General features: G+C 44.0%; 3 protein-coding genes across 3 annotated transcripts; 1 reads left to right on the top strand and 2 right to left on the bottom strand.

Annotated features, from left to right (window-relative positions):
• Positions 1 to 8,130: 8,130 nt before the first annotated feature.
• Positions 8,131 to 22,821, top strand: SLC34A1 (solute carrier family 34 member 1). The gene is made up of 12 exons (XM_036751985.1): positions 8,131 to 8,242; positions 8,506 to 8,661; positions 8,938 to 9,066; positions 9,347 to 9,490; positions 11,133 to 11,244; positions 12,086 to 12,281; positions 12,856 to 12,954; positions 16,190 to 16,259; positions 16,700 to 16,867; positions 20,837 to 20,953; positions 21,103 to 21,227; positions 22,318 to 22,821. The coding sequence occupies exons 1-12, from the start codon at positions 8,131 to 8,133 to the stop codon at positions 22,819 to 22,821; spliced, it is 1,932 nt and encodes a 643-aa protein (XP_036607880.1).
• A 21,414-nt stretch (positions 22,822 to 44,235) lies between these two features.
• Positions 44,236 to 45,212, bottom strand: PFN3 (profilin 3). Its single transcript, XM_036750446.1, has one exon. The coding sequence runs from the start codon at positions 45,117 to 45,119 to the stop codon at positions 44,706 to 44,708; it is 414 nt and encodes a 137-aa protein (XP_036606341.1). The 5' UTR covers positions 45,120 to 45,212; the 3' UTR covers positions 44,236 to 44,705.
• Positions 45,213 to 45,360: 148 nt separating this feature from the next.
• F12 (coagulation factor XII) lies at positions 45,361 to 58,881 on the bottom strand. Its single transcript, XM_036750445.1, has 14 exons — positions 58,775 to 58,881; positions 57,157 to 57,199; positions 53,832 to 53,931; positions 53,570 to 53,640; positions 53,165 to 53,272; positions 52,214 to 52,348; positions 50,533 to 50,637; positions 49,914 to 50,079; positions 49,519 to 49,673; positions 47,602 to 47,836; positions 47,146 to 47,282; positions 46,839 to 46,982; positions 45,700 to 45,848; positions 45,361 to 45,617 (listed from the first exon to the last, which is right to left on the bottom strand). The coding sequence occupies exons 1-14, from the start codon at positions 58,829 to 58,831 to the stop codon at positions 45,456 to 45,458; spliced, it is 1,767 nt and encodes a 588-aa protein (XP_036606340.1). The 5' UTR covers positions 58,832 to 58,881; the 3' UTR covers positions 45,361 to 45,455.
• Positions 58,882 to 71,315: the final 12,434 nt, after the last annotated feature.

The raw sequence follows: 71,315 nt of genomic DNA, 5'->3' as shown, positions 1-71,315 counted from the left end.
CTCCTCCTGACCATTCCCCGGGCTCCAATCCTAGTCAAGGCCCTTACTGCCTCTTAACTGGCCTTCCTGCCTCCCTCCAGTCTCTCCCCCTTTATTCCTGTTGAACACCCTGCCACAAGTTCTATTATTTACTACATGTGTGACCAAAAGAAAATGGCCCCCCTTCCCTGAACCTTGATTTCCTCATCTAGCAAGAGAGATGGTTGAAATAGATGACCTTCAGGGTTCCTTCTAGCTCTGAATCCTGTGATTCAATGAACCCATGAGTAATTGTCCTAAAAATCCAGCTCTGATCATGTGACTCTCCTGCTCAAAACCTTTTCATGATTCCTCATCACTTCTCACAGTTTGACTCTGGACTCCCTTTCCGGTTTTATCTTTCTCAGTTCCCCATTACAGAAGATTTCATATTCATATAGTTTTCTTTATGTTCTAAGTTACAAAAAAGTTTCATTCTTAGTCCTGTGAATTAGGAGGACCAGTATTCCTTTCCATATTTTATGGATGAGAAGACCGAGGGTCAGAGTGGAAAAATACTCCAGCTTGTATTCTGAGGCCATCATCTCTCTGCCATGAAGTGGCCAGCGTGTTTCATCAGGGTGGTTAGTCACTGTATTGAATAGAGCTCTGAAGTCTTTCAAAGCTGTTTGTCTTTACAATATTATTGTTAATATAAATTGTTCTCCCGGATCTACTCACTTCATTTTGCTTGGGGGTTAGAATGTTAGCATAAAGGTTTAGAATTACGGTTAAGGGTTAGGTTAGGATCTGGTTTAGTTATAGAATATGGGTGAGGTTTAGAATTAGGGTAGGTTTGGGTTCAATTGGCTTCAGGCTTTGCTCTATTCACTGTCATACATGGTCTCTCTTTGTCTCTCTCTCTCTCTCTCTCCCGTGTATGTGGCAACCAGGGTTAAGTTATTTGCCCAGGGTCACACAGTAGTGTCAAGTGTCTGAGGCTGGATTTGAACTCCAGTCCTCCTGACTCCAGGGCCAGTGCTCTATCCACTGCACCACCTAGCTTCCTCCATGGTCTCTTTATTAGATATTTTTGCTTAATTGTTTTTCTTTGTCACAATGAAAGATTCAATATGAAAGGGGAGTAGTGGGAAATGAGTATTATTTGAATGACGAAAGGCAACAATAAAGATATTTGAAAATTCAGAATAAAAAAATACCCTACCAGCAGATTTCATAGGTGGGACCTGCCATGACTCCTTTTCTGTTTCTAGACCCCTCCCCAGGGACACTACCATGACTCCATCTCCCTAAACATCCTCCTCAGGGACTAAGCATGGCTCCAGGCATGGAGTGGATGCTCTTTCTGGGCACAGGGAAGCTAGGTAAGGTCAGCTGTCGTAGAATCTCTCTGCCCTGGGTCCTCTTGGCTACACTCATACAATCATTAATCCAGCCTTGGCCCCACAGATGGGCTGAGGTATCCCGGGGCTAAAGTCCCCAGCCAAAATTAGCTGAGGCTGCTTCATACATTTCTCAGAAGCAAACTGACCATCCAAACAAGATGCCCAGCCCTGTGGGAGTGTTTCCAGTTATAGAATATCCTACTAGGTCTTCCTACCTCCACCGTCTTTCCCTTATAATTCAACCTCCAAATTTTGCTAGAACAATTTTATTTATGCATAGATCTTGTCGTGACATTCATTTGCTCAAAAACCAATCAATTACCTAAAAACCATTTGTTAAGTGCTTACTCTGTGTGCTTGGCACTGTGGGAGGTGCTGGGGTTATAATTACAAAAGTGAGACATTCCCAGATGTCAGGGAGCTTCCATTCTACTGGTTAACTTGTTCTCTTGGTTTTGGTCCTTGTCACCTGCTGAATAGAATTCAAACTGTCTTTTTGCCTGGCGTTCAAAGCCCTCCATGATCTAATGCTATACTACTTATCCAGACTTAACTCATGCTACTCCCCTCCACTATGCTCTAGACGTGATGCAGCACAATGCAATGAATAGGGAAGTTAATATGAAGACTTGGGTTCTAATCCCACTTCAGATGCTCATTAGCTATGCAACTGTGAGCAGGACACATAATTACTCTGTGATTCATTTCCCTCATCTGTAAAATGAGTGATTTGGAATCAATGGCCTCTAAGATTCCTTCCAGCTCTAGATCTGGGAACCTATGGTATATCTTTAATAAGGAGGAGGTAAGGCACTGTGTCTTGGGTTCAAATCCCACTCCCCACAGTTACTACCTATGTCATCTTGGAAAGGTCATTTCACTTCCGTGGACCTTGGTTTCTTGATCTGTCAAATGAAAAGTTGGACTAGATGGCCTCTGAAGTTCTTTCCAATTCTAGATCTATGATACTATGGATTACTCTTTGAAAATGCCCAGAATTTTCTCAACTCAGTGTCTGTACTTGGGCTGCTCCCTGTGTGTCAAGCACCCTCTCTCCCTGTCTTTGCTTATGGAATTCCTACCCATACTTTAAAGCCCAACTCAAATACCACCCCCTTCAGGAAGCCTTCTCTGATCCTCACAGTCAGTTAGAGTCTTCTTCTTAAGACCTCACATGGCATTTTGCACCTCTTCAGTGCACCTGACATGGATTACTGGGGAGCAGAATTTTTAATTGTGTGTATTATCATCTTCCTTCTATTAGTCTATGAGTTCCATGGGAGCAGGGAACATATCCAACCTAAACTTTGTACTTTTTCCAGCTCAGACCACAGTACTCTGCAACCAGCAGGTGCTTAATAAATGTTGAGAGAATATTGAATGAATATGAACCAGATTCTATGAGCCAATTTGTGTTCAACTTATCTCAATTAAATTCAATTAGATTCAACTCAATAAATATCTAGTGAGAGCTTGGCACTAAGGTGAAGAGATGACTAAGACAGTGGGACCGAGTCCTTGACCTCATGGAGCGGACAATCTAGTACCTCAGAATTCACCCAATCCAGAATTTGTCCAGAAATGTCTTTAAAAACTCTGCCAATCAATTGTGACTGTGAAAGACTTGACAGCTTTGATCAGTACAATGATCCAAGACAATTCCAAAGGACTCATGATGAAAAAATGTTATCTACCTCCCGAGAAAGAACTGATGCGCTCTGAGTGCAAATTGAAATATAATTTTCTTGCTTTCTTTTCTTTTTTTTTGCTTTTTTCCTTATATCATGAATATGAAATGTTTTGTGTGATTTCACATGTATAATTGAGATCATTTTGCTTGCCTTATCAGTGGGTAAGAGAGGGGTGAGAGGGAGAAAGAATTTGGAACTCAACATTTAAAAAGAAAAGAATGGATAAATAATTTTTTTTAGAAAAATCTCAATCAATGAGGACCCATTATGTCCTGAGGCAGATCATTCCACCTTTAGAGAACTCTGATGGTTTAGAAGATTTTCTTAATACTGAACTCAAATCTACCTCCCTCTAATTTCCATTCAGTGTTCCAACTTCTGCCCTCTAGGACCAGGAAGAACAAACCAAATTGCTCTCCTCAAAGAGCTCTTCTTAAAGAAAAATACTTGGAGACAGCTAGCTATCCTTTCTCCCCTAAGTTTTTTCTTCTTCCAGATAAACATTCCCAACTCCTTCAGTAGAATAGTGTCTCTGGTTCCCTTATATTCCTGGTCACCCAACCCTGGACACTTTCTGGTGTCGATGTCCTTCTTAAAATGGGGGCTTCACCTATGTCCAAAGGGCTGTAAAACATACCACTACTAGGTCTGTATCCAAAAGAGATCATAATAAAGGGAAAAGGACCCACATGTACAAAAATATTTATAGCAGCTCTTCCTGTGGTGGTAAAGAATTGGAAATTGAGAGGATGCCCATCAATTAGGGAATGGCTGAACAAGTTGTGGCATATTAATGTAATGGAATACGATTGTCCTATAAGAAATGATGAGCAGGAAGATTTCAGAAAAACCTGGAAAGACTTACCTGAACTGATGCTGAGTGAAGTAAACAGAATCAGGAGAACATTGTACATAGTGACAGCAACATTGTGCAATGACCAACTTTGATAGACTTAGCTCTTCTCAGCAATGCAATTATCTAAGACAATTCCAAAAGACTCATGATGGAAAATGCTGGCTACATCCAAAGAAAGAACTATGAAGTCTGAAGGCAGATGGAAGCAGACTATTTTCCCTTTTTGTTTTCTTTCTCATGGTTTTCCCTTTGGTTCTGATTCTTCTTTCACAATATGACTAATGTGGAAATTTGTTTAATATGATTGTACATGTATAGCCTATGTCAGATTATATGCCATCTTGACGAGGGGAGAGGAAAAATTTGGAACTCAAAATCTTCCATAAGTGAATGTTGAAAACTAAAAATAAGTAAATAAATAATTGAAAAAAATGTGGAGCTCATATTTGTGTTCTAAGTATTTCCTTAGCTCCCACATGCTGCTATTAGAATTTATATTCTAAAAGTGGTCAAAGGATATGAACAGTTCTCCAAAAAAGAATCATAAACTATTAGTAATCACAAGAAAGATTGTGCCAAATTGCTAATAATAGGAGATGAGCAAATCAAAATATCTCTGAGGTTTCACTCTACACCTAGTAAAGTGGTAAAAAGGACAAAAAATGGAAATAGTTAATGTTGGAGGGGCTATGGGAAGAAAGGCACACTGATATACTATTTGTGAAGTGGTGCAGCCATTCTGAAAAGCAATTCAGAATTATGCAAAGAAAGTAACTAAAATGTCCATATATTTTGAACCAGAGACTCCATCACCAGGCCTATACCCCAAGGAAACTAGGAAACCAAGGAAAATAAGAAGAAAATCCCCATACACTATAAAATATTTACACCAGCATTTTTTTGATAGCTAAGAATTGGAACACAGTAGATACCCATCATTTGGGGAATAGCTAAACAAATTGTGGTACATGAATGTAATGGAATATAACTGTGCTGTAAGAAATGATGTGGGTGAGGAGTACAGAGAAGATCTATATGAACTGATGCAGAGTGAAGTAAGCAGAGCCAAGAAAACTATACATAGTAACTACAACAATGAGAGTGAAAGGAATGACACACCAAAAGATCAAAAGTGTAACAAAATTATAAAAATCAAATAAGACTCAAGTGAAGAGATATGAGAAGATACCCCCCAAGCCATACCTTCGTGGAGCTGGTAGGTCCACATACATTATACACTGCACATGTTTTTGGACTTTGTCGATGTATTGATCAGTTTTGCTGATTATTTCCTCTCTAAAAAATACTATTTGTCATATGGGATAGTTCTCTGGGATGCGAAGAGGGAAAGATACTTGGGATAAGTATGGTGCTGTTAAAAATAGAAACTAGCAATTAAAAACTTATTTAAAAGAAAGAAAATTACTAAAATGTCCATACCTTTTGACTCAGAGATCCCAGTGTAGACATATACTCTAAAGAGGCCAAAGTAAAAAAGAAAAGTCCCATATGCTGATCATGGTATTTATGGGAGCATTTTTTGTGTTATGAAAGAAATAGAAACAAAATGAATACCCACTGATTTGGGAATGACCCACAGGTAGGGAACCTGCAGCCTCGAGGACACGCGTAGCTTTCTAGGTCCTTGGGTGCAGCCTTTTGACTGAGTCCAAGTTTTACAGAACAAATCCTTTTATTAAGGGTATTTGTTCTATGAAGTATGAATTCAGTCAAAGGGCCACACTTGAGGACCTAGAGGGCCACATGTGGCCTCAAGGCTGCAGGTTCCCCCACCCCTGGAACATATTATAGTACTTGAACATAATGGAATATTACCTTGTCGCAAGAACTGAAAAATGTAAAGAAACCAGAGAAGAATAGGAAAAATTATATGAACTGATGCAAAATAAAGCAAAGCAGAATCAGAAAAAGAATATACACAATGACTACCACAATGTAAATGAAAAGGACAACTATAAAAAAAAAACCCTGAACCTGTATAGTTACAATGACCAAACTTAGCCAAAAAAAAGAGATAAGAAAATGTACCTCCCTCCCCTTGTTGCTGAAGTGAGGAATTATAGAGATGAAATTTTGTATATACTATCAAACATGATTGATGTGTTACTTAATTTTTGTTACAAGGGACAGTTTGCTGCGTGATGGGGAGCAATATATTTGGAATAAAATATGATATAAAAGGGGCAGCCAGGTGGCGCAGTGAGTAGAGCACCAGCTCTGGAGTCAGGAGGACCTGAATTCAAATCTGGCCTCAGACACTTGACACATATACTAGCTGTGTGACCTTGGGCAAGTCACTTAACCCCAATTGCCCTGCCAAAGGAAAAAAAAAAAACAAAAAAAATGATATAAAAGCAAAAGACATCATTAAAAAATAAAAGACTTTTTTTAAAAATTCTGTGTCCAAGTGTTTTTTCACCTTCGACACTCTGAGCTCCATGTTGCCCTGGTCACAATTCCTGCTCTGGCCCTAATCGTCATGGTAACAGTAAGAGCATCTGTATCCCTCACCTCAGCCTCAGTAAGACGCCTACCCCTAGCTGGTGGTGGTCCTCATTGCCGATCTGTCCATTTTCCTGATCCTCTCTGACTATCCTTTGGCTCTGGCTCAAGTGGTTCTGTGTTTATGCCCCAATTCAGGCCTGCACAACATTTGGCAGGCAGGCTGCTTCCCAGGCACCGCTTGCAGCCCGCAAAAAAATTCTGGGCAGCCCATGAAAAATGTAGAGGATGTAAAACAGGCCTATACAATATACCAGCTTTGGTGATTCTCAAATAGCCCATGGGCTGTATGTTGTGCAGGCCTGCCTCAATTGCTCCTTAGGCTGTAGAGCCTCTGGTCTTCAGGTCTAGAAGACAAGAGTGGGTTTGGCCAAGGTCATAGACACAAATCCAAATAATCCAGACTTCTCCTCCCTCCAGACGAACCCTGTCCAGATCCTGGAGCCTCCAAAAATCTGTCCCGTAGGCTCCTAATTCTCATTCTAAGCCCAAGCTCCAGGTTGGGTGGGGGTTCTCAAGTAGAGACTGTGTCACCATGACATATAGATACATTCACAAATGCAGGCTCATAGACACACATACACACAGTGGGTGCTTAGAACAGTGCCTAGCACACAGTAGGTGTTTAATAAATGTTCACTGACTAACAGAAATGGATTCAAAAAAGCACATACACAATCACGGATACACATATACAGAGATTCACACCTGCAAAAGATACACATGCATAAATGCAGAGCCAAGAGACAGTCCATTTGGAAAGTTCCTTGAAGAAAAGGAGAGTGATAGGAGAGAGGGTAGAGAGCCCACAGGAGCTCTCTGTGGGAAGGGTAAGAGGTAGGAGCTGGGTGATGCTGAAATTGGGAACTCTCAAGGTGAGGAGGATCCTCAATGTCTGGTGTTCCAGTAACAGAAGGCTATAGGCCTGGGGAGAGTTACTATCTAGGCAGTTCTGGTCATGGAGGGGAGTGGGAAGATTGCCCAGAAAGAACCCAGGGCTGGACACCCCCATAGGCAAAGACTCCTCCTGACGATTAGCAATTAACTGGGAGGAATTTCAGGGGAGGAGATTAATTAGGTAACTGTAGAAAGTGGCTGGGGTCCTGAGGGACTTTGATCTTGACCTGAGACTATAAAGGTCTCAGCCCCCCCAAAACCCTCCTACTTTGACCACAAGGATTTTCACACTCAGCTTTCTGGAGTCATAGCACAAGAGTCAAGGCCAGTCTCTGAGCAGTCAGGTGAGTGGCTGAGGAAGCTGCAGCTCAGGTGGCTTCAGCTCCCTAGGCTGCCTCCCTACCATCATTCCCTCTCAGTTCCCAGACTCAGGCAGCCTGGGCCCCATTCCTCACCTTTGCCCCTTTCTCCCACTCTGCAATCCCCTAGCCCTGACTTCCCAGGCTTTCAGCCTCTCAATGCCCCTTCACTTCAGACCCCTGACTCCTGGCTTTCAGTCCCAGACAACCAAGTCTCCCACATAACTTCAATCCCCAGCCCCAGACTGCTCCAGTGCCAAGAGGCCTCCTGCCTCAGCTCCCAGGAAGTGTGTATGGGGTGGGGGTGGGGGGTGCAGGGAGCACACCAAGGAGAAAAAGGGTGTGGGGGTAGGGGAGAGGCAGGGATCTCCACTGGGGAAGGAAGAACAAGAAGGCTGGAATGTCTGGTCCTAGGGACCTCTCTGGTGTCTGTACCCAGGATGATGCCTTACCGAGAGAGACACATGGGCCCTGCCCTACCTCCACTGCCAGCTGGCAGTCCTTGCTGTGTGATCCGAGGCACAGCTTTTGCCTATACACCCAGTCCTCAAGGTAAGAACAGAATACCCCTGAGTCCAGCCCTCCTGCTCTGTAGAGGTTCCACCTATAGAGGGGAGGGGAGAGGGATGGTGAGGGTCCCTGGCCATAGGTCTTGCCTTACTCTGAGCACCTCTCAGAGGACCAGGGGTCTCTCTAGCAGGCTGCCCAGAGGCAGCATGCTGTTTTCCACTGTCCGTACACTTACATTCCACTTCCACACAGCCTAGGGCTCCAACTGGTAGTAGAGTCACTCAGCCCTCCATATTTCTCCCTAGTTCTACACCGGATTCCTGGAGCCCCAGCCTATGCCTTCCCCGCCATGGGGCCGGGGGGCCTTTCTGAGTGTGGTTGTCTATGTGGAGAGACCCTGGAACGCTATGAACCTGACCCACTGCCCCCCAAGTTGGCTTTGGAGGACACGCAGACGTCAGGTACAGGGATGTGAAGTGGATGGGGGTGGGGATTGGGCTGTTTCAGCAAGGGACTGAGGAAGACAGATGGCCAGGCTGGCCCTCTGGATAGAAATGAGGGAGGGGGCCTATATCATTGGGGTCAATAGGAAAGAATCCTGCTGTAAGGGTGGGCCCCAGAGAAGTGGATCCAAAATAAGGGGCCTGTTGAAGGACCCAGGCCATCTGGAAATGTTGGTGGGGGAGGAGAGCAGCAGAAGGAAGGGAGGAATTCACCCTGGGGCTGTGTCTCCCCAGAACCAGGGCCATCCCAGAGGCTCCGCTCGGCCTGTTTCACTCTCCTCAAGGTCCCCATGATGCTTGTCTTCCTCTACCTCTTTGTCTGCTCCTTGGATGTGCTCAGCTCAGCCTTCCAGCTTGCTGGAGGTAATGTAAACGAGGAAGGGGGGCAGGCAGGGTTGTAAGGGAGGTCTAGGAACCCCCATGGGGCTGGGAACAGGACCTCAGGGACACTGGGCCAAGAGAGACAAAATCTGGCTCAGAGAATCAGGGCATGGACTAGGTTTCAGTGGGCACTGGGCCGTCTTCTGGCCAGGAAGGTTTGGGAGGTTGAGGGGACTGAGAGCAGAAGGTGGGTCTCTCACACTAGCAATTGTCCTCTAGGACCTTACCCCCACACACTTTTCCCTTTCTTTCTACCCCCCAGGGAAGGTAGCTGGTGACATCTTCAAGGACAATGCCATCCTGTCCAATCCTGTAGCAGGGCTGGTGGTGGGGATTCTGGTGACTGTCCTTGTGCAGAGCTCGAGCACATCCACCTCCATCATAGTCAGCATGGTCTCCTCAGGCTGTGAGTCTTGGGAGGAGGGTTAGGGACTGTGGGTAACAGGGAGTGAGCCAGAGCACCGAGGAATGGGGCCGGGAAAGAATAGGGAGTCAGTGCGAAGAATGTGGCCTCAGCCTTCACTGACACAGTCACCTTCCAGGGATCCCAGCTCCTCCTTGGAGTCACTCCCCAGAGCCTTGACTTGTTCCTGTTTTCAGGTCAGTTACCTTAACTCAATGTGCTGAGCCTTCCAGAGCTGCTCAGCCCCCTGGTCTCACAGATCTGTGGCCCCTGATTCCTGACTTCTCCTCTTCCTCCCTCTCTCCTCCCTTTGACACTGAACATCTGATTCTGGGATCTGCTCTCTTCCTTCTTTGTTCCCAGAAGAGGGTATTTTCTTTAAAAAAAAACAACTTTTTATTAAAACATTTTGGTTTTATTTGACCTTAATCTCCCAATATGTCCCTCATCTATCTGCTCTATCCAAAGAACCATCCCTTTTAACAAAAGGAAAAGAAAAAAGCAATTCAGCAAAGCTAACCAATACATTAACTAAGTCTGACAGTATCCAATGTTCCACAGCCGTGTCCTCTCACCTCTGCAAAGAAAAGAGGGAAAGAGAGTATTTTCTAAAGTTTATGTGGAGGAGCAAACTAATCTATAGAGGAGCTTGGTGGTACAGTGGATTGAGTGCTGGGTCTGGAGTCAGGAAAATTCATCTTCCCGAAGTCAGATCGGGCCTTAGACACTTACTAGCTATGTGACTCTGGGCAAGTCACTTAATTATGTTTGCCTCAGTTTCCTCATCTATAAAATGGACTGAAGAAGGAAATGGCAAACCAGTCTAATCTCTGCCAAGAAAGCCCCAAATGGGAGTCAGACATGACTGAAAAATGACTCAACAAACTAATCTATAACTTCAGAAATAAGTGGGGATCATCAAAGGTTCCTCTTAATCTTCCTAAGCGATTTGTGATTTCCCCAGGCTAGCTTTTCTCATGATCCTCTCCTGCTCATGAACCCTTTGACAGGGGCAACTAGCTCCCCGCAAAGAAGAGCATTCTTTGCCTCAGACCCGCCATTCCCTAATTTAGGAATGTGCCCACCTGGGCATTGTGGGCTATGCTCACACAAACAACACATCCCTAGCTCACTCTCAGCCAATCAGAAAAGCTCCTCTGGTCTGGTGAATTCAACCCACATTCCCTTAATGCCTCACTAACTAATTTCCCCTCCTCTCTCCCTTATCCTCTCAGTGCCCAAGGCAAAAACAAGGAAATATAAAGCAGGTACAAACAGGATTCCCATCACCTCAAAACAAAATGAAAATATTTCAACCCAACACATTGGTGACAAAAGTTCATTTCATTTCAGCTGGGAAGCAGGCCTGATGGCCTGGTGCTCAGACAGATGGAACAAGATAAAGGGGCTGAAGGCTCAAAATGCTGGGTTCCTAAGGAATGGGGAACTCTTGGTGGGGGGCAAGAATGCAGCCTTGCCCACACAAACAGAGCCCTGTGTGTAGGTAGTTTGGGGGTAGAGAGGTGTCAAATCCAGCACCCCAGGGAGGAATGGTCGGACATTCTTCAGCGTCTGTAGAAATTGGGAGGGGGCCAATGCAGTGCTGGAGGTCACAGCTAAGATTTTGCTCCCCTCGTGCCCACAGTGCTGGAGGTCAAGTCTGCCATACCCATTGTCATGGGCTCCAACATTGGCACATCTGTCACCAACACCATTGTGGCATTGATGCAGTCTGGAGATCGGAGTGACTTCCGAAGGTGAGGAGGGACAGAAACAGACTGGCTGGGTGGAATGGTAATCGTGTGGTCAAGTGGGGTTGTGGGCCTCTTCTGACTGAAATGACCATAATATTGATCATTCCGGTCTCTATTTTCATTCTGACCCACTTTTAAACCACCTCTTTATCCATTTCCCAGACTCATCTGCCCTAAACCTTACCCCAAATAGCTCCTCCTAACACTGACCTCCAATCTTCACTGTCATTACCCATCCACTGACTACCACATCCTAATTCTAGCCCTCCCAGCTTCTCTTTGTTAACCCTGATCCATGCCCCAAACCCCCTTTGTTCTAATCCTCCTCCCAAACACTCATGGAATAGCTTTGACCATCTATATTTCCCAGCCTAAAGCTGACCAATAAATTGCCTTTATCTCATCCAAACTCTTCCATCAATAACTCTGATCCCTAAATTCCCATTATCTTAATCCTCATTCCTAAACTCATTCCATCTTAACTTTGGCCCCCAAATCCCCCGTCATTCACCGTCCCTCAAACTTCCCCATTCTAACTCAATCCACAAACTCTCCCAAGCCCCAATTTAATCCAGATTAATCCTAACCTCCCAAATGTACCCAAGGGATTCCCCAAACTCCCTCTCAATCAAGCCTTGATCCCCAAATCCCTCGTCTGACCTTGACTCCAAAAGTTCGTTGACCTAAGACAGACTCCCAAACTTCCCTATCTTTTCCCATTCCCCAAATTCTCCCATCCTACCCTTGACCCACATGCTCCCCAAAATTTATCCTGACCCACTTTTTCCCTCACTCTCCAGTTGTGGTTCTGGACTCAAAGTCCTTCCCCATTCCCCCATCCCAGAGCCTTTGCAGGGGCCACAGTCCACGACTGCTTTAACTGGCTGTCGGTTCTTGTCCTGCTGCCGTTGGAGGCAGCTACGGGGTACCTGCACCACCTCACCCACCTGGTGGTCACTTCCTTCAAAATTCGAGGTGGCCAAGATGCTCCAGACCTGCTTAAGATCATCACCGAGCCTTTCACCCGACTCATTATCCAGGTGTGGATTGGGGACCCTGGGAGGGTCTCTTCCTCTGTTGTTCCCCTCTAAAAAAATGTCCCTCTGCTAGGTGTTGGTGGGAGGCTTTCAACAGAGAGGAAGGGTAGCAGAGTGGAAAGTTCTGTGATTGGAGACAGGAAACCTGGGTTCTAGTCCTGATTTACTCAATGAGCCTCAGTTTTCTAATATGTAAAGTGGGGTTAATAATATTTGTACAACCTACCTCATAGGGAATTTGTGAGGCAAGGACTTTGTAAACCTTACAGAGCTATAAGACGTTATTATTAACTGCACATGGTATGGTGGAAATGGAGCCAGGTTTGAATTCAAAGTGGATTTGAATCCCAGTTCTACCACTTTCTAATGTGGACTAACCTCTTTGGGCTTCAGTGTCCTGACCTGAAAATGAGAGGGTTGGGAGGCAGCATAATACAGGGGAAAGAAAACTGACTTAGTTGAGTCAGATGACCTGAGTTCAAACCCTACCTCTGATGCTTACCTGTCCAAGTCCATCTTACCTGGGATCAGATTTCCTCATGACATCTTTTCAGTGTCCCTAACTTTTCCACCCCAGCTGGATAAATCCGTGATCAACAGCATTGCCATAGGAGAGGAGACACTTCGAAACCACAGCCTCATCCGGATTTGGTGTGAATCCCCAACCCCTCCACAGGTAAGGCTCAGCCCCCAGCTCCCCACCTCCCAGAGGAGTCCCAGCTCCAGCCCCATCCCCACCATGAATCAGAAATCCAATCCCTCCTCTCACCCAAGGTAAATTCCTGACCTTTGGGAGGTAAGGACCTGCCAGGGGACACCAGGGGCAAAGCCTAGTTCAAGGTGAATTCCTAGACTCCAGGCACTGAGTCCTTGAACTAATTTAACTCATATTTATTAAGCACTGCCTTGTGCTAAGCACTGCTTTAGGTGCTAGGATTACAAAGACAAAACCAGAAGCAATCTCTGTACTCATGAATCTAACTGACATGACACAAGGTGCACCCAGATAAGTAATAGTACAAAGTCATCCCAAGAGGGAGAGAGCTCCAACAGCCGGGGAGAGGATGATCAGGAAAGTCTTTGTTTAGGTTCTAGCACATGAGTCCTGCCTTGAAAGAAGCTGGGGGTCCTACAAGGTGGAAGGTGAAGAGGAAGGACTCTCCAGACAGAGGGGAACATCTGGGCAAAGGTACAGAGGTGGGAGATCTGCCACTGTGTTCCAGCAACAGCTTAGCAACCCAGTTTAATTGGAGAGGAGCATGCCGGAATAATGTCCAATATAAAGCAATGCTGGAAAAGAGATCAGGAGCCATGTTGTCAATGGCTCTCAATGCCAGGCTGATTTTTATTTTTCCTACAGACAAAAGGGCAGCATGGACAATTTTCGAGTGAGAGGACGATATAACTAGATCTGTGTTTTAAGAATAACAATCTGGCAGCTGTATGGAGAAGAGATTAGAAGGGGGAAAATCCGGAAGCAGGGAGACTATTCAGAGGCTGATCTAATAGCAGAGATGAAAGGTGTCCTACAGGCAGCCAGGTGGTGCGCTGGATAAAGTGCTAGGCCCACAGTCAGGAAGAACCGAGTTCAAATCCAACCTCAGACACTTCCAGTTGGGTATAGCCCTTGGGCAAGTCACCCAGCTTCTGTGCCCCTCATCTGTAAAATGGGGATGATCACAGAAGGATAAAATGAGGTCACATTTGTAAAGTTCTTCACAGATGCTGAAGTGCTATACAAACGCTGGTGATTATTGTCACGCGTGAAGAGAAGTCAATATTATGGAGGTAAAGTGAAAAAGGCTTGACAACTAATTGAGTTGTGAGGAAGAGGAAAGAGTCCGGGCTGACTCCGAGACTGCAAATCTGGGCAACCGGAAGAATAGCTCTCTCAACAGGAATAGGGAAGTTTATAGGATGAGTGGATTGAGGGAAAATGTGAGTCGTCTTCTGTACATGTTGAGTTTCAGATTCCTACAAGATCTTCAGGCAAAGCTGTCTAACAAATAGTTGGTCACGTGGGACTGGGTTAAAAGAGAAAAATTAGGGCTGGGCATATAAATTTGATGCTTATATGCATAGAGATGATGACTGAACCCACGGGAATGGACAAGATCACCAAAAGGGAGAGTACAGAAAATAGAAAAGAGGGCCCAGGATGGTGCCATAGGGGATAACCACCCCTGGTGGGCAGGGGGAATGGTCAAAGAGGCGGGAAGAGAACTAAGAGAAAGCTACTTACCACAACCAAAAGTGCTACGTGTCCAGGAGAAGGCACCTGGAGGAGAGTCCACAACCCCCAGAAATGAAGGTCTCTTCATGTTGAGGACCATTTGACTTTCCTTCCTGGAGGCATAGACCCCCAGTTCCAGATTCCTACCCTGATTGGTCGGGGTCAGGTTTGTATAATTGTATAATTGCCTAGTCTTTACTGAGGCTCTTCTGTATGAGGAGCCCAGTGCTGGGGGTGGGCTCTAGGAGTCAGGACATTTGAAGAAGAAGAGAGAAAAGACTCAGCTCCTCCCCTCGAGGAGGTGGTCTAAGAGCCAGATTCAGATCTGTGGAAGCATTAGCAAGCATGGCATAGGGGAGGAAGCGAACAGTGTGGTCAGGTGCTAGAACAAGCACTTCAGACAGTAGTAAGTGGGAACCACTTTACATTTTGCTGAGAAACCAACAAAAGGAAGCGCAGTCCCTTCTGGGTCCCAGTCTTGCAATTCTTGGGACTGCCTCCAGAGGGCACCAGGGTTCTGGCCTTGTGGCCCAAATAGCCAAGTTTTGCTAGACAACCTGGGAATGTGAAAGATGAAGCTTTCCACTGGATAATGCCCTTTCCATGAAAAGAATGCCTTTTATTAAATCACAACCTGAGGGGATGACTTATCATTAATGACTATAGATAAAAAGGGATCCCAAGAGCATAGATTTAGGGCTCAATGGAGGGAGACTTCCTTTACCCTGTTTGGTGGGTACCATAGTAAAGGAAGGCTCTCTCCAATAAACCCTTGGACTCCCATAACCTCCCACACTCAACTCATCCCCAACCCCCATTTTCCCCACTCGGTCCTGTCCCCAGGTCATCCTCATCTTATTCCTATTTCCAGTTTACACCCATCGCTCCAGCTGCACCCTGTTCCCCAGTTCACCCCACCCCAATTCTCATAGCGCAGCATCTTATTCCCTTATCATCCCCATCCCTTGTATCATCCCCATTCTCCATTTCGCTCTCTTCTGGGCCAAGTCAAGTCTAGGTCAGTCTAATGATTCAATCTCAGGGACTCGAAGGCAAAGAGGCACCCACGTTCCATAAAATGTAACAAAGACAGATGACAAGAGATTAAAAGAACACAACTCCTAAAGCTAAAGAAGGATCATGACGCAAATTAAATGCCAGGCCCCTCTACCACCAATTGGCTCAGCAACCAGCCAAGGCTGGTCAGGTCAAAAAGGCTCTCTCCACAGGCCAGTAAAGCCTCTAACCCCAACTACTCCTACGCTGGGCCTTCTAGGCCCCAGGCAGCCAAGAAGCCCCATGACCTCCCTATCCCCTCAAAGGACCAGCTCAGCCTACATAAAACAGGTGTTACTCCTGCCCTCCTCTCTCATCTCCCTCCGCATCCCATGGCTCATCTTGTTCACATTTTCCTCCAACAACACACCCCCAGCCTCCTACTCACCCTCATCCCCCCAGACTATTTTTCACCTCTCGTGTCTCACCCCCGATCTTACTCCTTTCCAATCTTATCTTTCATCCCCTTATTGCCACATTCTGCTCCCTTCTGCTCTCCAGGCTCCATGAGAAGGGCTAAAGAAGACAGACTTGGCCCAGCAAAAAGGGGGCAAGACATAGCTCCTTGGCCAAGCCAGTCTCTTCTTAGCTCCCTGACTTTGCCCCTCACCCCCTTCTCCAGGTTATCACTGACATGCCCCAGGCAGAAGCCAATATCAGCTGGACCCTGGGGAACACCACTGGGGAGAAATGTAGGTCACTTAAGTGTGGGGAGATTCTGGTGGGGAGTGGGGGTGGGCAGAGGGAAGGGTGGGGAGGAAGGCTATCCCTTAGAACCCCATCCCTGGGAGACTGGACTACAAGACCCCTGATGTTCCCTGATCTGGGAGAGACAAAAGTGGGGCATAAATACTTCCCTTAGGACTCTTAAAAAGCATTGTAGACTGATTCTGCCCTTTACTGGTAGCTCCTAGATGTGTCTGTGTTGAGCATACCCATTGGGCGTTCATGGTGGAGGCCTGGCTGTGGGTTCAGGCTTAAGATCTGGTTTGGGGGTAGGTATAAGGCTTAGGTCAGAGCTCTAGTGGGGGCAGAGGGTGTTGGGCAGCTATGGAGCCTGAAAGGCTTTCCTGGAGGGAGGTCTCCAGGCCTGGGGGGCAGGCTCTTAGCAGTGCTCCCCCTACTCCTTCAGGTCAGCATCTGTTTGTGGATACCTCACTGCCGGACCTGGCTGTGGGCCTGATCCTGCTTGCTGGCTCCCTCACCGTGCTCTGCACCTGCCTCATCCTCCTGGTGAAGCTGCTGAACTCTGTGCTCCAGGGACAGGTAGCCAAGGTCGTCCAGAAGGTCATCAACACTGGTGAGTAGGCACTGGCCAAGACTTAGGAGAAAGTGGGAAGAGGGCAACTTCAGCGGGGTAAGGTAGAGATGTGCCTCGGTATCACAGAGAGCAGTCCAAGGTCAGGGGATTGATAAGGCAGGGAAAGGATGGCCTGGGCCGGGATGGGGGGTGGGGAGAACAGGTCTACTCAGCTTCATGACGGGCTTTGGCTGGACAACAAGGAAGGGAATAAGCATTTCTATAATCCCTACTATGTGCCAGCAAATATTATCTTATTGGACCCTCACAACAACCACGGGAAGTTAATTTTGTTATTATCCCCATTTTACAGTTGAGGAAACTGAGGCAAACAGAGTTTAGTGACTTGACTAGGGGTAACACAGACGGTAAATGTCTGAGGTCACATTTGAACTCAGATCTTCCTGACTCCAGGACCAGCACTCTGTGCACTATGGTGCCCCTAGCTGCCTCAACCTAAAAGCTAAACTGAAACTGTCTAGCTAGCCTTCCCCTGCCTCAATGAATCCTCTGTACCAGAACCCCAGGTCAAGAAGAAAGAGTGGGTGTCATCTACTGTCAGTCCATGTTCCCTTGCATGTAGTCCTCTAGCCTGTGTTCATTTGTAGTTCCCATCCCTAAAAGAAGGCTGCCCAATACTCTTCACTGAAAACTCTCTGGAGTTTGAAACTGAGAGCCAGTGTAGAACAGTGAAAAATTTGACAGCAGAGGACCTGAGTTCAAATCCTGATTCTACTAATTATTTCCTATGTAATGTTAAGAAAATGCTTCACTTTTTCCACATCTGTAAAATAAAGGGAATGGATTGGATGACCTCCAACGTCCCTTATAGCTCTAGATCTAAGACTCTAGGAAACATACCTCTAAGGGCCCAGATTGGGAGAGAGGCTTGATTCCTAGTGCCCACTACCCTCTTACCCTATGTGATTTGGGCAAGTGACTTTCCACTCTCTTTTTCCTTCTCTATAAAATGAAGGAATTTTTGAATTTTATTGTAGTGCTAACATTTTATATTTGGTATGTCTAACTCTGATGCTCAGTGATTTAAGGGCTCTTTCAGCTCTGAAAGTCTATGGCCCATATTTGTTTTTTTGGAGGTGAGGTAGGCAGAGCAATTGGAGTTAAGTGATTTGCCCAAGGTCACACAGCTGGTAAGTGCCAAGTGCCTAAGGCTGGATTTGAACTCAGGTCCTCCTGACTCCAAGGCCAGTGCTCTATTCACTGCACCACTTACCTGCCCCCTATGTTCTATATTCTAAGGGAATTATTCTATACTAATTATATTAATTAATTATAATATATTCTACATTATTCTAATTCTATAGATAGTAATTTTACGCCCAGGACAAATTCGATTGGGGGCAGAGATAGGATAGAAGATAATCCACTCTGGTCTGATACAGTCGAGTCAGAAGAGAAGGCTAATTTCCCAAGAAAATCTTCCTGTAGTCCCTGTAACAGAATCAATGACCTCTTGTTGCCAGCCCCTTGATCCACACGAGAAGGCAGAACAGAGGAGACCACAGAAGAGAAAGTCAGGGCTCTTAGGAGATGGGGGTGGGGTGGCACTACTCTTACACAACATGGTGGTCTGGGTCAGGCAGAAGGGGATAAAGGGGTGACTGCAATGCACAGGACAGGATCAGGAAGAATAATTATGAAGTACTGAGATTGTCCGGTAGAGGTTCATTGGGTGCCCCTGGATATGAGTGCCTTGGAGCAAAGACCAGAGGTCCTTCCTAAAACCCAAAATGAGACACAATAATCCAGATATGGTCCAAACAGAGGCAGAGTACAACGGGATGATCAACTCTATTGTTCTGTATATTGCTCTGTGGCTGCTATGTCACTCCGTTGACTTGTGGTCCGTTAAAATCCTCAGATCTTTTTCATATGAACTGTTTGTCTAGCCAGAACTTTCCCATTCTGTACTTGATTTTTTTGAGACCCAAATGTAGGGATTTCTTTTTATCTTTCTAACTTGTGAACATCTTTTTAGATACTGACACAATAATCCATGATTAGTTTTTTGTCATCTGATAAAAATGCCATACAGAACTGGTTCAAGGACAGGTCTCCAAAGGCACGTAACCCGAGACTCCTGGCAAGTCCAATTCCATTTGATTCAATGAGCATTTATTAGGCACTTGCTATGTTCTAGGCAGAGAGGTAACATAATCCAGGGGACAGACTCCATGGAGTCAAAACAACCCGGACTCAGGTCCTTTTCTTAAAAAGAACCTACTGGCTGTGACCACAGGCAAACCACTTAACTTCCCAGTGCTCCAGTCAACTCTGTAAGACCATAAGTTTGACTCCCAAATGTCATGCTTCATTGTTGTTACTTTGAATGGGATTTCCCTTTCCAATACTGTTTCTTGTCAAGTGACTGGAGAGCTTTTCTCTGGGGCTGGCAAGGGCAGCAAGGATGGCAGTGGTGGTGGCAGCAGTGGAGGTGGCAGCAGTGGAGGTGGCGGCAGTGGAGGTGGCGGCAGTGGAGGTGGCGGCAGTGGTGGTGGCTGCAGTGGAGGTGGCGGCAGTGGTGGTGGCGGCAGTGGTGGTGGCGGCAGTGGAGGTGGCGGCAGTGGTGGTGGCGGCAGTGGAGGTGGAGGCAGTGGTGGTGGCTGCAGTGGAGGTGGCGGCAGTGGTGGTGGCGGAAGTGGTGGTGGCGGCAGTGGAGGTGGCGGCAGTGGTGGTGGCGGCAGTGGAGGTGGAGGCAGTGGAGGTGGAGGCAGTGGTGGTGGCGGCAGTGGAGGTGGCGGCGGCAGTGGAGGTGGCGGCAGTGGTGGTGGCGGCAGTGGTGGTGGCGGCAGTGGAGGTGGCGGCAGTGGTGGTGGCGGCAGTGGAGGTGGCGGCAGTGGAGGTGGTAGCAGTGCCAGAGCCCAGGAGCCCCCAAGAAACAATACTGTCTCTTGGATTTTTTTTTTTTGGCTATTGTATAAAAATGCTATTGATTTTTGTGGGTTTATTTTGTAGCCTGCAGCTTGCTGGTTATAGATTGTCTCAATTAGTTGTCTTTGCTGATGCCCTCACGTCATTAACAATAGGAATAGCTTTGTCTAAGACCATAGGTTAGTGACAAGCTGTTCATCTGTGTATCTATTGGTGGAGAGAATTCCCTTGTGAGGAGTCTGTTCGCCCATGAGATCACAGGTGTGGAAGAACAGCAGTAACATAGAGACGCCAGACATTGCACTGAGTGTGGCTGGGCTGACTTTGGTCCTGTAATCACGGCTTGGGTGCTCTGGTCATTCAACCAGGTATAATTCTACCTAACTCCATGCTCATCCAGCCTCCACTGCTCCATTTTGTCCCCAAAGATACCGTGAGACTTTGTCAAACACTTAGCTGATGGCCAGGAATCCCATGTTCATGGCATTCCCTTGGTCGAGTAACTCTATCAAAAAAAGAAAATGAAGGTAGTCTGGCTGGAGCCTATCTCAGTGACTCTTAGTGGTCACTTGCCAATAATTCTCGTGACTACCTAGCACTCAGTAAACCCTAGACCATTATGGAAATGTGAGCTAATATTATATTTTCCCATCCCCCCCCTCCAATTTCCAGCTATTGACACTTTGTGAGGTATGGGTGCCGTATGTCCTCTGTGGACTCCTGAATTACTATCCAAATGCCAGAGCATTCTTAGGGTTGTCTCTAAGCTGGCTCTTCTCCACCAACCATAGTCTGGTGGAAAGAGGATTGGATTTGGAATGAAAAGACATGTATTTGAATGCTTGCTACTTATCAGCTGTGTGACCTCAGATAAGTCATTTGACCTTGGTAAAGTCTCAGTTTCTTCATTCGTAAAACAAAGAGGCCAGACCAGTTCAACTCTAGGTTTCTTCATACTCTAAATCCTATCTATGTGAGCCTGTCCCCATGATCTTTGACATGGATCTAAGCTGACACACAAAACCTCCTTTCCCACTAACACAGACTGGGGGGATGGGGTGGGGTGTCTTGTTACAGATTTTCCACATCCCTTCACCTGGGTGACTGGCTACTTCGCTATGGTGGTGGGTGCTGGCATGACTTTTGTGGTACAGAGTAGCTCTGTGTTCACCTCAGCCATCACCCCACTCATTGGTGAGTGTCCCTGCATTGGGAGGTTGGGAAAGGGTGTGGAATTAGGGAAGGGAATTTTTAAAGGGAGCCCAGGATGGGAGGAGCTGGAAACACTGAGGTGAACCAGGATTCTTCAGAAATTGACCCTTCTGCACCACTCCTCTCCCCAGGTCTGGGTGTGATTAGCATCGAACGAGCCTATCCCCTCACCCTGGGCTCCAACATTGGCACCACCACCACTGCCATCCTTGCTGCCCTCGCCAGTCCCAGAGAAAAGCTCTCCAGTGCCTTCCAGGTACCTGTTGGGGGAGGGCTGGGACCAGGGCAGTAGAAGTAGAGATAGGGTCCTTGTGAGGGAGGTGATGAGTACTGGCTATCCTGGATACGGTGGCCCAGGGCAGCTGAGGTTTAGAGAGTGCCAGAACCAGACACCATCCGAGGTGGAAGGAACTTAAACTGTACAACATAAAATGTCAGAGCTTGAAGGATTCTTAGAACATAGGCAATCAGACCTGGAATGGTTCTTACAACATAGACTATCAGAATAGAAGGAACCTTAGAACTTGGAACTTATCTATACATAGAACAATACCAGAGTTGGACACATCCTTAAACCTAGTCCTAAGTATCTTTCAGATGAGCGAACTGAGGCCCAGAGAGGGTCAGTGACTAAACAAAGATACACAGCTAGTCAGTGGTAGAGCCAGGATTAGAATCTGGCCCCCTGCCTTTGCTAAACATGTGGCCATCCTGGGGTTGATGGGGTGGGGGGTGGTGAGGGGAGTGTCACAGCAAGCACCCTAGCATACCCAGGATGGCCTGTTAGCACAGGTTCTTTAATCTGCCTTTAAAGGAAAGCAACTTTAAAGGAGTCAACAATCTTCTTTAATTACATTTACTAGTTCAGAGGAAAAGTCAGCACCCTGAATGCCAGAGAAATTAGCATAAAGACCAACAGACAGGGCCCTTAACTGCCTGAACCAAAGCCAGATGGCCATACCCTTTACACGCATCATCACTGCATCAAAAGAGCCTTTATTTCTGAGCAGTTGGGGGGTCTGAACATACGGCTACTCAGAGTCTCAACCAGGGAATCATAAGTGAACCCCCAAAGCAAAATAGCAACTCAGAGTATACGTACGCTACTCAGAGCCAGATGGCAGCACAACTCTCGTGACTCAGTGCCTAGTCAACTTAGTACCCAAAGGTGTGAAAGCCTTCCTACAAGCAAGCCTCCCCTAAGCAAGCTTCCTTTAATGGGCTCCATGAGAGGCCTGTGAATGGACAGGGAAGATCTTCATATCCTGTTAACATTGGGGGGGGCGGGTGATATTGCTAGAAGGAAGATTGTGCTGATTTGTGTTCCACTCCTCCCTCACCTTCAGATTGCCCTGTGCCACTTCTTTTTCAATATTTCGGGCATCCTGCTGTGGTACCCGCTTCCATGCACACGGCTGCCCATCCACATGGCCAAGGCCCTGGGCCGGCGCACTGCCAAGTACCGCTGGTTTGCTGTGCTCTACCTGCTGGTCTGCTTCCTGCTGCTCCCCTCACTGGTGTTCGGTGTCTCTATGGCAGGCTGGCAGACCATGGTGGGTGTAGGGGCCCCTTTCGGAGCATTGCTGGCCTGCGTTACCCTAATCAACCTACTCCAAAGCCGGAGCCCTGCCCGGCTGCCCAAGTGGCTCCGGGATTGGGATTTCCTTCCTCACTGGATGCATTCGCTGAAGCCTCTTGACCAGCTAATCACTCGTGCCACCCTCTGCTGCACCCGCCCTGAGCCACGCTCCCCCCCACTGCCTGCTCGAGTTTATCTCGAGGAGCTCCCCCCAGGCACCCCCTCCCCACGGCTTGGGGTGCTCCCCCAGCACAATGCCACCAGGCTCTGATAGGTGCCCAAGGGGTCCTGGGACTACAAGAGGCTCATGCCAAAGTATATCTATGTGTGTATGTGTATGCGTGGGTGTGTGCATGTACATGTGGGTGTACAGGTCAGTGTCTGTGCATACACACATACTCATAAAATGTTAGAACTGGAAGAGATAGTCCTACCGCCTCTTTTTATAGAAGAGAAAATTGAGGCCCAGAGAAGAAAAGAGGAACTTGCCCAAAGTCAGTCACATAACTGGTTAGAGGTAGAGTCAGCATGCAAACCTAGGTCTCTGACCACCCAGACCACCGCTATGTCGCAGATGTTTCTGTCTGTCTCTGTGTGTTTCTATGTCACTGTTCACGTATGTCTATGAATGCTTCTGCACATGAATGCATGGGACAGGATAGGAATCCACAGGTGCATATGTATGTGTGCTGGATGAGCATCTACACAATCTATTTTTGTGCATTTGTGTGCACGTTTGTTTTAGCTTTTGTCCGTGTATGTGTGTGTCCTCATATGCTGGAGGACCTGGGGGAGGAGAGACCTTTCTTCATTTAATGAGAAAGATGCTGAAAAAGTGATTTTCATGATCCCTTGGAGCTCTGAGGCAGGGTTGGAGGATGGCTTCTGGAGACCTGGAAACTGGTCCTAACCTGCCCAGTGTCTTTGTTTCTGAGCTCCCCTGCTAAGACTTCCCCCAAACCTGAGGCACATTAGACCTTGTACTCTGGTATCCTGCTCTTAGGAAGGAGTCTCTATCCAGGTAGGGCTAGAGGCAGGGAATGGGATGTGGGGATGGGAGGGAAGGACTTTGAAGAGACTTGGCATCACCTCCAGAAAACTCCTCCTCCTCCTCCTCCTCCTCTTCCTCTTCATCCTTCTCTACCTCCTCCTCTCCTCTTCCTCCTCCTCCTCCTCTTCCTCTTCATCCTTCTCTACCTCCTCCTCTCCTCTTCCTCCTCCTTCTCACCCTCTTCTCCTCTTCCTCTCCTCTCCTCCTCTTCCTCCCCTCTCTTCCTCCTCCTCCTTCTCCTCTTCCTTTCCCCTCTCGGCCCATAATTGACCTAAGCATACATGTACTGGAGGAGCCATGTTGGGCGTTCTCCCCAATTACGTCGTCACTTCCTGGCCGATACCTCACCAGACCCCTCTCCAACTCCAGTCGTGGGACTGGCCCAGGTGACCCAATCTGTTCCCCCATGGGCTGGCTAAAGGAGAGCTGGGGCCTGAGTCAGGTTCATCAGAGATGAGAGCTGGGGTATGGAAGCTGCTTTCTCACATTTCTACTCGCAGTGCCACCTCAGATACTCTCACCAGCCCAATAACTGCCCCTCAGGACCCAGAGCTTGCCCTGCTCCAGGCTGGGAGGCCGCCTCACTCCCTTCTATGCCATCCTTACTGCCCTTGGCCCCGCCAGGCTGGAGTGGAGAAGACTAGATTGGCCAATGACAAACAGGACCAGACTCTGGACCCGAGTGGCTACTCAGGTGTGGGAAGGAAATTCCTTGGCAGGATGCAAAGGTCCCCAGATGAGAAAAAGGAATGGACCCACAGGTGGCTCTGGATCCCCTGCCCCACCCCCCGGTAGGGTTTCTTTCATTTCTAATTGGCCTGAACCAGGATCCACAGAAGGAAGGACTTTGGGTCTACAGTACCCAAGTCTTAGCCCAGTTATCAGCCTCCCTCCCTCCAATTTTCCCAGCTTGTTTGATCCAAGGAGAAAACAAAATCCCTTCCCTTCATTTCCCTAAACTGCAGCTGGGTTAAAGACAAAACTTTAGCAGGGAATTAAGGAGGGAAAGAACACCAAGAAAAAGGCATAAGGCTTTGATGGTTTAAATATGTTTACAAAGGCCCAGAACTAGACTCTCTTCTACCCTCTCTGGCCCTGTGCAAAGCCTAGCCCTGGACCTGGACCTTGCTGGTCTGGGCTGACTTCCCAGGGCACCAATGCTCCCTTGAAGCCAGCCCAGGGGACCTTTTTAAAGGAGTCTCCCCAAATGGAGGTCATACTGGCAGGCCACTACAGGATAAGGACTCCACTAGACCTTTGGTCTCTTTACCTTCTCTACCAATCCAGGCTATTGCCTTCTCTGCCATGGGCACTCTGAGAGAGCTGCCCCCAGCATGGAAGGTTGCAAGACTGTCTGGGGTCACACAACCAGGATAAGCCAGACCCAGGACTGGGACCCAAGGCTTCCAAACTTCAAGACCAGCTTTCTGGCTGCGATATCACACTGCCTCTCGGTATTCTATGAATAACAGTAATTACAGCAATACTGACAGTACTGGCTTGATCCATTGCCTAGCCTTCCCTTCCCTGGGAAAGGAAGATATAGCACAGCAATCCCCAGAAAGCCTTGGATCAGCGAGACTCCAAGCCAGGATGAGGGCCATGCTGCTTCCACTTTTATCTTTTAGACCACATCTAAACGTTCTTTCTTTCCTCCTTTCTTTCTTTCTTTCCTTCTTTCGAGGCAATCAGAATTAAGGGACTTGCCCGGGGTCACACAGCTTACTAATGTGTGAGGCAGGATTTGAACTCAGGTCCTGCCTGACTTCAGGGCCGATGCTCTATCCACTGCGACACCTAGCTACCCCTCACTAGCTTTTCTAGACTTGCCTGATTCCCAGGTACCTTCCTGCATATGGCCCCTGCTTTGACTCAAAGAGCTCAGAGCCTAGCCAACCCCGTCCCCAACCCCACCATCCCTAGATCTGTTACTTCCTTCCTCTTTATAACTCTATCTCCCTAAACTTTAGACCATCAAAGCATTTTTTAAGGGATCATAGTTTTAGAGCTAGAAGGGATTATAGAGATTATCACATACAACTTCAGTTTATTGATCAGGAAACTGACACCCTGAGTCACTAAAGTGATGTGCCTAATATCACCCAGGTAGTAAGTGGCAGAATTATAATCTCAGTCTTTTCACTCCAAAATTCATTGGTTCATTCTAATTCTGTCAGACTCACTTTCAGCCAATTAGGAAGCCTCCTGATGGAGTGACAGGTTTGCACAATCACTGCCTTAGATAGCCACTTCACCCCAGCCCCAACCTCAGTTCCCACCAGGAGAAAGACAAAGAAATACCGATTATGAAGGTTCCTATCCTTATGAAAGTCAGGATAAGTCAACTCAATACACAGGGCAGCCCCAAATTAACGATAGACATCCCTTCCTTTGAAAAAAAAAGTTGCGTTGATGTCTCTCTTTCTTACGTCACTATTACTTCCCAACGATGCCTCCTCCAATACCACTTTCTTTACAGTCTCCCAGGCCACCTCTTCAGTCTCTTAAAAGCACCCCCCATTCCAAGGAGGCTGGAAAACTCTGGGTTTCACAGATGCCCAGGAGGGACTGGGGGCCGCACCAGCTGAGGGGCAGTGGATCTGGGGTTTGACCCCATCAGAGAGTAAGGAAACCCTAAAGGGAGAATGCCCTGGTGCTCAGATATATGACCTCTTGCCATTCATTCTCCACCCCCGCCCCAAGCAAATTAGAACTCCTCATGCCAAGAGAGAACCAGCTCCTGAATGAAACCACTCCTAGAAATCAGGAGTACAAGGGAAACCTCACCCCTTTACCTGCAATCACAGTTGTCCCCCACTTCTGTGTTCCCCCCCCCAACCAGGGTAGGTCAGTCCAGGCCAGAGCCCAGGAGCCTGAATGAGGAGATCATCTGTTCCCAGATCCCAGACAACTTGGGTAACCCGACACTAGATTCTCTTTTGATTCAGAGGCCATATCTGGGAAATGGGGACTACATATAAGTTGCCCATGTTCATGGGTGAAATTTGCTCTGAGATCCTGAAATGAGAGAAGCCTTTAAAGGTGGAGAGGAGGGAGAGGGAGGTATTTCATACAGAACTAGAAGTTTGAGGGAGTAAGGAACAGATAAGGAAACCCTCACGGGGTTAATGAGGAAGCCAGGGAGAGAAATCGAGCCTAAGAGAGGATGGTAGGAAACAGGAGCCCCCTGCCTCCTTGGGAGCAGGCCTAGCTGTCTACTTTCCCTTCTCATAGAAGACCAACAGGCCAGACAGGTTCAGAACTGAGCCTCTAAGGCAGGGGTGGGAAACCTGCAGCCTCAAGGCCACATGTGGCCCTCTAGGTCCTCAAGTGTGGCTGTAGTCAAAGGGCCTCTCAAGAACCTAGAGGGCCACATGTGGCCTTGAGGCCACAGGTTCCCCACCCCTGCTCTAACTAAAGACAGAGGTCTCAATTCCCTTAGGAATACTGGCAGTCTCCGCTATCTAGGGATCCCTGGTTTGGCCTTCTACTCTTCTGTCGTAGCTGATATCCCCCTGACTCCTCCTTCCAGATGGGGAGAGGGCACAACTCCCCAGCCTCTGCCTCTCTGGGCCTCACCACCACTGGGGATCCCCTGATTTGGGACTCCCTAGGCTTCCCAGCCCAAGTGTCCTCCCCCTATTTCCCCCTAGTCTTTGCCTCTCCAACCTCTACCTCACTCACCCTCCTCTCCTTTGAATATCTGGCCCACACCAACTGCTCCCAGGGCTTCCCTACTTTCTGTCTTCCTCAAACTGTTATGGATTAAGATCAGTATTATAGAAGATTCACTTATTCTTGATAATAAGATTAATAACAGCTAGCATTTCCATAGGGCCTACTATGTGCCAGGTACTGTGCTAAGTACTTTACAATTATCTCATTTGATCGTTTCAAGGTAGATGCTATTATCAGCCCCATTTTACAGTTGTAGAAACTGAAGTTAAGTGACTTGCCCAAGGTCACATAGCTGCTAAGTGTCTGAGGCCAGAACTAAACTCTGGTCTTCCTGACTCCAGACCCAGCATCCTTATTGAATATGCCATCTAGCTGTCCTAATTTTTTATAGTCATTTATTAACAGACATCTATCAAACACATGCACAAGGCACCTGGGGAGAATAAGACAGTCTCAGGCCTCATGGAGCTTACAGCCTAGTTGGAGAGATAAGACACACACTAGATAAATATAATAAAAATTAGAACGTTCTGAGTGCAAAAGAGGAGCATAAAGTGCTATGAGATCTGATCGTTGAAGGATCATTTCTAGTATGGAATATTAGGAAAGGCTTCCTGGAGGAGGCAGCTAGGCCTTGAAGGACAGATAGAATTTGAGGGGGAGAGAGGGAGAAGAGGGAGAAAGAGAGGAGGGGGGGAGAGAGGGGGGAAGAAAGGGGGAGAAGGAGGGAGGGAGAGTGAAGGAGAGAGAGAGAGAGAGAGAGAGAGAGAGAGAGAGAGAGAGAGAGAGTTTCTGTGAGGGATAAATGGGTTAAATGATAGCCATGTAAAGACATCAGAGGGCAACCAAAGATTTCAGGGCTTCCTTTAAAAGGAAACTATAACCTGGTCACCTCAAGAGAAGCTGGTCTGTTTGGAAGCTTCTCTGAGATACTGATGCAAAGCGAAGGAGCCCACAATGGCTAGACTGCCCTCCTACAGGGAATTTAAGATGCTTAGACAGTATTGCCATGCCTGTCTCCCAGGATTTGAGGCAGGCAGCATATGGTACACCAGCAGCCAGGCGTACCATTTCACCAAATCCCTAGAACCTTTCTGAAGTGTGAACACACACACACACCTGCCTGCCCAAACAGAGAATCTGGGATAAGAGATGGGCATCACCCTCACAGACTCCTCCATTTTGTGTACCATGATTGACTGTGTGCATCTGCATGACAGTATGTCCAAGTAACAAAAGTCTTCCTGACTGTAAGAGCCTCCAGCAAACAAATAGGCTGTTTCCTTAAGGTAGTGAGCTCCTTGTCACTGAAGGTATTCTAACAGAAATTGGAGCTATCATAAGAGCTGTAAAGAGGACTAGAAGTGGGAGCAGGTGGTTGGGATAGGATGATCTATCAAGTACTTTCCCACGAGATGATATGATTCTATGAATATACGGAAGCCTTTACTTCTATCTAATCTCTCATCACCTTGGGGCAATAAGTCAGTCTTATATTTAAAGCCCAAACACAGGTGTTGAGTGCCATTTTGTACAACACTCTTACCCTGCCTTTTCCCTCACCTAACCCTCCTCCCATTCTCCACCTTTACCCTCCCCCAGGTGTCTGCCTCACCCCAAGCTTGGCAGGGGTTTAGATGATATAGAACTGGGTGGGAAAGAGAAGCACAGGTGTGACCCTTCTGAAAGAAAGATCTCTTTCCATTTCCCCCCATTGAAAGAGCAGCAAGTGATTTCAATTGGGGGGAGGGGCTGGAGGTATTTATGGGTTTCAAGAAACAACCAGAATGCTGGTATATGGTATTTGGAGGTTTGGTGCCAGTCCAAGCAACCACATGAAAACTTTAGGGGCTGGGAGCAGGGTAGAGAGCCTGTTTCTGACTCTCTGTGACTGAGGAGAATGTACTGTATGATGACAAAAAGCCTTCTAATTGGCCGTGGAGCTGGAATACCAATGACTGCTGAGCTATAACTGAGTGGGTCTACAAAAGGGGCAGCTGGCCAATATGTCACTTGCAGCTGTGAGGAAGCAGGACTATTTACAGCTGTTCGTCAGAGGTGAGGGAGGAATAGCAACCCTGTCTCCCACTCAGCCTTGGAAAATATTAATTACTCATAATTTGTGGTGGGTGAGTGCTCTCCCAAGTCCACCTTGGGAGTCAACCTACCAAGACACACACAATAGTTATATAAACAGAACCACACACACACACACACACCCCTCCACAGAAATGAAGACAGATATAATTGCTCATGGTTGGGCTGCGCCAATATAATAAAAACGACAATGTTACCTAAACTAATTTACTTATTCATTGCCATGGCATTCTAACTAGATAAGGGTTACTTCAGAGAGCTAGAAAAAGATAACAAAATTCATCTGGAAGAACAAAAACATTCGAGGATCTCAAGGGAAATGACAGAAAAAAGTGGGAAGGAAGGGAGTAGTAGTGCCAGATCTCAAACTCTACTAAAGAACGATAATTGTCAAAACTATTTGTTACTAATTAAATGAGCAGATGAAGCAAACAAAAATAGTAGAATGGTGGCAGGCACAAGCATATGAAAATAGTAGAATAGTATTTGATAAGCCCAAAGACCCCAACTAGTGAAGGGAAGAGTCTCTTTTTAATTAAAAACAAAACTGGGAAAACTCAAAAGCAGCCTGGCAGAAATTGGGTTTAGACCAACATTTAGCACATATACCATAAAAAAGTCCAAATGGCTACATGGTCTAGACATGAAAGGTCATATTATAAACAAATTAGAAGATTGAAAAAGGAGATTTCTTTTGAAACTAAAGATGACCAAGCAAATGACTGAGAGGAATGCAAAAGTTATATAAGGAAAGCAATGCTGATGAATAAAATTGGAAAGCTTCGGCACAAACAAAAGCTGTGCAATTAAATTTTTAAGGGAAACAGTTGTCTGGGGGAAAAATCTTTGAAGTGAGTTTTGCTAATGAAAGTCTAATATGTAATAGAGGTCTAATCTGTAACATTAAAATATATAAGAACAAGAGCCATTCCCCCAACAGATAAGTGGTAGAAGGATATGAATAGTTTTCAAAAGAAAAGTAAGCTATCAACAACCAGAGAGATAGATAGATATACATTTATATACATACATACATACACACATATATACATATATGTGTATATATGTATGTATATGTAGTTGTTGCCCTTTGCTCTCAGAGAGGACCAAAATGACATCACTATGCTTGAGTGAAACTTCAATGTGTCCGACTGTGGCTGATCAGACCAATATGAGCTTGGAATGCTCTACCACAGGTCAGGCACAAATAGTCCATGTGAACATTTGGGTGGATATTCTAAATTTGTGCATCCTGAATTTCCTTTGAGCTGTTTGCATACGTATATTGTATATGTGTGTATGTGTATGTGTGCATATATATATATATATATATATATGTGTGTGTGTGTGTGTGTGTGAGTGTGTGTGTGTGTGTGTGCGTGTATCCTAAATCTCTCATGAGAGAATATGTACATTTAAACAACTCTGAGATTTCCCCTCATACCTATCAGACTGGCAAAGATGACAAATAAGGAAAATGAAAATTTTTAGAGGGGTTATGGGGGAACAGACACACCAATGCATTGCTGTTGGAGCTATGAAATGGTCTAGCCATTCTGGAAAACAATTTGGAACTATACTTTCTAAATCATTGAACTCTTTGACCCAACAATACCATAGTCAGTCAGTTAATAAACATCTATTAACCACCTACTATATGCCAGGCACTGCTAAGTATTGGGGATACAAAGAAAGGCAAAAGACCTGCCCTCAAGGAGCTCACAATTTAATGGAGAGTTCAGAAAAAGAAGCTGAAAAGGAGAGGGGGTGGGAGGGAAGGAAAGAGAGAATGAGGTAGGGGGGAGGTAGGTGGCAAGGAGTGATGAAGACTTGGAGCCAGATGGGAAATGCTGAGGTGGCTACCCTATGCCCCCCTTAAACGGAGGATCTAGGAAGAGCTCTCCAATGTCTACCTTCTACCCTCTCCAAGTAGAGGGAAAATTTTGTTGCTCAGAGACGTTCACTGGTATTACACATCATTTTCATGATGTCATGCTTGCCCAGGTTCCGGATAATGGACGATGCTCTTGTGCTTTCCCAGTCACCAGTGGAGTGGAGCAAAGCTGTATGCTTGTTCCCATGCTTTTTGCATGATGTTTTCAGTGATGTTATGGGACACCTTCCACAAGGACAAAAAATGGCACCAAGGTCAGCTATTACACTCACTGTAAATTATTTATCTCGAAAAGGCTACAAACCAAAACCAAAGTGGAGGGAGAGTGGGTGCACAACTTTCTGTTCACAGATAATTGTGTACTCAGTGTAGGCTCTGAGGCTGAAATTCAATAGAGTATGGATAAAGTCTCTGCACTTGTGCTAATTTTGGCGTGACAATTAACACCAAGAAAAAAGTTCTCCAGCAGCCGGCACCACACCATCCATATGTGATACAGCAAACGGAGAAATTTGGAATTCTGTGGATACTTACCTTAGCAGTATACTTTCCAGGGATGTCCACATCGATGATGAGGTTGACCCATGCATTGCCAGAGCTAGCTCAGTTTTTTTTAGGATGCTCTGAAAGTGTGGGAGAGAAGAGGTATTGGGCTGCCTATCAAACTGAAGGTTTACAGAGCTGTTATGTTGACCTCATTGCCTGTAAAACCTGAACAGTATACCAGCTCCATGCCAGGAAACTAAATCACTTCCATTTGAATTGTCTTAGGAAGATTCCGAGGATCACTTAGCAAGAAAAGGTACCAGACACTAAGGTCTTTTCTTGAGCTGAACTGCCAAGCACTCAAACTCTACTGAGGAGAGCGCAACTCTGATGGGTTGCCTACGTTGTTTAAACGTCAAATGTAGGTTTGCCTAAAAAACTACTTTACGGAGAACTCACACAAGGCAAGTGCTCACACATAGGTCAGAAGAAGCAATACAAAGACACTCTCAATGTCTCTCTGAAGGACTTTGGAATTGATTGTAAGACATGGGAGACACCGAACCAACCAGCATGGCGTGCCTGTATCAAAGGCACTGTGCTCTCTGAGTACAGCAGAATTGCAGTAAACCAAAAGAAATGTGAGATGAGCAAAGTTAGAGACATCTCCACTCCCAATGTTCTTATGGACTATTTGTACCCAACCTATGTTAGAGCCTTCTGAGCTAGCGTTGGTCTGATCAGCCACAGTTAGACACACTGTCTTTTGACCCCAACATAGAGATGTCATTTTGGTCTTCAAGCACAAAGGACAGCAACTAACCAGAGGAAGGGAGGGGTAGGAAGGACTAAGGATGTAAGAATTTTTGAGGTGAAGTCATCTTTCAGTAAGATGAATTTCTGGAGACCATGATGAAGTCCAGGAGAGCAGCCAGGTAAGAAATGATGCCACCACTAGGCTTATACCCCAAGGAGTTAAAAGAAGGGGGGAAAGGACCAGTATATAAAAAATATTCATAGAAGCACTTTTTTGTTGTAGCAAAGATGTGGAAACTAGATTGTGCCCATCAATTGAAGGATGGCTAACCTACTATGGTATATGGTATATGAATTTTAATGGAATATTTTTGTCATATAAGAAATTATTAAATGGATAGTTCCAGAAAAAAACATGTCCTGGTATGAACATTGATACAGAGTGATGCACAGAACCAGGAGATATAACGACAGCACTATAAAGAAAAAAAACTTGGAAAGACTTGAGAATTCCATTCAATTCAATGACCAACCACAATTCCAAGGAAGGAAGATGAAGATAGGATTCTGGGAAGGTGGTGCAGCAAGTCAGAAAGCTTTCAGATCCAAATTTCCTCCACACACAACAAAAAAAGACAGGACATCACCCCAGAGCAGCAGAAATAAACAAAAGTTGAGGCAAAGCAGTTGTCCTCCTAAGACAATTTGAGAAGACCCCAGGAAAGACCTGACTTCCAGAGGTGAAGTGCAAACACCTCCAGGCCAACTCTGCAGAATCAAAAAACAAGAAGCCCTGAGGGCAGCTGTGTTGAGAGGCAGCATCAGTCTTAGAAACTTTCATCTCACAGACAGTGTAGGGGTCTGATGGCTGAAAGGAAGACTGAAGGACCTTCCACCGAGGAGGGATGCCAAACACAGCTGTGCTGACCAGACACTACCCAGGCTGTGGCTGCAGGGAAAAGAGCTTGCGCACACCTGGTGAGTGTAGTAACAAGGGGGCAGGGACCCTGTTGGCTGTGGGCACTTGCAGAAGAGCAGAGTCCCTGGTTTCAGTTCTGGGGCAGAGAGACTGCAGGGAGCAAGACCATGTGTGGCTGAGGGTGCTCCCTGTGGCTTAGGAATGAAAAGGAGAGCCCAGACCTCAGAAAATAACAGTAAGAAGGACCTGAGACTTGGGCGTCATTCCTCATACCTCAGGACTACAATTTGATTACACTAATAGCTGCTAAAAACAAAACAAAAAATAAATAAAAATGAGTAAGCAAAAGAGAAAGAACCCAACCATAGATAGTTACTATGGGAATAGAGAAGATCTGAGTTCATATTCAGAGGAAGATAATTGTAAAACCAATCAGTAAGTGAAAGGTCTTTTTTGCCCATTAAATAGGCCTCAGGTGGGGAAAAAGGAGGCCTGATTAGAGACAGGCCCACACCCTTTCACTAACTAGGTATGAGGCCCAGGCTTACACCCTTTTGCTAGTTAGCAAACTAGTTTATTAGTTTGTGAAAGGCTTGAAACCCTCAGGGCCCTAAGGGGAGTTGCTAAGACCAGAACCAATGGTATGTACGATGAGTTCTAGTCAATCAGATGATGGCTAGGACTGTATAAAAAGAGAGCCCAGACCTGGGAGCAGCAGAACTGGGAGCAGCAGAGAGTGGCAGAATTCAGAAGCAGACATCAAGAAGACATTGAGGCAGCAGACACAAAGGGAGAGCCATCATCGAGAGAGACTGCAGAATGGAGAGTGCTAAACAAGAGAAAGTTGCAGAGATCAAGGAACTTGGAGTCAGCAGAGCTGCAGGAGAAAGTGCAGAGTGGAGAGTTAGAATTCGTGAGTGGTCTTTTATAGAAAGACCCCAGCAGCATTGGGGTGGGGGGGTGGAGGCTACAGTATGGTTTGGTTTCTTGCTATAATATTTTGTTATAATTTCCTTGTTACTACAGTGAGGTGGGCTTACTGGTTTTGGAATATTAATGCTACTATATCAAATTGGGGGCATTGGTCCTTGGATTTGATCCTCTAGAGTCTAAATAAATGTTATACTTCCTCTGCCTTCTACCTAGAGAATTCCTTATACTTTGAGATTCTGAACCACTCAGACATGTCCATGGCCTTCTCTGAGGTCATGTATTTTGCCTTACTGCTATAATAATGGAGTTAAAAAAGTTACTCCTTTTTCAATAAGAAGTACCAAAATGGTCCCAAGCACAAAAAGAGTTCTTGGAAAAACTTAAAAAGAACTTTAAAATTCAGATAAAAGAGATCAAGGAAAAAATAGAAGAAAAAATAAGAGCAAGCCAAGAAAATCAAGAAAATTATAAAAGAAAGTCAACCAACTTGAAATAGAGAATCAAAAACTTAAGAAAGAAAATAATTCCCTGAAAACTAGAATTGGACAAAGGGAACCTAATGACATTCTAAGACACCAAGAAATCGTAAAACAAAATCAAAATAATGAAAAAAAGTGAAGAGAAAGTAAAACATCTCGTCAGAAAAACAACTGATATGGTGAACAGATTGAGGAGAAATAATATAAGAATAGTCAGACTATCCAAAAATTATTATTAAAAAAGCATCTTGATACAATATTACAAGAAATTATCAAGGAAAATTTCCCTGAAGTTCTAGAACAAGAAGGCAAAGAAGAAATAGAAAAAAATCCACCAATCACCACCTGAGAGAAATCCAAGGAGGAAAACTTACAGGAATATCATAGCCAAGTTTCAAAGCTCCCAGGTTAAGGAGAAAATATTGCAAGCAACAAGTCAAAAAAAGCAATTTAAATAGCATGGGGCTACAATATGAATTACACAAGACCTAGCAGATACTATGTTGAAGGACTGTAGGTCCTTTCATAGAGCTAAAGAGCTGGAATTATGACCAAGAATAACTTACCCAGCAAAGTTAAGTACAATCCTGAATGGGAAAAAAGGACATTTAATCAATTCAAAGATTTTCAGGTTTTTGTGACCAAAACCCCAGAACTTAAGGGAAAATTCAATATATAACATCCAGGAGAAATATAAGGTAAACATTAAAGATCAATTAAAAGGGACTTAATAAGGTCAAGTTGTTTACTTAATGAAAATATCAGCAGTATCCTTATGATTATCATCATTATTTGGGTAGTTTGAAAGGAAGGCATGCTCTGAGCTGAGTATGATGAGGTGATTCTAAAAAAAACAAAAGTGTGTAGGAAGTTTTTATCTCATACACATGAGGCACAAAGGGAAAAAATTGATATAGAAGAAGTTACTAGCGAGGAGGGCAGGTAAGTGCTGGAACCTTACTCTCATTGGGAATGGATTAAAGAGGGAACAACATATATCTAGGAGGGTAGAAAAGTCTTCTAAATTCAGAAAGAAATAAGAGGGCAAGGGGATAGGGTGAGTGAGAGGATAAAGGAGGGACTCTTAGAGATGTGGGTAGATTAAGGAATAGGAAGGCAAGATAGGGGGTAGAAGTAAAGTAGAGGAATGAAGAGGGATAGGGTAAATAAAGTGAGAGGGATACTGAGGAAAAATAGGATAGAGGAAAATACACAACAAGTAATTGTTGTGAATGGGACAAATGTACCCATAAAATGGAAACAGCAGATTAAAAATTTAAATTGAACAATATGTTTCTTTCAGGAAACGTTATAAAAATGAGAGATATACACAAATATAAAATAAAAGGCAGGAGTAGAATTTAGTATGTAAGAAAAAAAGCAGGGATAGTTATCATGATCTCAAAGTTAAAGTTAAAATAGGTTTAGTCAAAAATGAAAAATAGAGAAACTATACTATACATCAGCAATAATTTTTCTGAGTTAGAAAAAATAATAACAAAGTTCATTTGGAAGAACAAAAGGTCAGGAACTTCAAAGAATCCAGGGGAAAAGATGTAAAGGAAGTAGATTCCACAGTATCAGACCTTAAACTATATTATAAGGTGAGAGCATTGTTGAAGTGTAAAAAAGGATAATTTTGATTACTTTAAATTACAATTTTCTTGCATAAATAAAGCCTACATAGCCAAGAATAGAAGGAAGGAATGCAGAAAATCGGGGGAAAAAACTTTCCTAGACAATCTCTCAGATACGATGTGATTGGGTTGGAATGTTGCTATGGTGTAAGAAATAATGAGCTAGTTGATTTAGAAAAATATTGACAGACTTAAACTTATGAAGGAAGATGCTGTCCACCTTTAGAGAAACAGATAACAGGAGGAAATAAGCACAGGACAGTCTTACATATATGTGTATGATTATATGTGCATCTATTTGTATGTTTATGGATATCTATGTATTTGTGTGTGTATATGTGTATATTTACATATTGATGATCATTAATGTCATTTAATATCATTTTTGCAGCTTTCAGTAAGGGTCAGAGCCTTTTATTAATGATCAACTAGAAGAAGAGCTGAACCCAAGCTTCTTTGTTCTCTGAGTTTACCCAGAAAATGCCTCTTCTTATGTCAACAAGCCCAGATGGGGCTGACTTAGGAGCATTCTTTCCTCTGTCCATGGCCATTAAGGGTGAGAACCTTGACCCCAGACACTATCTTGAATTATGTGACTTTTTCTTATCTTATTATTTTATGGGCATATACTATGTTGTAATTCCAATTGATACTTTGTCAACTATCCTGACTTATTGTATTTACAACCTATTCCATTAAGGAAAATCCTTGTCTTGTATCATGGTTAAACATACATGGGGATCATAAAAGTGAAGTAATACAGACATGCTAAATTGTGACTGTTCTAAAAATGTATGTAAGCTTTCTCATTCTTTTGTGCAGGCAGTCAGACTTGGTCTGGCGCCATACATGCATGTATGTCCACTAACTTAAGGGAATAAATGAATAAGTAATATAAATTTTCCTATCACCTAGCTTGTTTGCCTACTTTAACCAAACTTCCAGGTCGACAATATGTATGTATGTACATACACACACACACACACACACACACACACACACACACACACACACACATTTAATTGTAGCCTTCTTTAGGGTGGTGAGAGGAGGGAAAGGAAAAAATTAACTAAAAAGTGCATAGCAGAGAACAAAAGAAAACCAACAAGGAAGCAAAGAAAAGCTGGGAAGCTTTGAAAACAATGTATAGTATTTATTCTATAGGTTTTCTTGACATGGAAATTTATTGATAAAAAAATATTGACAAAACAATTGAATCCTCTCTTATGGTCTGCTGTGTACATGGCAATTTTTTTGCTTTTCTCATTTTGTGTTTAAGTTTAAATTTTTTTTTTAAAATGGAAGATGAAATATGCTTCCCAACTCTTGCATACACTTTTTCAGACATGGTCAACTATGGATTTGTTTTGCTTGACTATACTTACTGATAAAAGGTGATGGGCTCAAGGTACTGAACAAAACATGTATTTTTAGATATTGTCAATGTGGTAATAATATTTTGTCTGACTGTGTGTTTTTATAAGGGTTTTGGCTTCTTTTTTTTTCAGTTGGAAGAATAGAGGTAAGAGGAAGAGTCAAGTGTCTGCATCAATAAACATTTATTAAGCACTTACTATTTGCCAAGCACTGTGCTAAGAGCTGGAGATACAAAGAAAAGCACAACCAAGAAGTGCAAGTTCAGAGTTGATTTCATCTTGCAGAATGATGACTTTCTGGAGATCATAAAGTCTGGGAAAGCGACTGAGTGGGAAGTGAAGAGGTGAAATACCAGAGTCCCTCCTCAAACTGAAGATCTGAGAGGAGCTCCCAGATGTCCACCCAGTCACCCAGTTTCAACCAGAGAAGAGTGCCAAAGGGGTGTGAGTTTCACAGTTGATTTTATCTTCTGAAATTATGATTTTCTGGAGAGCATGGAGTCCAGGAAACTAGCTGGTTGGAAAATGAAGTGGGGTAGGGAGAGGGAAGGGAAATAGCACAGGATAGCCCAAAAAGAGAAAGAGAAAATAAAGGAGAGTGAATGAAGTATTTTTTAGAGCACACAGAGAAGTTACCTAATTAATGCATCCAGGATAAGAGGGACAATAGGTCAATGGGGTGGAGAGGAATCTTTGAATCATATTTCTTAGATAGTGGTTTGATGTCCAAAATATATAAACAGTTGACAGAAATATAGAAACCCATTTCCCTAATAGATAAGGTATCAAAAGATATGGACAAACAGTTCTCAAAAGAATTTCCAACTGTTAACAATCATGTGAAAGAATGTTCCAAACCATTAATGTAATAGGGGTTGGCCAATGAAGGCATTGAAACTGAGAGCATTAAAGAAGAAAAATTCCAGTTCCTCACGGCTACTTCTAAAATGCTGAGGGTAAGATATAGGTCTTGCTCTAAGAGAGTGAAAACAGAAAGGGTACTTGCTACATTAATACTAAGATAAATGCACATCGAAACAACCCTGAGGTTTTACCTCACAACCAGCAGATTAGCAAAATTACAGAAAATGGAAATAGTCAATGTTGAAAGAGAAGTAGAAAGACTGGCACATTGGTACACTGTTGGTAGAGCTGTGGATTAGTACAATCATGTAGGAAAGCAATTTGGGATTTGCACATAAAATAGCTAAAATCCATACCCTTTGACCCAGAGATTCCACTATTAGGTGTAGAAGCATATTTTAAAAACCTTGTTAAGTTTCTCTAATAATATTAAGAAATATGATTTTTCCCTAAGGCCCTTTCCAGATCCTGGGGAAAGCCCTTTGGAAAGACTGGTGATAGAAGCCAAAAAGGCCTGCCATTGATGAATGGTTTAAAAGGTAGTTTCCTCTTTTTACCCCCTGAAAGTGATTAGACTAGGTCTGCTCCATAAGTGCACTCTTATGGGCCCCTATTCAATTTAGATTCTTGACACAGCTCTGTGAGAGATTCCATTAATTCCTGTAAGTGAATAGTCCAAGAGAAATGGGATAGTAATTTGTCTGCCCAATTCTGAAATGCTAATCCACCCAGTATTTTAAGATATCTTTTCTCATTTCAAGATAGTCAATAGTCAATAAACATTTATTAAGCACTTACTATGTGCCAAGGGCAACTAGGTGGTGCAGTGGATAGAGCACCAGACCTGCAGTCGGGAAGTCTCACCTTTGTGAGTTCAGATCCAGCCTCAGACACTTACTAGCTGTGTGGCCCTGGGCAAATCGCTTAACTCTGTCTCAGTTTCCTCATCTGTAGGACAAAAAAATGGCAAACCACTCCAGCATCTTTGCCAAAAAAACCCACAAGGGGTCGTGAAGAGTTAGACACTGCTGAAATGACTGAACACAATATGCGACATTGTGCTGAGAGTGAGGGACACAAATTTTAAAAATGCCTGTCCTCCACCCTCAAGCTTACAATCTAATAGGAAAAGATAACATCCAAAAGAAAGCTGAAAAGTGTAGAGTGGGAGAGATATTTGGTGGAGAATTCAAAGAAATCCAATAAGTACGGTTGGGTGGAAAATGAAGAGAAGCCTGAGAAGATGTCTGTCCTGTTCTCTCTTCTTAAATGGAGTTTATAGCTTCACCCTCCAATCAGAGGGGCAGAGGGTACTGATGAGATGTGAGTAGCAAAGCTGATTGGATCTTGCAAGATGATGAGATTTCCCGATGATAAATTTACTGGGGATTTGGTAGAGAAATCAAAGAAGTCTAAAATGAGTATAGCAGGTAGGAAACGAAGCTATGTCTGAGATGGCTTAAGAGTCCTATAAATGTTACCTGAAATTTTCTTGGGGCAGAGTCATGTCAGAAGGCATACGGGACTCTGTAGGTTTGGATATCTCTCTCCCCAAGCTAGTTTTGAAAGTCACATGTTGAATTTATTATAAAAGAAAAGGCAAGCTATCAGAATAGAGATTCATGGTTTCGTGTGCAATGCTTTCTTTTCTGTTCTATTATGTATATGGAAATGTTCATTTATTTGCTGTTAAGGTCAGCGTATTTTTAAAGATACTGTGCTTGCTGGAGTTGTGGTATATGATTGTGATGGAATACTATTGTGCCATAAGAAATGGTTTCAGAAAAACCTGAGAAGACTTATATGAATTGTTGCAAAATGAAGTAAGCAGAAACAGAAGACTACTGTAAACAATTAACAGCAAATGATCGACTGTGAAAGGCTTAGCTACTCTGATCAAGACAATGATCCAAGACAATTCCAAAGGACCCAGGACGATAAATGCTATCCACCTCCAAAGAGAGAACTAATGAACTTTGAGGGCAGAATGAAGCATACTTCTCTTACTTTATTTTTCTCATGTGTGTGTGTGTGTGTTTTCTTTTGCAACATGGCTAATATGGAAATGTTTTGCTTGACTTCACATGTATAATTAATGTCATAGTGCTTGCATTCTCAAGGGGTAGGGAAAGGCAGGAGTAAGAGAGAATTTGGAATGCAAAATTTCTTAAAATGAATGTTAAAAAAACTTACATGTAATTGGGAAATATTTAATAAAATAAAATACATTTTGAAAAGATACTATGCTTATTAGTTACAAGTTTTGTTTTTGTTTTTTAATCTGGGGGGAGTGTTGGGAAAGAGAGGGGTAAGGATAGTAGTACGTGGGGAAAAAATAAGAGTATTCAATGAAGCATTTTTAAAAGTGCCCAAAGCTGGATGGAAGTTGGTTCAGAAGAAAACAGACAGATGGGACAGCTTTGGAACATGTTAAATGTCTTTATATACTTTAAAGAACGAAGCCGTACATAACAGATTTGTTCTTAGGATAATCCTCTTTTTCTGTTCTTTATATATGGAAATACAAACTGATGTTTTTGAAATTCAGAATAACAAAAAATTTAATTCTTTTAAAGAATAATAAATTATGACTAATTCTTAGAGAGATGGCACCTACTGGGGACAGGATGTTGTCTGTATTATTAGATGTAGTCACAATATATTGCTTAATTGTTACTCTTTGTGACAAATGAGGATTCGATCTGAAGAGGAGGAGGATTTTCCCTTCAAAATTGAGCGATCTAAGACAACGTGTCAATAAGATGTAGAGTTTCAAACCGGGAGACAATTCAGGAACTAATTTTATGTGACCACGGAAAAGTCATTTCCTTTTTCTAGAACTTAAGTTTCCTCCTTTATGAAGAGAGTGTTCTTTCCAGCTCTAAATTTTTTGATTCTAAGATTTTGGGTGACCAGATCAAGAAACAGCATAATAACTAAGACTGAAGCCATCCTGCTGCCAACACTAGTAGCTCTGCAGCAGAACTTGGACCAGCTGGGGAGAGGTACAAGAAGAGAATCAGCAGCTCAGAATTAAAACTTCTACCATTGGCATTGCCCCACCATAGACACTGGCATGGGAGGCCTCGGAAAGCAGTGGCTTCCTGTTCCTGGAAGTATATCTGGATGACTACTTGTTAAGGACACTGGAAAATGGGTTCCTGTTAGGATGAGGGTTGAACTAGATGACAACCAAGTGCCATTCCAACTCTAAGACGCCATGGAAGTTTCACCAAAAGAAAACTGGGTTTGGGAGCCCCAGGGGCAGCGCTGTCCTTCATGTTCCCTGCTGCTCAGATCACAGAGGTTCCCAATAAGGTTATGGAACAAGGCAGGGAAGGAGGAGCGGTGCCAGGTGGTTTTAAGAAGCAAGGGAAGTGGGGCAGCTAGGTGGCACAGTGAGTAGAGCACCGGCCCTAGAGTTGGGGGGCCTGAGTTCAAATCCGGTCTCAGATACTTGACACATGTACTAGCTGTGTGACCTTGGGCAAGTCACTTAACCCCAATTGCCCTGTCAAAAAACCAAAAACAACAAAAAAAATTAAAAAAAGATAAGAGAAAGGAATTACAGGCATAAGTATAAGTAGGGAAATGAAAAAAAACTATTAAAAAAAGAAGCAAGGGAAGGAGGGCAGGAGGTTAAGGGTAGTAAGACAGTACTAGTAAATAGTAAATAAAACTTCTTCATTTAGTAGAAATAGCAAATGAAATAGCTTCATTTAATAGAAATGGGGAACCAGGAGGTCCAATATCCTTCAGCCCATAGCCCAAAGAGGAAAGAAGGAAGGGAGAAGAAAATGAGGATAAAGGAGAGGAAAGAATGGCTTAATTAATTATGAATTTTTCCCCCAGAATAATACAGCCAGGCTCCTCCCCACCCCCGGAAGGAGGCTAGGGGCAAAGAGATGAGAGGGAGGGAACTTCAGAGTCCTGGAGCCTGGCAATGAAGGAAACTGCTTCCATAGCTAAAATCCCACTTTCTGCAAGAAGCCTTTCCCCATTCTCCTTAATGCTAGTGTCTTCCTTCTGTTAATTATCTCCAACTTATCTGTATAGACCTGTATTTCTGTATATACCTGTATATGTCTTCTTTGTACATAGTTATTTGCATGTTGTCTCCTACATTAGACTGTGGGCTCCTCAAGAGCAGGGACTATTTTTTGTCTTGGTATCCCTAGGGCTTAGCACAGTCTCTGGAATATAGTAGGCTCTTAATACTTGTTGACCAGACTCTTCTCAGGAGGAAGGAGGTCCTTGGGCACCTTGTTCACAGCCCGATGCATGTCTCCAGAGGACAAGTGAAGCATAGAAGGGGTGACTCTTCGCATTCTCATCCCTCCCAGAACCTTTGACCCTGCACCCTTTGCCGAAGGCTGTCCCTCACTCAACCCTCTCTAGGGCTCAGTTAGAAGAGGCACTGGGACTAGTTCACTTTTCAAGAAGTCTAACCCCTGTAAAGCCCCTGTCCCTCTCCCAGGGGAAAAAAAAGGGAAACTAGAGGAGAAAGAGTACAGGAAAGATAGAGAAAAGTGAGGGCTGAGTGAGAGAAAGGAAAACAGGAGGGAAGGAAGGGGAGGGAGGGAGAGGGGGGGGAGAGAGAGAGGGGGGGGGGGGAGAGAGAGGGGGGGGGGAGAGAGAGAGAGAGGGAGGAGAGAGAGAGAGAGAGAGAGAGAGAGAGAGAGAGGGAGAGAGAGAGAGAGAGAGAAGGGAATGTAATAAAATATCTGAGGAATGAGGAATGAAGGGGAAAGGATAGGAAGTAGAGAAGAGAAGAGAGAACAAGAGAGTGAAAGGAATGAAGTGCTGAGTTCCAGGAAAGGGCTAGGATAAGCTTAGCAGTCTCAGCTTGTCACTTCCAACAAGAGCTAGCGTGTGGAGTGAAGAGGGTTCTGGACTGCTGGAGCAGAGACACCCAAATTCTTAAGGTTGTGTGACCTTGAGCAAAACACTTTGAAGTTTTCTGAGCAGTTTCCCCTCTCTGACAAATGTGGGCAATAAAAACCTCAGCCCTTCCTTCCTCAATAGATTGTTGTGAGGATAGATATAGAAACCTTACCAAGGAGAGAAGTTTTTGCTGAGGAAGGACTGATGACTTCAAACACCAGAATAGAGAAGCCCACCTTCTAGGGTGGCCAGGGGCCTCCCAGTCTTAGCCTTAGTCGGGCTCCCCACTAAGGTTGTGTACCACCCCAGACACCTCTGGGGAGTCAGTGGAGGCAAACCCAACTCCAACTCCCTACCCCCAAACCTGGAATGCTCTTCCTCCTCATCTGAATCTCCTGGTTTTCCTAGCCTCCTTCCAGACAGCTTAAATTTCACCTTCTCCAGTAGCCTTTTCCATCCATCAAGACCCCCTTACTAATTAATATCTTCTGTTTCAGATTATCCTCTATTTACACTGTATATATCTTGTATATATGTGGTTATTTATCATTGTTTTCCCTGCCCCTCCCCATTAGGATGTGAACTCCTGGACAAGGACAAACGTTTTTGCCTCTTTTTTTTTTTTAAATTCCCAGCGTTTAGTAAGATGTGCCTTATACAGAGAGAGCTTAATAATAAGACTTCTACCAGAAGCCTTTCCCAGTCCCTAATCTCAATGTTTGTTTTCTGTACTGGCCTGATCTTCCAAGACCTTAGAGGCCCAGCTACATTCTGGGAAGATGGCACTAGGGTTGGTGTCAGTCTCCCTGGCATTTATTTGTTCTAGAGGCAGCTGTAGTCTAATTGTGCGTGAGAACCTTCAGAGTCCTGCCTTGGCTGTGAGACTGCCTTCCCCGACCTGCAGCTCCACGATTTTAAATAAGCACTTGCTCCAGGAAATCCTCCAAAAGGGGAGGGTCACCCTCTCTGGGCAGCCAGAGATCGAGGCCCTGGACGACCCCTAGCCCAAAAGCCACCCTCTTGTCCCACTTCCCAGAACAGGGCTCAGGCTACATTACATATATATTTATTCCCCGCCACTCGACGCTGGCTCCTGGCATCCTAGATACCCTGGAACCTCAGGCCCCTGATAAGATGGTGAGTGGTTTTGTTGAGTGTGCCCCCGTGCACGCCCCGTCGACCCATGAGCACGACCAGGGCCTTCGGCGTGAGTCCCACACATACAGAGCGACCATCCAGTCCCTTGGTCCTGGCGTCCAGGACGCCATCACCGTCTTCTAGGAGGTGGTCTCGGATGACACAACAGCGCCGGCCGGCCAAGCTGATTCCAGACTGCAAGAAGCTGCGGCGGTCAGGACCTGTCAGTATGCCCACCTCCTGCGGGGAGATGGCAGCCAGCAGACCTCCAGGCCTCGAGGCCCACACACAGCGGTTGTCCGAATGCCCCACCACCGCCACGTCATCGATGCGCTGGTCCCGCAGTACCGCGCTGATGTACGTCTTCCAGTCGCCCATTCCAGGGAGTTAGAGGACCCCTGCCCTGCGCTCTGAGCCCCTGGGGGTGTCCTAGCGCCCACTGTTGCTCTCCCGGTTACTGGTGTGACATCAGCGTCTTCCGTGACACCAGCACCCACTGTGACACCAAAATTTGTTCTGAAGTCACATCTCCTCCACCTTCCAGGACTTATTTGGGACCAGAGAATAGACAAGCACCTTTATTGCCCCACGGCGCTGAGAGAGGACCCAGAAGCCAAGGTAATGCTATCTCACACTCTTCATTCTTCCCGCCCCAATACCAGGCCCCCACTGGCCCTGAGTGCCCACCCCAGGGGGAGTTAAAGCCAGGGTCTGTTAGGAGGCAGTGTGTTCCTGGATCCATCCTAGGTAATTGGTTACGTTGGCGTAGACTCCAGGCTTGTTTCGGTTCCCACAGCCTGTGCCCCAGCTCACCACTCCGCGCAGAGTGAGCCGATCCGCCGCTTCTTCACACACAAGCGGTCCCCCGGAGTCGCCCTGGGCCACTGATATGTCAGTTCTTTGTCCTTGCCTCTTGCCTCCCCGCTCCCCTTTTCATGTGATCTGTTTCTCCACTCACCTGGCAGGCATCTGTGCCCCCTTCCAGGAAACCGGCGCATAGCATGTCCTGGGTGACAGCTGTCCCATGCACTTCTGGGGCTGAGCAGCGCTCATAGGAAATGATCGGAAGCTGGGCTTCCTGCAGGTAACTGGAGTAGTCCTCGGCTCCTGCAGCGTGGTAAAGTGGCAGAGGTGACCAGACTCTGTTCTTTGATGGGTGGTGGGGTGGAGAGCCCTTGCAGCCCCACAAGGTCAGGGTCTACTCGCTGCCGCCCCTTCCTCCAAGTTGTGTTTGGGACCCACATTTTCTTCCTACCTTTCTTTTCATCTCTCCCCCCACCCCAATCCTGAGTCCTGTGCCAGAGGAAGTCATTCCCAGATTGTCTGTAAGCTGAGTTAGGGTGTGAGCAGCAATTCCGGGATCTCTCCCAGAGTCTTTTGACTCTGTAGGGAGCCAAGGATTTTTTAAGACTCAAACAAATACTGGAATTTACCTGCACCAGAGCAAGCCCCCCTCCCCAATCGCGTGGGAAAGTCATATGGCTCTTGACGATCCATGATCCCTTTTACCCCTCTCCCAAAGGATCATAGGATCCTGAGCTAGCAAGGGACCTTAGAGAGAATAATCCCTTATTTTACAGGTGTAGAAACTGAGGACCAGAGTAGAACTGACTTGCACAAGAACACCCACTTAAGTAGAGGTCAGGGTCAGAAAGACCTCAGAGTTCCCTCACTTCAAATCTGAAATATTTTCACTGCATTAGGTTACCACGGCCCACATTTACATTACCAAAATTCTTTACCGTCTTTTTTTTGTTTGTTTGTTTTAAACCAGACCTTAGATTTCGTCAGTGCAAGGAACTCCCGGGGAGTACATTCCTTCCACCAACACAGTTTAGCACCTGCTCTCAGCCTTACAGTCTTAGAAAAATAGTTGGTGATCTTCAAGAGGACTGTGTATCCAAGGTCACACAGCCTACTGGTACCGGGCAGAGGCACGAGATGAATCTGGGCTTTCAAAGCCCATCTTTGGCCATCTATCCCTTCACACTAATTTGACCCTTTAATCAGCCACCCCTTTCTTGTCTCTTCCCGAATCCTCTCCCGTGCAGACCCACGTGAGGGAAAAAGCCATCTTCCCTGCCCTCTGCTGACTACCTTCATACTGGTGACCCCAGCCAGCGACCTGGCAGCTCAAGCCATCACTCGGAGGCTCGGGAGAATCGGGGAGGCACACTGGTTGAACGAAGGTCGTGAACTGCGCGCACCTGCCGTCATCCGTCTCCTGCAGCCGCACCAGAGCTAACAGCCCAGGAATTAACCAAGACAGAGCTTTGAGTACTACTGGGATTCGGACCCGGACCTCCCCATCTCCAACCCCTTTTCCCTGTCTAAGGGGAGCACTGGGGTACAGAGTTAGGCTGAGGCCATCCTCTTGGCAGTGGGCACGGCTTGCAGCACCTACCAATATCGTTCTGGAACGTGTCGGTCCGGAAGTTCTCGTGCAGAAGGTATTCCCGCACCGAGAATTCCTGGCACTCAGTACAGCTCTCGTTGTATCTCTCTTGGCCCAGAACCACCTTCAGCAGTTCCAGGGCAGGCCTGCGGAAACACTGTCTGGCAGCTTCGCAGAGCACCATTAGACAACCCAGATCCCACCTCCTACACAACCCCCTGCTCCTCACCTCCAGTCAGACCCCCAAGTCTGATCTTCAAACCCAAATCCCTGAACCTCACTACTTGGGAGGGACCAGGGTGACAGCGAGAAAACCCCAAGCCTTCTCTTTCCGTGTTCATAAAGGGATCTAGCTTTTCCCATCCCAAGCTTAAACTCCCCTGCTGCCCCGGTCTCTGGATTACTCTCCCAAAGAAACAATTAAATCTTGTTGTGGTTCTGGCCGAAGAGCCCTGGGTCGCTCACCTGCTCTCCAGACAGTGTGCTGCTGTGAGAACCCAGCAGTCGCTGATGAGGCTGCCGGCGCAGAAGGTCTGGTCCAGGTAGAGAGCTGCGATGTAGGGGTGTGCCCCTGGTAATGCCACCAGCCCTCCCACAACGCGAGTCAGTGCAGAGAGCCTCTTCTTTTGTCGCTGGCCGCAGGTCACAGCGTCAACCTTCCTCAGAGAAAGCCGGGACCCGGGACTCTCCTTGCTCGGTGCTGGGAGGGACACGAACACCAGACTGATGACCGATGCCCACCAGAGACTGATATTCCCTTTTTCTGTGCTCACCCTATGCCCTCTGTGTGTACCCCGTGACCTGCCTGTGATCTTATAGTAGTACCCCCTAACTTTGTACTGCCTGTCCCTGCCCATGCCCTTAGATCGGAGGGGAAGCCCCCAAACTAAGCTCCCTGCCTTCCTCTCCCCCCACCATGACCTATTCCAACGAGCAATAGCTTCCCCTTCTCATAGTTTTTGTCTTTCCTAGTCTTCTTCCAAGAATCCAAAGCCACTTTGACGTATACCCTCCCCTAACTGAGCATAGCTGCTACAAAACTGAGACTGAAAGAGGTCTTTGAAGTCATCAAGGTTTTGAGGGTGGTACCCTCTGCCTATGCAGCCTCCATCCTTGTGTCCATCCTCTGCTTGTGCACACTTTCCTGTGTTCATCCTGTGTTGTTACTTGCCCTATTCTTTCTGGGACCATTCTGTGATGGTACCATTTCTTCTGACAACTATCTATAGCTTCAATTCAATTCAGCATTCATTTATTAAGCACCCAGGTGCCAGAGCATTACAAAGATAAAATGAAGAAGTCCCCTTCCTGTAATAGAGACTACACTCTATTCCTCGTGCCCTCTGCCAGTGCTTACCATATGCAGTCTTGGTGCTTATGTTCATACCTATCCCCCTTCTCTTTGCCAGCCTTGTTCCCTTAGTGCCCACACTGTGCCAATCTGTGCCTACCTACCCTAGTTATGTCCACATCATATCCATTTGTGTCATCCTCATGCTTTCTATGAATGACAGCCTCATGCCAATGCCTCTCTCATGCTCTCTGTCCATGTTTGTCACCATGCTAACCCCTTCATTTCTCTCTGTGCCCACCAATGTCCTCTTGTTCCTATCCTGTGCTTTGTTATCAGCCCTGTGCCTTCTGCCTGTGCTGAGCCCTTTTTATTGCTCTGTTCCTATTTCCTGTGTTTTCAATGCCCACTCAGTGTCCTGTTCCATCTGCCTGTACCCATCCAGTGACCTCTGTCTGCCCTGCCCACTGTCTTGTCAGTCCATGTGTTCTTTCGGTCTGGCCCAATCAGTATTTTCTGTCAATACTATCTTTATATCATGCCTGCCCTCTTATCTGTATCCAGACCCTCTCTGCTCACCTTGTGCCCACTGATGATGCCCTCTATCTGTACACTACGAATAAATCCATACTTTGTCTTTATTCCAAAGCCTATGCATACTTTGTGCCCTCTATTGGAGCCATAATAGTGGCCTGCCTTCTTTCTCTGCACAGCCTTTGTTATTTCTTGTCTACCATGTACCTTTAAAAATTTCTTTCTATGTTCATTCCATGCCCTCTACACCCAACCTGTGCTCACTTCCACTGCCAGCCCTATGCTTGCATTGTACTCAATCTAGTACCCTCCTCAGTGTCATGACTCCTGGAGCCTTGTCCACCTGTGCCTACTACATCCCTGTGTTTGTCGTTTGTTCAGATCTATGTCTCTCTGCCTATCCCATCCTTTGTGACAGCCCTGGACCTCCTGTCTGTGCCCATCCAGTGCCCTCTACCATTTCACACCTTCTGTGACCTGTTTTTTATGTGAATTCCCCACCCCCTCTCCTCCTTCCTGTCCCCTCCTGGTATGGTAATACTTGACCCCTATCCTACCTGCGGAAGATGATGGGGCAGGAGTAGTTGAGTGTGGTGATGCAAGGGCTGGACTCTGAGTTGGTTGCTGGCACATGGCCAGACTACAGTGCTCCCAGCTCATCCGGGGCCCAGAGAGAACAAAGCACCAAGGACTAGTGTCATTGTCTGGGTTCCTGAAACCATATTTAAATGGTATGAAGTACGGGTGAGGGTCCTCTCCATCTCATACTCAACAATCTCCTCAGTGCCCTTTCTCACCTCTTTCCTGGTCTGGGCCCCACACAGACTCCTCCCCAAAGCCTCACTTCCCTCTTCTTCCCGGGCTTTGTCTGAGCCTGCCTCTCCCTCCCCATCTCCTCCAGCCTACTCCCCTCTTCTCATGAAAGCCCTACTCAACCCCCAGTCCTCCTCACCTGCAGTAGGGGTGATGGCCCAAACCCCTGCTCATCACGTATTCCCTGGGCAGATGCCGGAATGTGGCCTCTGAGGACCAAGGTTGGCATTGCTTTCCCGACAATGTGGTCTGAGCTGTGCCCCGGTAGGTGAGTCCCTGACCATTGTAACATGTCGCACTGGTGTCTAGGATAAAGAGGGGCCATCCAGAAATGGAGGGGCTGAAGGAGCCCCCCAAAACCGAGCTCTCTTCCTCCAGTGGTCTGCCCTACTTTTATTGTTTCTCCCTGTCTTCTCCCTTTTTTTTTCCTTTTCTTTTGGAGAGAAGTGACCTGCATACAGCAAGAACTGGTACTAGAACCTGGGTCTCAGCGGTTAGGATGACAGGCTTTCAAGCTGGAAAGAGCCTTAAAAATCATCTAGTTTAAAATCCCCTTTTTTGGCAGGTGAGGAAACCAATCCAGTGTTTGTTCCACTAGACCACACTCCCTCTCCCCTCTCCCTTTGTCAGCTTCTAAAAGGGGGAAGAGGAGGATGGAGGACATCTCCCTGTGCTTCTCCCTTTCTGTATGCCCTACTGACCACATCTCCCCTCAAACCCACCTCCAGTGCCCTGACCTGAGAGGGGCCCGGACCTACCTATTTCACAAAAATACCCTGCATAACTTGGAGGACAATGGCAGACAGGGTGGCCCTCCGCCTCCAAGCACTTCCCTCCATGGAGACATGGGTTATCCAGGCAGTCTGGGGAGAGGACAGGGATCTCAGTATAATCTTTCGGAAGAAAAGGTAAGTTGTGTCCCACTCCAGCCCTTACCAACCTCCCCCTACCAACAACTCCCCCAGATTCCTGGAATGGGTCTCATTTTCACAACGACCAGACCAGAGCACAATGTCAGACCCAGATGGTACCACTGATCATAGAATGTCTAGAATTGGAAGGACCCTTAAAACATAGTGTTAGATTTAGAAGCAATCCAAGAACATAGAACCTCAGAGATAGATTATATTTTAGAATATAAAATGTCAAAGTTAAAAGTTGGAAAAGACCTTAGAATTTAGGATGAAGAATGTTAGGGCTAAAGGGACCTTATGTAAGAGCCAGAAGAACATAGTGTCAGATATAGGAGGTTGTGTAGAACTTTGAACCTTAGAGCTGGAAGAGACCTTAAGACAGAGAACTCAGAAGAAATTTGGAACATAAAAGAAACCATAGAACATGGAATGTTCAGAGCTAGAAGGGATCAAGAAAAAGAAGTCAGGTCATTAGAGCTGAAAGGTATCTCAGGGATATGTTGGATAATGTTGGAGTCTTAGAACAAAGGAACCTTTGGAACCTTAGAAAAACCTAAAGGAATCTCAGAACAAAGGTCATTAGAGTAGACAAGAACTTCAGAATATCAGAGAGGATATGCAAACAATGTTAGAGCTTAAAGAGGCCATAAGCCCCAGGAAATATGTCAGAGCTAGGTGAGAACTTAGAACATAGACTTAGAAGTGAAAGGGAGACTAATAGAACACAAAATGGAGCATAGAACACATAACATCAGAGCTAGAAGGAACACTCAGAAGTGAAAGGGAGATTAGATAGTAGAACACAGAATAGAGCATAGAACACTTAACACCAGAGCTGGAAGGAACCTTAGAACATACACTCAGAAGTGAAAGGGAGATTAGATAGTAGAATACAGAATAGAGCATAGAACACAACACCAGAGCTGGAAGGAACTTTAGAATATAAACTCAGAAGTGAAAGGGAGATTAGATAGCAGAACACAGAATAGAGCATAGAAGACTTAACACCAGAGCTGGAAGGAACTTTAGAACGTACACTCAGAAGTGAAAGGGAGATTAGATAGTAGAACACAGAATAGAGCATAGAACACTTAATATCAGAGCTGGAAGGAACCTTAGAACATACACTCAGAAGTGAAAGGGAGATTAGATAGTAGAACACAGAATAGAGCACCGAACACTTAACACCAGAGCTGGAATGAACCTCAGAAGTGGAAGGGAGCTGAGAGAATAGGGCATAGAACATGGAATGTCAGAACTGGAAGGACCTTTCCAAAGAACCCTTGGAAAATAAAAGATTAGTGTCAAAGCTAGAAGGTCCCTTAGAAAGGCAATAGTTAAATCCCATTTTACAACTGGGGAAATGAAGTAGAGCTCAGAAGCTTCAGACACAGTGAATAGGAAGTCACACCAAGTGAATCAGTAGCCACCTATCTACTATCTAGTCTTTGGACTTGGGGCCTCATGTCCCTCCCCCGCCCTCCCTGCTCCAGCTTCCCTGTGGCTGTGCCAGGCCAATCCTTACCCCGGCTGTGTGGCAGCCACTTGCAGTCAGCCCTGGAGCCCTTACACCGGCACTTGGCCACTCTCAGTGGCTCTGCATGAAACCAGGTCTCATCCTCATCAAAGAACTCCCTCAGCTGAGGCTGGTGGCACTTCTCTGGGGGCAGAATGCATGCTGATTAAGATAGGTTTTTGGTGTTCAGTCATGTCCTACTCTTCATGGCCCCATGTGGGGTTTTCTTGGCAAGGATACTAGAATGGTTTGCCATTTCCTTCTCTAGCTCATTTGACAGATGAGGAAACTGAGGCAAACAGTGACTTACCCAGGGTCAAACAGCTAGTAAAGTCTTCAAGGCTGGGTTTGAACTTAGAAAGATGTCTTCCTGACTCCAAGCCTGGCATTCTATCCACTGTACCACCTAGCTGCAAGGGCCTATGCTAAAGGGCTGTGCAGAGGGAGGGTATGCCAAGACATGCCAGGAATGGGCCCCAAGAGGCAAGGTTCCTGACTCGAGTGTTTATATGTCTCCTTTTGTCTCTGAGATTGTGCTTGGTAGCACAATGGATAGCACATGGGACCTGAAGTCAGGAAGATGTAAGTTCAAATCCAGCCTCAGACAATTAACTAGCTGTGTGACCCTGGACAAGTCATTTGATGTCATAAAGTCTCCTAAAATCATCATAACAATATGACCTCCCTCCCAAGGGTATTGTGAGAATATGAGATAACACTAGTAAAGCACTTTGAAAATCTTACGGCACTTTATAATTATGTTATCTATACATGTATGTATATATAAATATATATATAGTACTATTATCATCTAGATTCTGAGAGGTTGAGGCTCCCAAGGGTAGAACCTCTCCCCATAGCTAGGTCTTGGGGCCACCCTCCCTGTGGGGGTGATTGTACTGAGTACTCAGAAGCCCAGGATCTAGAGTCAGGCACAGTGGACCTCAAGTAAATTGGCACCTTTTTGACAATGATGGCCGCTGAGGTGGGGGGGACAGAGGCATCGAGGTCCAAGGAGAGTGTTGATGCAGGTCCCTCCCTTGTGGCACGGATTGTGGTGGCAGTGATCTGTGGACAGAAGGCCCTTGCATTTGACCTCTGAGGTTGCAGAGTCCCCAAATGGAATAGGAGAGGGGCTGGGGGAGGGTGATGACTGGAAGAATGAAATTAAGGCCACAGTACCTAGCTGCCTAAGGACTGAGATTAGATAGTCACCCCTGGGGCCCTTCTTTGTGGAGAAGTGAAGCAAAAAACCCCCGAGCTGTATCCAACTTCTAGCTTGGGAGCAGGGTGGGGGAGGAGCCCAAGGACTTTCTGGAATGGAAAGACAGAAGGGAGGAGAGGAGAAAGCTCCACCCAAGGCACCTTTCACTTTCTTGGATTCCAGGCAATACACCCACTTTTGATCCCGATCATAGTTATCGGTGGTTGCACACCTGCAGAAAGAGGGGGTCTTTATCTCCATTTTACAGATCAGGAAATAGGTTCAGATTGACCAATGTCAAAGTAACACACACGGGGAAGAGGTAGTTTATTTGAATAGAGTAATATTCTCATTTGGGAGCCTTGTAGAATCCTGTGACCAAGACAATGAAGCCTAGTAGAGAAAGGGAGGTCAGGAGCTTACCAGGCATGGGGTCCTGGACGGTCCCTCTTGGTACATCTGTGGTACAGCTGGCCTCGATATTGGAAGGGGAAGAAACAGGGATCCCCGCTGGTCGTGAGGACTGAAATTAACCCACAAACACCTAATGAGCCCCCTACAGCATGCAGCAGACCCCAGACCTACCCTCCGGGGGCCAGAAGTCTAGTTGGTGGGACAGGACATATGTCAAGTCTACAAGCTATGTTAAGCACCAACAAAACGTGCCCGTGCTAGGCATTGTGCTAAGTTGTCCAGGATACAAACAAAAAACAACAAAACTGTTCTCTATTCTCAAGGAGCTCACAGTCTAATAGGGTGACAACCTGCAAACAAATATGCATATTGGATAAACTAGAAATAATCTCAAGGGAGGCAGTAAGATTAAGGAAGACTGGGTTAGGGAGGCTAGGTGTCTCAGTGGCTAGAGCACCAGCCCTGGAGTCAGGAGAACCCTAGTTCAAATTCAACCTCAGACATTTCCTAGGTGTGTGACCCTGGGTAAGTCACTCAACCCTTATTGCCTCGTGAATTTAAAAAAAAAAAAAAAGACTGGGTCATGTCTCTTGTAGAAGGTAGGATTGTAACTGAGACTTGAAGGAAGCCAGGAGGTGGTGAGGTGGTGAGGAGGGGGACAGCCAATGAAAATGTCAGGGGCGGGGTGGGAGAATTCAGATTCCTATTAAAAATCCTGTTAAAGTGAATACTGAAAACTAAAAAAAAGAAAAAAATGAAGAGGAAGCTGGTTTGTCTTTCTGCTTCCTCTCTTCCCAGAGATGCTAGAGTCCTAAGACCTGCATCTGAGTCCTGTTCTGCCAATTACTACGACTGTGGGTAAGATATTTCAATTCCCTGAACCTTATTTTCCTTATCTACAAAAAAAAAAAAGGTGAGGATGTAATAATATTTGCCCGACCTATCTCATGGGGCTATTGTGGGAAAAGTGTAAAGCACCATATAACTGTGAGCTATGAGTAATAATGTAGTGGGGGCCATTCTGCCCCCGTCCCCTACAGAACGTCCTAGAATAAATACTTTTACTAATTCTCATAAACTCTGTGGGAGCGTTATATGACCCATCACTCAGGGGCTTGCTCTGAGAGTATATTTGTTTGCCCCCAAACTCTGTAAAACAGAGATTTCTAAATCCAGCCAAAACTCACTTATTTAAAAAATAATTACAAATAAAATTCTAGTTTCACAAAATCCATAAAAAGAAAAGAAAGAAGATATCCAGTCAGGAGATAGAATGTCATATGCAACTAACAACAAGAAGGCCAGTGTCTCTGGGTCACCGAGTATGTGGAGGAGAGTTAGGTATATGAAGCCTGGAAGGCTAGGAAGGGACTACTTTATGAAGGTTTTATTCTCCTTTTATACTCCATTTATACTCCATTCTGGAAGTAACAGGGAGCCATGGAGTTTGTTGAATAGAGTCAGGAGGGATGAGGTTCAGTTGTGTGCAACTCTCCGTGACCCCATATGGAATGTCCGAGCTGGGAGAACATTGGCTGTCAGAACTGGAAAGGATCTTAATAACACACAATAGAGGCTCTCAGAGCTGATTTGGTTCTATTGTACAGACAGTAAAGCTGAGTGATGGCTGATGGCTCTGGAAAGGTAGGAGATTCCACTGTACTTGGCTGTCTCTTTATTCATTCATGCTCCAAACATTTGAAAGGCAGATTACATACAATAATAGAAACCCCAGTTTCTACAGTACTCTGCGGTTTATGTATTTCCCTCACAACTTCAAGCTAGCACAAGCGTTAGCCAGTGCCTATCAACAGTGCCCAGTACGTAGCAAGAATTTAATAAATGCTTGTAGATTGATTTATTGCCTGATGTATAATAGGCGCTAAGTAAATGCTTATTGATCGATGGCCTGATTACAGACGAGGAAACTGAGTACATCTCAGAAAGGTTAAGTGATTTGGCCATGTTCACATAACCTGTGAGTAATGGGCCCGATGATGCTTCTCCATACATTGCGCACTCCCCACAGTGCCTGGCACAGCTGCCTACACAAAACAGGTGCTTGGTGTTTGCCATTTCACAAATTGGTGGCCCAGGTTGGGGGAGGGAAGTGGGACACCCAGAAGGAAGGAAGGGAGGGAGGCATTAGGAATTCAAGAGGCATTAAGAGGGGACTGAGGGGTGTGGGTGTTTTGGCTGAGGAAGTAGAAAGTCGTCCTCCCACCCCACTCATAACTACAATAATAGTAACGACTCATTTACATACCACCTTCAGATCTGGGCCTTCACTCAAAGACTGGGGCTAGAGTGTCCCTGGACAGCCAGACTCACCCCTTGGTCTCTATCCCAACCTTCCCTTTTGCCCTTTTCCAATGAAGGGATGGTTATTCCTAGAACCCAACTCCCCACTTTCCCCACCCGCCACTACCACCACCACCACCACCACCTACCAATGATGGGGTTTAGCCTGTGGGAACCCCTTTGAACCCCAAAAGAATTTGGGTCCCATTCATTTGAGGGGAGAATGATGGGGTTTAGACTGTGGGAAGAGAGGAAGCAGAAAGACAAACCAGCTTCCTCTTCATTTTTTTCTTTTTTTTTAGTTTTCAGTATTCACTTTAACAGGATTTTTAATAGGAATCTGAATTCCCCCACCCCGCCCCTGACATTTTCATTGGCTGTCCCCCTCCTCACCACCTCACCACCTCACCACCTCCTGGCTTCCTTCAAGTCTCAGAGATCTGGCCTCTCATGCCCAAATAGCCTCGCCTAGCCTTCCATGGTCTGGCTACCTCTGGATTGCCTTCTGGCTGTTTCCCACCCTTGATTCTGATCAAACTATCTATACCCTAGCTCTGTTATTATCTGTCATCTCCAGGTAGCCTTCAGCTATTTCCCACCCTGGAGTCTGACCTTACCCCAGTCACCCCAGTCCCCTCTAAACCCTTCCTCCAGTCACCCCAGACTACTTGACCACCCCTCAATCCCTCCCACAATCTTTCTGTATCATCTTGCCTCCATGAAGGTGCTCAGATTCAATCTAGCTCAGTATATTGAATCTGGCCTGCTTGTGAAAACAAGCAGCAGTCACAAATGGTGAGATTTCTTAAGACAACCCAATATGGCAAATCATTAATAAACTTTATTTTTCCTTGACTGAGAAGGCTTGAGTCGAATTCATTTGGCAGGACCCGGCCTATCGGTATTTTGGGGTCTCGAACACCCCTCAACCCTGAAACTCATCACCACCACCACCACCACCACCTACCACCACCACCACCATCAGTACCTTACCCTTGGCCACTTGGCCAGAAGTCCAGCTGAGAAGACTCACCTGCTGTGGTCATGGGTTCTTTTGGAGTTTTCCAGGGTGGGGGCTATGAGAAATTAGGATAGGAGGAGTGCCACCTCAGTCTTGCCCCACCCAGGTCCCCTACTGCACGCTAAACGCTCTCTTCATTGTGTTTCCCCGTACATACTTTTGTCCTTTCTCTCCCCAGCTCAGAGATCCAGAGACCACCCTCCCACCCCACCCACTTCACACACAGAACTACCACCCAGGTCAGGACCCTGAGCTTCCCCATTTCTTTTTCTCCCACTAAGCTCTGATTCATCCTTCTCAGTTCCTATTCTTGACCTCTTCACCTCATGTTCCGTGTTCCAGAGGCCCAATGTGGGGAACCTGAACCCAACCTTGCCCCAGGCAGGTTTCAGAATCACTAGAGGCCTTCACAGTGGTCTAGTACCACTCCTACCTGAACAAGATCCCCTCTATAACACATCTGACAAACGGTCTCCCAGATTTTGCTCGATCTTCAGTGAGAGGGAACTTGCTACCTTCAGAGGCCTGTATCTTATATTAAACCTGAATTGGCCTCTGCAATTGCTATCCATTTCTGCCAAGTTCTCCCCGGAGAGTAAAACAGAACAAATTCAATCCTTTCAGGTGGTAGGTCCTCAAGTAATGGAAGATAGCTGTCCCAGTCTTCACCCCCAACTTTTTTTCCCTTCCTCACCAGGTTAAATAGTCCTGTATTTACAATACTCCCATACTTACAATACTCCAGAAGCAGTCTAATCAGGGCAGCATACATTGATAACTAATAACAATAATAAACAGCTAGCATTTATCTCTTTAAGGTTTGCAAAGTGCTTCACAAATATTATCTCGTTTGATCAGGACTACCTCCTTATCTCAGGATACTTTGCATATCTCACAGGAACCTGAGATCACATTAACTTCCTAGGCTGCTACGCATTGTTGTTGACTCAAGTCGAGTTTCCAGGAACTAAAAAACCCCAGAGCTTTTTCAGATTGTTGTTCAGCCATGTTTCTACCATCTTGCCATTTTCTGTCTTCTTATTTCTTATTTTTCCCACAGGGAGACACCTTGGATTCCTAGAAAAGCTAAGTGCCTGGGGGTGCTCAGGTGGGAATAAGACCAGAGCAGCAGACTTCCCAACCCTGGGTTACTAGACACCTGGAGAAAGCAGGAAAGGGGAAGGGTGAGTTGGGAACTCTGGTTCTCTTCCCTCCCCAGCCAACAACTAATTAGCCAGATTCAGGGGCAAAGCAAGGCACCCAAGGCCAAAAAGGAATGCTCTCCCCTAGGGATTTCCTGACCTTACGATTCCCTTCCACTGGAGACCCTATAATACAGCCCCTCTTCCTTCACCAAGGACCCCCTAACCCAGCCCCCAAACTGCTCCCTCTGAAACCATAACTCTCTCTCTATTTGATTTCCCCTGAGACCACCCTAAATCCTTTCCTCATACTTCCTCTTCCCCTCCCCAAAGGAACCCTTAACCCAACTCTCATCTTTCCTGGAACCACCCTATTCCTTCCCTCCTGGCAGCCCCTTTTCCTAGAAACTGGAAACAACATGCCCCCCCCAACCTCTTCCCCTTTGGCAAGGTCCCCTAGACCCTGTTCACCACCAGGGCTCTCTCACCAGAAGTGCCAGCCCCAGGCCCAACATTAGGGATTCCAGTAGCAGTAGGAACCGCATTTTGTCTCTGTGTTTGGATCAATATGATGGGGTAAGGTCCAAGGGAAGAGTCGGAGTCAAAGAAAGATAAACTCCAACCAGGCTGAGCCCCCTCCCCCTGACCCTGACCCAAATTCAGGGCCCAGTGCCAGTGTATTTTTGGCAGAGGGAAAGACCAGCCTTCCTGGGAGAGGCAGGACTAGGCTAGGTTTGTCTAAAGAGAGTGAATAAGAAAGGGGCCATGATATAGGATCTCAGGGACTCCTCCTGAGGGTGTGAGTCATGGATGGGTTCAAGTAAGGAGGACGGGCTTTCTGGATCCACTACCTTTGTTTCTGACCCTTTCTGGGTAACACATCAAGGTCTAGTTCTGCCACTCAGTACCTGATGGACCTTGGGAAAGTTACTTTGCCTCTTTCATCCATCTATAAAAATAGAGTTGGTAAGGAGGTAGCATAGTAGAGAAGAAACACGAACTCTGGAATCCCACCAAGAATTTGGCTTCTAATATTTCTCTAATGCTTATCTTCTAATGCAACTTGGGCAAATCATTTAACCTCTCTCAGCCTCAGTTTCTTTATCTCTTAAGTGAGGGGTCAGACTCTACAATTCCTTCCAGTTCTAAATCTATGAACTCATGAAGAGCTGATTTTTAAAAAGCATTTCTAATTTGACATCCTGCGAACTCACTTTCTTAGTCCATCCCATTATAGCAGTGTTCTAGTTGCTAGAAAGTTTTTCCTTATAGGAAATAGATCCCCCTCGCTTCCTTTTTACCCACTGTTCCTACTTCTGACCTCTGGTACCAGGCACTTCAAATGTTTTTTAGATTGTGTTTGTGTCCCTCCTAAGTTGTCTCTTAGAATGACTGAAGTTAACAGGCTAAAATAAATATTCATAATTCTTTTATCCTATCCTCATTTAATGAGGAAGTCCCCTTTCCATCTTCTAGACACACTGTAGCTTGCCAATGTCCTTCCTAAAATGTAGTGTCTAGAACTAACCACGGTACTCCAGATATGGTCTGACAATGATGAAGAAGAGCAAAACTGACATCTCACTTGTTCTGGACCCATTATGTAAAGCAGGGCTGTTCAAAATGCAGCCCATGGGCCTCAATTTATGCAACCCACCTACAACCATAGAAATTTACATAAATGCTTTAGTAAACGAAGCTGAGCTACCACAGAGCTCTCGCTAAAACGGCAAATCAAAATATATTGTCAGTTGTTTCAATAAAAACCTAAGGTTGGACAGCCCTGAGGTAAAGTAGAATCCCTTCAGGGCTCACTTCTGGATCTGGCAAGTTGGGTTCCTCTAAGGGTGGCTGCTACTCAGAGTTCCAAGGGTAACACTGAAGATAGCTATCCTAATACCAAATCTCATGAGCCCCCAATGGTTTGTTAGCTTTTAAAAATCAGTCAGCAGGCTCAGTTCTTTAGCAATGACACTCGCTTAAATTATATAACAAAAGCAGTAGCTACAAAGCATTACCTCCACATTTGGGGCACAATCTCCCACAAACACAGAGTCCATGAGGGGAAGAGTGGGCACAAGCTTAGAATACAGTGGTAGATTTCTGGGTCACTTGACCAACAAGATAGACTTGACATTTTATCCATGGATCATCATCTCTCAGATCTCTCCAAAATAGGACTTATACACAAGAGATAAAACAATTTCAGCTGCCCCTATGATCTAGGACACCAAACACCCTAACGAGTCAACAATCCAATGACTAAAGAAGCCTAATCTCTGACTCCCAATGCCCTCACTCAATACCCCTCCCCCATCACTCGCTATGCTTGGGTACCCAAGGGCTTACAACACAACTCAATTTTACCCACCATCTCTCTCTCCCTTCTCCCTGTGTCACAGAAAACCAAAAGGCATTTTTGGGACAGGAGCATGGCTGCCCTCCGTGCTGCAACAGAGCTCAGCCAAAGAAGTAAAGAGCTCATGGAACTGGCAAAAGGCACATGTGGGTGGCTGTGTGGCACTCCACTAAGCTTGAGGGAAAGAGCCCAGCATGCAGCTGGGGCCAGGTCTGTCCCCCCCCATACCCCCTCCCTGCCAAGCCAAGTCACTTGAGGCAGAGACTGAAGTCAGTGAAAGGTGAATTGCCCAATGTGGGAGGAGCCTGATAGGGCTTTGAGGTCCAGACACCAGGGAAACATTAAAGGAGGAGTCAAAAAGTGAGCAATAGAAATCTAAGAGAAAAGACGAAAATTATCAAAGTTCTAAGGGGGAAGGAAAATCAGTTAACAACATTGAGCATTAACAGATGAATCAATAGGGAAGATATTAATAACAGCAGAAATATGGCCACCCAGATCAATATCTTTGAATAAATATTGCAAGACAAAAGAAAATTAATACCTGACAAGACAGAGGACCCTATGAATTCCCAAGAGAGTACAGACCCACAGTAGGTTGTTCCTGAATAGGTCAAAAGAGAAATGAGAACTGCAAAAGCAGAGCATATGACCTGTACAGCAGAAATAGTTGGCAACATAAATTGTTCCCCAAAACTGAGAATTACTCTACCAGATTCCTTTTATGAGACAAATACAGTCATAATACCTAAAGCAGGGAAGGATGAAGTATGAAAGGAGAACTATAGACCTATATCATTAATGAATAAAAAAAAAAGTCAAACAAAATCCTGTCAAATAGACTACAGTGATTTATCCAAGAAATCATTCATCATAACCAAGTTGCATTTAAACCAGGCATGTAAGGATGATTCCACATTGGGAAAACACAATCGTACATCTAGGTCCTCTTAGTACAAATAATGAACCCCCTTAAATGATCCTATTACTTTAATTCACACTGCGTATTTCCATTGGACTAGAACTAATTACTATATTTTACAAAATTATAACTTCAAGTAGGATAAGTTTGAGTACATGGGACCACTTTAATGGATTCATTACTTAAACTAATTGAGTCCTAGCTATACTAAAGAAAAAAAAACCAAACCATATGGTTTTCTCAATATATGTGGGAGGGGGAAAGCTTTGATAAAATATAGTACTCATTTATGCTAAAATAAAAACATTCACACACACAAAATATAGGAGCAAAAAGACTTTTTAAAAAATCATCTGCCTAAAACCAAAATCGAGTATTATATGCAATATAGCTACACTAGAAACTTTCCTAATACACAAATACCAGAGTAAAACAAGGATGACTACTCTTTGCCCTATTATTGTATATTGTGTACCTAATATGTTCCACTAATCAACCTCTCTACTTCTTACCTAGTACCAAATTATTTTGATGATTATAGTTTTGTAGTATAGTTTGAGATCTGGTACTGTTAGGTCCCCTCCCTTTGCATTTTTTCTTCATTTATTCTCCTGATACTATTTTTTTTTGTTCCTCCAGATGAGTTTTGTTATTATTTTTCCTAGCTCAGTAAAGTAATTTTTTGGTAGTTTGATTGGTATGTCACTAAATAAGTAAATTTAAGTAGTACCGTCATATAATTATGTTGACTTGACCCACCCATGAGCAATTAGCACTTCTTTAATTATTTAGAGCTGTCTTTATTTGCGTGGAGTGGTTTATAATTGCGTTCATATAGTTCCTGTGTGTGCTTGGCAAGTAGACTTCCAAGTATTTTGTACTATCTATGGTTATTTTAATTGAAATTTCTGTTTTATCTTCTGGATTTTGTTGGTAATATATAGAAATGCTGATGATTTTGTGCTCTCTGCACTATTATTTGATATAGTTCTTGAAATGCTAACAAGAACAGTACAAGAGAAAGAAATTAAAGGTGTAAAAATAAAGAGAAAATAAAATTATCCGTATTTGCTAACATGATGATTTACTTAGAAAATCTTAGGGAATCAGCAATGATAGTAATTAAAATAGTAGATTCAACCAAGTCATGGGCTACAAAAATAAATCCTCAAAAAGAAGAAGTATTTTTATATGATAATAACAAAATCCAGGAGGCAGTAATAGAAAGGGAAATCCCATTTCAAATGACTGTAAAACATATAAAATATCTGAAGATCAATCTACCAAAGCATACAAAATACCTGTAGAAATCTAATTTAAAAGTGCTGCATAAGCTAAAATGGATAATTTTGATTACATAAAATTTTAAAGGTTTTGCACAAAGAAAACTGATGAAGCTAAAATTAGAAGAAAAGCAGTTAACTGGAAAAAAAATTGTAGCAAGTTTCTCTAATAAAGGTCTCACTTCTAAAATATATAGAGAACTAAGTTAAATTTATAAAAATAAAGCCATTCCTCAATTGGTAGATAGTCAAAGGATATGAATAGATAGTTTTCAGAGAATAAAATAAAGCTATCAGTAGTTATATTTTTAAAAATGCTCTAAATCACTTATAATTATTCAAATACAAATTAAAACAACCTGAGGTACCACCTCATATTCATCAGATTGACTGAGATGACAAAAAAGGAAAATAACAAATGCCGGAGGGGCACTAGTGGTAGAGCTGTGAACTAGTATAACCATTCTGGAAAACAATTTGTAATAAGGCCCAAAAAGCTATTAAGCTGTATATGTCCTTTGATCCAGCAATACCTCTACTAGATCTATTGCCCCAAAGAAACCAAAAAAAGAAGAAAAAGACCCATATGTACAAAAATATTTACAACAGCTCTTTCTGTGGTAGCAAAAAATTAGAAATTGAAGGGATGCCCATCAACTGGGCAATGGCTGAACACATTATGATGTATGAATACAATGGACTACTATCGTGCTTTAAGAAATGATAAAGGGAGTGAGTCAAGAGGACCTGAGTTCAAATCTGGCTTTAGACATCTGACATACTTCCTAGCTGTGTGACATTGGGCAAGTCACTTAACCCCAATTGCCCTGCAAAAAAAAAAAGGAAAGAAAGAAAGAAATAACAAAAGGGATGGTTTCAAAACAGCCTGAGAGGTTTTATATGAACTGACAAAATGAAGTGAATAGAACCAGGAGAACAATTTACACAGTAACAGCAATATTGTAAAGATAATCAACTTTGAAAGACTCGGTAACACTGAATAATAATAATACAATGACTAACCATGATTTAAAGGATTCAGGATGAAATGTGCTGTCTACCTCCAAATAGAGAAACAATAAGCTCAGAGTGCAGGTCAGAGCATATTTTCATCTACTTCTTTCTTTTTGGAATATGGCTAATATGGACATTTGTTTTGTGTGACTATCCATATTTGTAATAAGTTCTATTTTTCTTGCTTTCTCAGCAAGTGGAGTTAGGGAGAGAATTTGGAACTGAAAATAAAATGAAATTGAATTTTTTTAAAGTGCTTTTTAAAGAAATAACTTAAATAGCATGAGGAATATTCAGTGAGGAATATTCTATGCCTTGCTAATATAATAAAAATAACAATATAACAATACTACCAAAGTTTATTTACAGTTTTAAGGCGATACCAATCAAATTATCAAATAAATTCATTTGGAAAAATAAAAGATAAAGACAATAAAAATGAAATATCAAAGGAAATAATGAAAAGATGTAGGAATGAGGAGAGACTAGTCCTTCTAAAACTCAAATTATGTAATAAAGCAACAGTCAGAAAAATTAGCTGGTATTGATTAAAAAATAGAGAAGCAGATCAAGGGAGAATTAGAAACAATGGAACTCAATAACCCAGTGCACAATTAACCAGAAAACATAAATTAATTAGGAAAGAATTCCTTATTTGATTAAAAACTGCTAGGGAAGCTAGAAAGCAATCTGAGAGAAATTCGACTTAACCCAACACCTTATATAACATTCCATAATACATTCTAAACATATACAAGGACTTAATATTAAAGATCATACAATAAAAAAAATTAGAAGAGAAGCAGATGATATACATCTCATAGCTATAGGTAAGAGATGTACTACATAGTTTTTTATTTATTTCATTAAATATTTCCCAATTATATGTAAAAAAATTAATTCATTTTTTAAAATTTTGACTTCCAAATTCTCTTCCTCCTTCCCCTCTGCCATTCCTTGAGAAAACAAGCAAGATGATATTGATTATACATGTGGAAATCATGCAAGATACATTTCCATATTAGCCATGTTGCAAAAGAAAACATACTCACCAGAAAAAAAAAAAACAGAAAAAATAAATAAAGAAAAAAAGTATGCTTCAATTTGCACTCAGAGTTCATCAGTGCTCTCTCTGGAGATGTATAGCATTTTTCATCATAGATCCTTTGGAATTGTCTTGGATCATTGTCTTGATCAGAGTATCTAAATCTTTCACAGTTCATCATTATAATAGTGCTATTGCTAGGTACAATGTTCTGGTTCTGCTCACTTTACTTTGTGTCAATTCCTATAATTCATCCCAGGTTTTTCTGAAACCATTCCACTTATCCTGATAGCACAATGGTATTCTGTCACAATCACATATCACAATTTGTTCAACCATTCCCCAATTGATGGGCATCACTTTAATTTCCAATTCTTAGCCACCACAAAAAGAGCTGCTATAAATATTTTTATATAAATAGGTCTTTTTCCCTTATCTTTGGTCTCTAGTAGTAGTTATTGCTGGGTCAAAGGGTATGCACAGTTTCATAGCCCTGGGGGAATAGTTTCAAATTGTTCTCCAGAATGGCTAGACTAGTTCACAACTCCTCCAACAGAGTATTAGTGACCCAATTTTTCCACATCCCCTCCATCATTTGTCATCTTCCATTTCTCTTATGTTAGCCAATCTGATATGTGTGAGGTGGAATCTTAGAGTTGTTCAATTAATATTTCTCTAATCAATAATGATTTAGACCATTGTTTCACATAACAATTGACAACTTTGCTTTCTTCTTCTGAAAACTGCTGTTCATATCCTTTGACCATTTATCACCTGGGAAATAGCTTGTATTTTCATAAATTTATTTCAGAAATGAGGTCTTTATCAGAGAAATTTGCTGTAAAATCTTTCCCAGTTCCTTGTTTTCCTTCTAATTTATTTCTGCATTAGTTGTGTTTGAGCAAAACCTTCTAATTTCATGTAATCAAAATTATCCATTTTACTTCCTGTGATCCTCTCTATTTCTTGTTTGCTCATAAACTTTTCCTTTACCCATAAATCTAACAGGTACATTTTCCATGCTCCCCTAACTTACTTATGATAGCACCCTTTATGTCTAATTATTTGCCCATTTTGACCTTATCTTGGTATATGGTGTGAGACATTGGTCCATACCTGGTTTCTTCCAAACTGCTTTCCAGTTTTCCCAGCAATTTTTGCTAAATGGTAAGTTTTTACACAAAAGCTTAGATTTTTAGGTTTATCAAACGCTAGGTTACTATGGCCATTTACTACTATGTATTGTGTATTCACTGTTGTGTATCTGGTACCTAATCTAGTCCACTGATCCACCACTCTATAGCCAGTACCAGGTCATTTTCATGATTACCACTTTGTAATATAGTTTGAAACCAGACACTGCTGGGCTGCCTTCTTTCACATTTTTTTTCCTATTGATCCCCTTAACCTATTGTTCTTCTAGATGGATTGTGTTATTTTTTCTAGTTCTACAAAACTTTTCTTTGTAGTTTGATTGGTACAGCACTGGATAAGTAAATTAACTTATGTAGAATTCTCATTTTTATTATATTAGTTTAGCCTACCCATGACAATTAATATTTCTAGGAGATGTATTCTTAACCAAATGGGAGATAAAAGCAATCACAAAAGATTAAATAGATAACTTGGATTACAGAAAACTGAAAAGCTTCTGCACAGATAAAATGAATGCACCTAAAATAAAAAGGGAAGAGTGGAATGAATAAAAAAGAATCTTTGCATCAAAGTTCTCTGATAAGGATTTTGTATATAAAATGTGTGTGTGTGTGTGTGTGTGTGTGTGTGTGTGTGATGCCAAAAGCCATTCCCCAATAGATAAGTGGTCAGAAAAATAAACAATTCTCAAAAGAAGAATTGCAAACCATTAACAGCCACATGAGAGAATTCTCCAATTCACTAATAATAAGAAAACACAAATTAAAACAACCTTGAGGTTACACTCTGAAAATTAGGGGGGAAAATAACCAAAAAGATGGGACTAGTCAATGTTGGAGGGGAAGATAAGCACACTAGTGCATTGTTGGCAGAGTTGGGAACTGGCACAGTCATTTTGGAAAACAATTTAGAATTACGCAAATAAATGGCTAAAGGCCCACACCCTGTGCCCCAGAGGTTGCCTTATTAGGTTTTTACCCCAAGAAGGCTATTGATAAGAAGAAAGTCTCCATAACACTCCAAAATATTTATAGCAGCACTTTTTGTGACAGCAAAGAATTGGAAACAAAGTAAATACATAGTGATTGAGGAATGGTTAAACAAATTGTGATACATAAACAAAATGGAATATCACTATTCTATAAGAAATGATGAATGTGATAAATGCAAAGAAGCATGGAAAGATCTACATGAACTGATGCAGAGTGAAGTAAGAAGAAGCAAGAAAACAATATATACAATGACTTCAATGGTGTAAAGAACAACCACAACAAAAACTCAAAAGTAAATGCTGCGAAATTATTTTTTAAAAAAGCATAGCATGAAAGAAGAGATATGAGAAGTCGTGCTTACCTCATCCATTTGCAGAGGTTTGGAGTTCCACAAGTGTTGTACATGGCATATATTTTCAGACCTTTTCAATGTATTAAACAGTTATACTGATTTTCTCTTCTCTTTTTAATTTGTCTTTTAAAATGTTATTTGTTATACTGGAGGACTCTCTGGAAGAAGGAAAGGGAAGTATACTGGGGAAAATTATGGTAATATAAAAAAAGATTAAAGACATCAATAAAAATATGTATTTTTAGAAAGTTCAGTGATAGTGATACATGTGTTTAGGGAAGAAACATAGACAAGAAAACTCACAGCTCATGAACTACAGGACCGTGATGTCATTTCTTTCTCTGGGAACCTCATTAAATTAATTCTGGGGTATAGCATCAGTGATGGATGAGTCACTCTGGCTGGCTCTTTGAAGTGGATAGCATCTTAGTTGGATGGGTCAATCCACAGCCAGGCTGGGTCAAGCAGGCCACTCAGCTGTGGACCTGGCTTCTCTCCAGCAGGGTGTGGCCAACAGTGTCACTTGTCTCAGAGAGATCCAGAAGAGAACTGAGAAAAGGCCATCATATCAAGCAATAAAGGAAAGGGGTAACTTTGAAGAGAGTATTTTTGCCTGTTGAGCTTTTTGCGGGAGGGGGCAGGTGACACAGACAGGGTAGATCTCAATTCTATCATTCAACTCATTAACTATCCCCTCCAAATGTATGTTATTTGAGAATTTTATAAGTATGCTATTTGTACCTTGAAGTCTTTGATAACTATTCTCTTATGCATTATTGCGCCATAAGGAACAACAAATATGAAATATTCAAAGAATCATTGGAAGAATTGTCTGAATTGATGCAGTATGAAGACAGTAGATACAAAAAAATGTTTTTCAATGCCTGCAGCTATGTAAATGAAGACAACAGCAAAAGGCAACTAATCTCCAAGGAAATACGATGGACAAAGGCAGTACCAAACTATTAAAGTATATATCCTTTCTTTGGTAACTAGCTGTTACATTTTTTTCTGTTATACATGGTAAATCTGCAGAAGGAAAAAGTCATTGGTAGAGGGGTTGGATGGGAAGATAGGCACACTAGTGCCTTATTGGTGAAATTGTAAATCATTACAACCATTTTGGAAAGTAATTTGGAATTACACAAATAAAGTGACTAAAGTCCCTGCCCTTTGATCCAGAGAGCCTACTACTAGGCTTATACCCTAAGGAAGAGGCCATTGATAAAGAAGTCCTCATGTATAGCAAAATATTTAGAGTAGCACTTTTTGCGATAGCAAAGAATTTAGGAACATCCATCGGGGAATGGTTAAACAAATTCTGGCATATCAACATATATCACATTTCTGTGATATTACTCTGCTATAAAAATGATGAATATAACATAATAAATACAGGACAGCATGGAAAGATCTATATGAAGTGACTCTTCTATGTGAAGCTCTATATGAAGCAACATAAAGTGAAGTAAACAGAGCTAAGAAAATACACAATACACAACGATTACAATGTAAATAGAAAGAACCACCAAAAAAAATCCAAAGTGATTGATGCAAAATTATAAAGAGAAAACATGGCTCAAAAAAAAAAAGACTGTGAGAAGACACCATCAAAACCACCCTTTACAGAAGTGGGAGGTGCCAAGTACAGTAATACATTGCACATATTTTCAGATTTTTTTCAATGTATATATGAGTTTGGCTGACTTTTTTTGCTTTAAAAAAATATTTTTATAAGGGATCAGTCTCTGGGAAGGAAGCAGGGGAAAAGATCCTGGGGGAAAATTTGTTGGGTTTTTTTTTAAAGGCATCAATAAAAATTTATTTAAAAAAAACAACCATGGTAAACCTTGAAAGTGAAAAGTGCCACCCAATCACTCTATTGGACATTTTTGCTTAACTTTTGAGAGGAATTATACTTCATGTCAATGTTTACTTGGGTGTATCTACCGTGTCAAAACAAAAATGTATTATTGAGAAAATTGCATTCCATTCAGTTTCACAAACATTTATTAAGTTCCTTCTATATGTAAGGCACACAGCTAGGTTTGGGGAATTCAAAGAATATAAGCCTGCGGGTAATCCTTGGTACATGAAACCCCAAGGGAAGCTAGCTCCCTTCCAAGGTACTTCATAGTGTACACTAATTCCAAAAAACCCCTAATTCATGACACCTTCCCTCCATAGGTGCTTTTACTTTGGCTGGTGAGTCAGAAGACGCAGTTAGTTCAAAGCAAAAGCTTTTGAATGAAAACGGATAGTAAGAAAAATAGCATTGTATCCCCTATAAACTCATACCACATTCTCACACACATAAAAACACCCCACCAGTAGGAAGAGGGCACTTGTCTAGGGGACATTCCCAGAGAGGCAAACATTCTGGGGCACATGTGTGAAGGAGGAACAATTCACATCTCTGATGCTACAGCATCACCAATGGCTTGGGCAGCACAGAATTGCTCCTCCTCGATCTGCTCTGAGTCGATCTCACCTGGTGTGTCGTCTCTGCCCAATGCAGAAGTCTGCATCGTAGAGCTTTTCTCCTTAGTTTTCCTTAAGACAGTTCAAACAATCCTTATGCTTGATGCTTTTCATTACACATGTACAAACATATACACGCATATAACAAAATATAGGGCAGCTAGGTGGCCCAGTGGATAGAGCACCAGGCCTTGGGTCAGAAAGACTCATTTTCTTGAGTTCAAATCCAGTCTCAGACACTTAACTAGCTGTGTGACCCAGGGCAAGTCACTTAACCCTGTTTGCTTCCGTTTCCTCGTCTGTCAAATGAGCTGGAATGAGAAGGAAATGGCAAACCGCTCCAGTATCTCCACCAAGAAAACCCCAAATGGGGTCACAAAGAGTCAGACACAACTGAAACAACCGAGCCACAACAATAAACTATGTAATTATACACGTACGTGAACTCCGCACTAGGAACGTACGACATATGTCATTATACAAGCACATATGTGTAGATATATACACACATAGATAATAAAGCATATGTCACTATATATGTATTACTGTGTCAAAGTATATATGCATATAATGTATATGCTGTGTCAATGTACATACACATATAAGGAAACCTGTATCATTACATACATATATGTATGTATGCATATAAACATGCATATATAATGAAATAGGTGCCATTACATTGTATTGTGTGGATATAAACAGATATATTATAAAACATGCGTTATATATTTACATTGCTAATACACATATGTATTAAATACATGTAATTATATATATATATCTATTGCATGCATATGTGCACGTATGTACAACAACGTCTATATCATCATATTTGCATACATATGAGTGTGGGTATATATACATTATATTAAATGTGTCATTATATACATAATATACATATATACCTACATATGCACATATACACATTCCATACATGTGTGTGCGTACGTGCATGCATGTGCGTGTGCGTGCGTGTGTGTGTATGTGTAGTATGGTGAGAAGAATGCAGGATATGGAGATAGCAGCCCTGGGTTTCAATGCTGGCCCTTCTGCTCACTATACCCACTTGACCCTGAGCATGTCACTTGATCTCTGTGGGCCTCAGTTCCTCGTCATCTACAAAATGAGGGGTTTGGACTAGGTAACTGGAAGGTCCCCTCCATCTCTAAATCTCTAATACTATATTGTCTCCTCTGACAATATTCTAAGTTCCTCAAGACCAGAGACTGTTTTCCAGTCCCTGCCTTTGTATCCCCAGCATTTAGCACAGTGCCTGGCACATAACCAGCCTGTCCCTTTATAAGTGATTATTGGTTGATGGATGAACTCCAGCTTCAACTGAAGGCCTCAGCTGAAGTGCTACCTCTTCCACATAAGAGGATGAATGGGTTTCACCAAATCTCTTTGGCTTAGAAACTAAAAA

Source organism: Trichosurus vulpecula, chromosome 3 (genome assembly GCF_011100635.1).
Source record: "Trichosurus vulpecula isolate mTriVul1 chromosome 3, mTriVul1.pri, whole genome shotgun sequence".
In the NCBI taxonomy this organism is placed as follows: domain Eukaryota; kingdom Metazoa; phylum Chordata; class Mammalia; order Diprotodontia; family Phalangeridae; genus Trichosurus; species Trichosurus vulpecula.
Note: the sequence above shows the minus strand (reverse complement) of the source record. Positions and strands in the feature narration are given on the sequence as shown.

Excerpts from the sequence above, each read along its gene's own strand:
- PFN3 (XM_036750446.1), bottom strand. The coding sequence starts at position 45,119 with ATGGGCGACTGGAAGACGTACATCAGCGCGGTACTGCGGGACCAGCGC.
- SLC34A1 (XM_036751985.1), top strand. The coding sequence starts at position 8,131 with ATGATGCCTTACCGAGAGAGACACATGGGCCCTGCCCTACCTCCACTG. Across the intron at positions 16,260-16,699 it reads GAACACCACTGGGGAGAAAT|GTCAGCATCTGTTTGTGGAT; the intron begins GTAGGTCACTTA and ends CTACTCCTTCAG. Across the intron at positions 20,954-21,102 it reads AGCCATCACCCCACTCATTG|GTCTGGGTGTGATTAGCATC; the intron begins GTGAGTGTCCCT and ends TCCTCTCCCCAG.
- F12 (XM_036750445.1), bottom strand. The coding sequence starts at position 58,831 with ATGCGGTTCCTACTGCTACTGGAATCCCTAATGTTGGGCCTGGGGCTG. Across the intron at positions 53,932-57,156 it reads AGAACCCATGACCACAGCAG|TCCTCACGACCAGCGGGGAT; the intron begins GTGAGTCTTCTC and ends GGTTAATTTCAG. Across the intron at positions 45,618-45,699 it reads GGGGCACAGATGCCTGCCAG|GGCGACTCCGGGGGACCGCT; the intron begins GTGAGTGGAGAA and ends TCAGTGGCCCAG.